The following is a 72,089-nucleotide window of genomic DNA, read 5'->3' on the forward strand; positions in this document are numbered from 1 at the left end:
GCAGTCTCTGGGGTTGCCAAGAGTCGGACACAACTGAGCGTGTGCACACACAGGCTTCTTTCAGTAACTTTTATACCAAGTTCTTGATGGTCATCCCTATGGGTATCACTCATATGGAAACGTTTTCATCTAGATTCCTTCCACTGGACACTAGTTAAGAGATGCTTGAAATGGAATCATTGATTCTTCTTGAAGTCCAAAAATGTTCTTACCATATTTTTTTGTGCTTAACTAGCACAGGCTTTCACTCTAAAAGATAGCTTGTGAAATTATGCCTTTTGAAATAAGAAATTGAGAAAATTGCTTTTTAAAAATTCCCAAAAAAAGGCTTCTTTAAATCAACACTTGATAAAACAAAGCTCTCAAATTTTCAGGCTTCATTCAACTGTCCCTGGCTCCCTTAAATTCACAGTCCATCAATAGAAAATATGTTAAATAGTAAGAAACCTGTAGTGGATGGTACTATTTCAAATGACTTTATAACATCTGTTTAACATAAAAAACTCAGTGGCAACTATTCTATTTATTGCCGCAGGCAAACTGTAATTCCATTCCTACTCAAATGCCTTGCGTAAAAACAGCCATAGAGGCTCCTTACTAAGAAACCGACACCCAACGGCTTGATTTATATTCTAGCTCATTAACCTAGCAAACATCCTGAAAACAAGTTAAATTAAATGTCTTTGGGGTTGGCACACAGTAAGTTGGTGTGAAGTTGATTTGATTCCTGACATTATCTACCTGAATAGCTTAAGATGAGAGTTTGGAATCAGTATAATTGAAGGCTAGCAGGACTGCGATAGTAGCCACACAGCTAGTATTTAGCAGACTTCATGAGAGAATCCAGGAGTCCCAGTTTTGACTGAAACACTGGCAAACATTTAAAAGCTTGTCAAGACCAAGATGAGGTACAACAGGCAAAACTCTCACTGATGGTGGGAGTGTGAACTGGCATATCACTCTGAACCCCAGTTTGGCACTGTTGTGTGAACTAAATATGTGCATATCCTAAAACCCAGCAAGTTTACTTCTAGGTATGTAATGTAAAGAAACTCTTGAACAATGAGTTATAATAAAAAATGTTCAATGCAACACTGTGACCAAAAAAAAAAAAGAGGAAATAACTCAAATGTTTGTCAATGGGAATAAGTGGATAAATAGATTGTAATACATTCATGCAATGGCATACTATGTAGCACAAAAATGGAATGAATTAAAACTACAGTCTGGAAGAATCTGAAAAACAAAATGTTGAATGAAAAAAGCAAATCCCAGAGGAGTATACATAGTGTGAGGGTTAATTTTATGTGCCAACTTGGCTAGGCCATAGCACCCAGTTTTGGGTCAAACACCAGTCATGATGTTGCCATGAATGAATGGTATTAATACTTAGATTGTATTAATATTTAAGTCAGTAAACTTTGAGAAAAGCCTATAATGTGAGTGGGCTTCATTCAGTCAGTTGAAGGCCTTGTGAGAAAACCCTGAGGTACCCTAGGGAAGAAGGAACTCTGCCTCCACACTGACTTCGGACTTCAGCTTTAACATCAGCTCTTCTCTGCGTGTCCAGCCTGTCACCCTGTCCAAGATGTCAGACTTGTCATGTTCAATAATCACAGGAGTCAATTCCTTAAAATAAAATAACTTGAATGTATGTGGTAGTAGAATATATTGATAGTAGTAGCTTATTGTACATATGCATATTATGTAATCTGCAAATACTGATGGGAATGAATAAAATTATACCCACTTGTTGGACTAAATGGCCATAATATATTTTTAGTGATAAAACCAAATTTCAGAGTAATCTCTTCAGGTAGATTCCATGTTTGTTTTTAAACACACACAAACAGAGTGTACACCTGTTTGCATATGGTTGAATAAACACTGAAATATCTGAAAATAAAGATGCAAACAATTAACACTGATTAGCTCAATGTGGTGGAGAAGGTGATGGCACCCCACTCCAGCACTCCTGCCTGGGAAATCCCATGGACGAAGGAACCTGGTAGGCTGCAGTCCATGGGGTCGTTAAGAGTCAGACACGACTGAGTGACTTCACTTTCATTTTTCACTTTCATGCACTGGAGAAGGAAATGGCAACCCACTCCAGTGTTCTTGCCTGGAGAACTCCAGGGACGGAGGATCCTGGTGGGCTGCCGTCTATGGGGTCGCACAGAGTCAGACAGGGTCGCACAGAGTCAGACACGACTGAAGTGACTTAGCAGCAGCAGCAGCTCAATGTGGAATAAAGAGAGTTAAAGATATTAACTTTCATTTATATATACTTTTTTTGTTTAACCTTGAAAAACAATCAAGTATTACTGTCATAAAATAAAGCAAATTCAGTTACCAAAATGAACTCAAATTTCTCATTGGGCATCTAAAGTCTTTGACTGCATAGTTGATCACTAATTATATACAAACTTTTATTATAATCTTTCTTTTTAATAATTAACCTTAAATCTGAAGATCTACTTTCAAGTGGATCTACCAATTTTTGCTCTCCATCTGAGCCTGACATTGAGTCTTGCTTTACATTTCTCCAAAGCCTCTTTTTCTCCCTTATCTATTTCTCAACTGATACAAGAAAGAGCTAATGTGAAAAAGAAAAATGTGTTTAAATTTTTGCCGGTCATTTGTCTGATTACCTATTTTTATTTTTGTTTCTCTCGATAGTTCCCTAAGAAAATGTGTAGATGAAACGAAATACAGATGTAATAAGATTTCAATGCTGGGAGGTTATTTAAAAATAATTTTAACAGATTATAGTAAACGTTCATCTCTTTTACTGTTGCCTAATAGTTTGAGCTGGGTGTCACTTTATTTTGATAAAGTAACTATAATTACTCTCAAAGGAATGATATCCCTTCCAATATACAAGATTAGTATAAATATTATTAAGAACAAGATTACATGATTATACACACAAGAATAAGAGACAGGCTAATCCTCTCTGTGACAACTGCTTTGAATTACTTTCAAAGAGTAGATATAAATAGTAGACCTATTCCTGGTGATTCATTCACACTTTCTTGCTAATTTTCCCTCGGAATTTAAAATCAGTATTAGGCAAAATAATATCCACATCTAGCCACTTCTGATAATCTCATACTTTGGTGGTTCTTTGGTTTTGAATTCTATGACTTAGACAAATAACTCAGGTATGAGGATGTTTCTTCTAATTTTATACATAGGCTGTATTTGAAGAACACTCTGTTGTCAAGATATCTGTGATTGTTGGCAGATGGTCCTCTTTTTTACTCACCTTGCCCACACCAGGTGCAGATCTCATTTATGACTCCATCTCTATGTGCTACTCCCAGAACCAGTGGTGGTTGCTTATTTACAGCGACAGTGATTTCAAGTATGACCTATGTGCCTCTTGAGACCAGGAATTTAGCCACGGTAAGTGTGTCAAAGAAGCCAAACTACACACGGCTAGTCTGAGTCCAGAACAAAGATCCTTCTCATATGACCCCCAACTATATATTCAATTCACCAAGGCATTTTGGGCTGGTAACACTAACAAGTGAATTCCAGGCCAGTCTCACATTCTTCTCTGCAAATACTTTTCCAAACTTCTTTACACTTCTCAAACTGCAAATCTACTCATCTTTCTACTTCCTCCCCCAAAGTCACCTTACTTTTAATTTACAGAGAATAGAGCCGTGAGGCAGGTACTCCCCCTGCTTCCCAACCACAAACTTACATGCGCACATTTCTCCTCTTTCCTCTGATTAATCAAAGGGCAATTCTTTCAGCTAAACTCTAAATCCCCTCTCCTCAGAAATTTTGCAGTATTAATGATCGCTTCAAATCATTTACCTTCTATTTTTCTCTATTAATTCAGTCTCATGAAAAAGTAATATTACTCAATTATTTCCTCTCTCCAAAAAAATAAATAAAAATAAAATAAAACCACACATTTAATCATGTCTCTACTTCCCACCTTTCCAACAGCCAGACACTTGTCATAATCATCAGAAAAGTCCTGAACACATAATTACATAATTCATAAACTCATCAGAAAATGAACACTCATGAACTCACTGCCAGGTGAAGGACTAAACCCTGCCAGTTCCCAGGAGACCCTCTCTGAATTCATGCTCTTTTTGAATCCTTACTCTCCTCCCTCAACCCAAAGGTGACCTCTACTATGACGTAAAATATTGTAGAGTTTTTTTAAGTTTATCATACATATCAGAGCAGATCAGATGAGTTGCTCACCTTGTCCAACTCTTTGCGACCCCATGAACTGCAGCACGCCAGGCCTCCCTGTCCATCACCAACCCCCGGAGTTCACTCAGACTCACGTCCATCGAGTCAGCGATGCCATCCAGCCATCTCATCCTCTGTCGCCCCTTCTCCTCCTGCCCCCAATCCCTCCCAGCATCAGAGTCTTTTCCAATGAGTCAACTCTTCGCATGAGGTGGCCAAAGGACTGGAGTTTCAGCTTTAGCATCAGTCCTTCCAAAGAAATCCCAGTGCTGATCTCCTTCAGAATGGACTGGTTGGATCTCCTTGCAGTCCAAGGGACTCTCAAGAGTCTTCTCCAACACCACAGTTCCAAAGCATCAATTCTTCGACGATCAGCCTTCTTCACAGTCCAACTCTCACATCCATACAAGACCACAGGAAAAACCATAGCCTTGACTAGACGGACCTTTGTTGGCAAAGTAATGTCTCTGCTTTTGAATATGCTATCTAGGTTGGTCATAACTTTCCTTCCAAGGAGTAAGCGTCTTCCAATTTCATGGCTGCAGTCACAATCTGCAGTGATTTTGGAGCCCAGAAAAATAAAGTCTGACACTGTTTCCACTGTTTCCCCATCTATTTCCCATGAAGTGGTGGGACCGGATGCCATGATCTTCATTTTCTGAATGTTGAGCTTTAAGCCAACTTTTTCACTCTCGACTTTCACCTTCATCAATAGGCTTTTGAGTTCCTCTTCATTTTCTGCCATAAGGGTGGTGTCATCTGCATATTTGAGGTTATTGATATTTCTCCCGGCAATCTTGATTCCAGCTTGTGCTTCTTCCAGTCCAGCGTTTCTCATGATGTACTCTGCATATAAGTTAAATAAGCAGGGTGACAATATACAGCTTTGATGTACTCCTTTTCCTATTTGGAACCAGTCTGTTGTTCCATGTCCAGTTCTAATTGTTGCTTCCTGACCTGCATACATATTTCTCAAGAGGCAGGTCAGGTGGTCTGGTATTCCCATCTCTTTCAGAATTTTCCATAGTTTATTGTGATCCACACAGTCAAAGGCTTTGGCATAGTCAATAAAGCAGAAATAGATGTTTTTCTGGAACTCTCTTGCTTTTCCTATGATCCAACGGATGTTGGCAATGTGATCTCTGGTTCCTCTGCCTTTTCTAAAACCAGCTTGAACATCAGGAAGTTCACTTTTCACATATTTCTGAAGCCTGGCTTGGAGAATTTTAAGCATTACTTTACTAGCGTGTAAGATGAGTGCAATTGTGCGGTAGTTTGAGCATTCTTTGGCATTGCCTTTCTTTGGGATTGGAATGAAAATGGACCTTTTCCAGTCCTGTGGCCACTGCTGAGTTTTCCAAATTTGCTGGCATATTGAGTGCAGCACTTTCACAGCATCATCTTTCAGGATTTGGAATAGCTCGACTGGAATTCTATCACCTCCACTAGCTTTGTTCATAGTGATGCTTTCTAAGGCCCACTTGACTTCACATTCCAGGATGTCTGCTCTAGGTCAGTGATCACACCATCGTGATTATCTGGGTCATGAAGATCTTTTTTGTACAGTTCTTCTGTGTATTCTTGCCATCTCTTCTTAATATCTTTTGCTTCTGTTAGGTCCATGCCATTTCTGTCCTTTATTGTGCCCATCTTTGCATGAAATGTTCCTTTGGTATCTCTGATTTTCTCAAAGAGATCTCTAGTCTTTCCCATTCTGTTGTTTTCCTCCATTTCTTTGGATTGATCACTGAAGAAGGCTTTCTTATCTCTTCTTGCTATTCTTTGGAACTCTGCATTCAGATGCTTATATCTTTCCTTTTCTCCTTTGCTTTTCGCTTCTCTTCTTTTCACAGCTATTTGTAAGGCCTCCCCAGACAGCCATTTTGCATTTCTTTTCTATGGGGATGGTCTTGATCCCTGTCTCCTGTACAATGTCATGAACCTCATTCCATAGCTCATCAGGCACTCTATCTCCAGATCTAGGCCCTTAAATCTATTTCTCACTTCCACTGTATAATCATAAGGGATTTGATTTAGGTCATGCCTGAATGGTCTAGTGGTTTTCCCTACTTTCTTCAATTTAAGTCTGAATTTGGCAATAAGGAGTTCATGGTCTGAGCCACAGTCAGCTCCTGGTCTTGTTTTTGCTGACTGTATAGAGCTTCTCCATCTTTGGCTGCAAAGAATATGATCAATCTGATTTCAGTGTTGACCATCTGGTGATGTCCATGTGTAGAGTCTTCTCTTGTGTTGTTGGAACAAGGTGTTTGCTATGACCAGTGCATTTTCTTGGCAAAACTCTATTAGTCTTTGCCCTGCTTCATTCTGTATTCCAAGGCCAAATTTGCCTGTTACTCCAGGTGTTTCTTGACTTCCTACTTTTGCATTCCAGTCCCTTATAATGAAAAGGACATCTTTTTTGGGTGTTAGTTCTAAAAGGTCTTGTAGGTCTTCATAGAACTGTTCAACTTCAGCTTCTTCAGTGTTACTGGTTGGGGCATAGACTTGGATTACTGTGATATTGAATGGTTTGCCTTGGAAACGAACAGAGATCATTCTGTCATTTTTGAGATTACATCCAAGTACTGCATTTCGAACTCTTTTGTTGACCATGATGGCCACTCCATTTCTTCTGAGGGATTCCTGCCACAGTAGTAGATATAATGGTCATCTGAGTTAAATTCACCCATTCCAGTCCATTTCAGTTCGCTCATTCCTAGAATGTCGACATTCACTCTTGCCGTCTCTTGTTTGACCACTTCCAATTTGCCTTGAGTCATGGACCGGACATTCCAGGTTCCTATGCAATATTGCTCTTTACAGCATCAGACTTTGCTTCTATCACAAGTCACATCCACAGCTGAGTATTGTTTTTGCTTTGGCTCCATCCCTTCATTCTTTCTGGAGTTATTTCTCCACTGATCTCCAGTAGCATATTGGGCACCTACTGACCTGGGGAGTTTCTCTTTCAGTATCCTATCATTTTGCCTTTTTATACTGTTCATGGAGTTCTCCAGGCAAGAATACTGAAGTGGTTTGCCATTCCCTTCTCCAGTGGACCACATTCTGTCAGATCTCTCCACCATGACCCGCCTGTCTTGGGTGCCCCATGGGCATGGCTTAGTTTCATTGAGTTAGACAAGGCTGTGGTCCTAGTGTGATTAGATTGACTAGTTTTCTGTGAGTATGGTTTCAGTGTGTCTGCCCTCTTGCAACACCTACCATCTTATTTGGGTTTCTCTTAACTTGGGCGTGGGGTATCTCTTCACAGCTGCTCCAGCAAAGCGCAGCCAATGCTCCTTACCTTGGACAAGGGGTATCTCCTCACAACCGCCCTTCCTGACCTTCAACATGGGATAGCTCCTCTAGGCCCTCCTGTGCCCGCGCAGCCATGGTGGGGTTGGTCCTCCCGGGCACCGCCCCTGGCCTCTGGCGTGGGTGCGTGGGGAGCTCCTTCCGCCCGCTGCCCCTGGCCTCGATCTTACCTGTATTACTATTATTTCTCAACATTGCATTTTAGAATGCATTGATATTGGTGTATTGATTCATTTATTTTTATTGCTTATAATTTTTGTGGTATGAATGAGTTCAGTGATTTTTAACAAAATAGTCATGTATCCACCACCACACACAAAATATAGAACATTTCCAACACCCTGAAAAGCTTTCTCATGTCTCTTTACAGCCATTCCCTCCTCACGCACAGACCTGAACAAATGTTGATCTGCTGCCATTATAATTTTGTCTTTTCTAAAATTTTACAGAAACAAAATCATATAGTATGTTGTCTTTTATGTCTGCCTTATTTTGCCTAGCATAATGCTCTTTATATTCACCCAACACTGTCATGTGTGCTGGTAGTTTGCTCCTTTCTACCCCTAAGTTGTATTTCACTGTAGGAATATATTTGTGATCTGTTTATCCATTGAGCAGTTCTTGTACAATATTTGCTGTAATTTTAATTTGCATTTTCCTGATTATTGACAGGATTGTTTAACATTCATTTATCTATCTTCTAAGTGTTTGTCCAAGATTCTGGCCCAACATTCTATTAGGCAGAAATTCTTATTCATTTGAAGGAGTTCTTTACATATTCTGAATATAAGATCTTTGTTATCATTTTGATTGCCTTCTTTTTTCATTTCTTAATGGCATCTTTTGATGAATAGAAATCATTTTTTTTAAGTCAAATATATTGATCATTACCCTTTAGGTTGATATGTTTGTATCCTGTTTAAAATATCTTTTCCGATCCCAACAACATTAAAATGCATTCCTTTGTTATCCTACACAAGCTGCATTAGTTCGTTTCATATTTAGATCTTTATGAACCTTAAATTAATTTTTGTGTACAGTATGAGATAGGGGTTAACTATTTTCCTTTTTTCCTTTATATTTGTATATTTATTTGGAAAAATATCTAGATAAACTAATATCACTTTTTGAAAAGCTTATCCTTCCCCAGCAGCTTATATGTCATGTATCACAAATTAAGTGTCCATACATACATTGTCCTTTCCAGACTTCATACTGAATCTTCTTATACATAAACTTTATGTGTCCTTCCATTTTTTAAGTGTCCTTAAGTTTCTCTCAATAATATATAAATATACATACACTGCCAAAGCCTTTGACTGTGTGGATCACAATAAACTGTGGAAAATTCTGAAAGAGATGGGAATACCCTGATCTGCCTCTTGAGAAATCTGTATACAGGTCAGGAAGCAACAGTTAGAACTGGACATGGAACAACAGACTGGTTCCAAATAGGAAAAGGAGTATGTCAAGGCTGTATATTGTCACCCTGCTGATTTAACTTCTATGCAGAGTACATCATGGGAAACGCTGGACTGGAAGAAGCACAAGCTGGAATCAAGATTGCCAGGAGAAATATCAATAACCTTAGATATGCAGATGACACCACCCTTATGGCAGAAAGTGAAGAGGAACTAAAAAGCCTCTTGATGAAAGTGAAAGAGGAGAGTGAAAAAGTTGGCTTAAAGCTCAACATTCAGAAAACAAAGATCATGGCATCCGGTCCCATCACTTCATGGGAAATAGATGGGGAAACAGTGTCAGACTTTATTTTTCTGGGCTCCAAAATCACTACAGATGGTGACTGCAGCCATGAAATTAAAAGACGCTTACTCCTTGGAAGGAAAGTTATGACCAACCTAGATAGCATATTCAAAAGTAGAGACATTACTTTGCCAACAAAGGTCCGTCTAGTCAAGGCTATGGTTTTTCCTGTGGTCATATATGGATGTGAGACTTGGACTGTGAAGAAGGCTGAGCGTCGAAGAATTGATGCTTTGGAACTGTAGTGTTGGAGAAGACTCTTGAGAGTCCCTTGGACTGCAAGGAAATCCAACCAGTCCATTCTGAAGGAGATCAGCCCTGGGATTTCTTTGGAAGGACTGATGCTAAAGCTGAAACTCCAGTCCTTTGGCCACCTCATGCGAAGAGTTGACTCATTGGAAAAGACTCTGATGCTGGGAGGGATTGGGGGCAGGAGGAGAAGGGGACGACAGAGGATGAGATGGCTGGATGGCATCGCTGACTCGATGGACGTGAGTCTGAGTGAACTCTGGGAGTTGGTGGTGGACAGGGAGGCCTGGCGTGCTGTGATTCATGGGGTCGCAAAGAGTCAGACACGACTGAGCGACTGATCTGATCTGATACATACATACATATGTATAGGGCATCTTTTACATTAATTTATGAATTAATATCATTTTGTGTAATACAATTTTATGTAATAAATTATCTTAATTTGAATATAATAATTATGCTGCTGCTGCTAAGTTGCTTCAGTCGTGTTTGACTCTGTGCGATCCCATAGACGGCAGCCCACCAGGCTCCCCCATCCCTGGGATTCTCCAGGCAGGAATACTGGAGTGGGTTGCCATTTCCTTCTCCAATGCATGAAAGTGAAAAGTTAAAAGTGAAAGTGAAGTCGCTCAGTCGTTTCCAACTCTTAGCAACCCCATGGACTGCAGCCCACCAGGCTTCTCCGTCCATGGGATTTTCCAGGCAAGAGTACTGGAGTGGGGTGCCATTGCCTTCTCCGATAATATTTATGAATATAATAAAAACCAAATAATCTCATAGTAATTCATATTAATTAATCTTTCATAAGTTAAAATTACTAGGCAATTGGGTTGACTATTGTAAAGGTATTTAATTTCTTTTGAGTTTCTTGCTTTTGTATGGAAATAATTCATTTTTATACATTGACATTGACACATCAACCTTGTTAAATTCATTTATATTCCAATAATTCATGTGTAGATATTTTGGCTTTCCTAATTATGTGGCCAGATGAAATACAAATAACAGTATGCTTAACTTATGCTCTAAATGCTATATACTTTATTTCTTTTTATTAGCTTGTTGAATTGCCAATACTTTGTTGAATAGAAGTTGTATGCCTATCTAAGAGAAAGCTTGCAACATTTCACCATTATATATGTTTGCTTTAAGTATTTTGTAAACATTATTTATTAGACTAATGAATTTTTTTTTCTATTCTTGATACAGTAAGAATTATTCATTTTGAACCATAAATGGATGCTGATTTCTATCAAATGGTATGTTGGAATGTCTATTGAGATGAATATATATCATTTCTCTTCTTTATTGTGTTAATTTGATGGATAACAATGACTGACTCTTGAATATTAAATCACCCTTGCATTACTGGAATAAGCCTAAATTGCTTGTGATATATTACACTTTTCATATGCTGCAGGATTTGGTTCATGAGTCAGACTGCCTGATTATTGTTCTTTTCTCTAATATCTTTGTTAGGTTTTGGAACCAGGGTTATGTTAACTTCATAATAAAAGTTAGGAAGACATTCTTTTTCTATGGAAAAGTTTGTGTAAGATTTATATTATTTATTCCTTAAATATTTGGTAAAATTCATGAGTGAAGTCAACTAAGCCTATAACTTCCTTTGGGGGCATAATTTTAATTACAAAATAAATATATTTAATGGTTAACAACAATTCAATCAGTTATTTCTTCTTCATTAAACTTTTGTTAAGTTTTTTTTCCCCTAAAAATTTCTACATTTCATCTGAAATTTGCTCATAATACTCCCTTACCGTGGTTCTAATGTTTATAGGATTTATAGTGATGTCTCCACTTATGTCTGTTATTGTTCATTTTTGCCTTCTTTCATTTGTCTTCCTCAATCACATGCAGCATTTACAATTTTATAACCTTTTTTTTTTTCTTGTCCAGAGCTTTTAAGAATACTCTTTTTTTAAAAATTTTATTTTATTTTTAAACTTTACAAGATTGTATTAGTTTTGCCAAATATCAAAATGAATCAACCACAGGTATACATGTGTTCCCCATCCTGAACCCTCCTCCCTCCTCCCTCCCCATACCATCCCTCTGGGTCGTCCCAGTGCACCAGCCCCAAGCATCCAGTATCGTGTATTGAACCTGGACTGGCAACTCGTTTCATACATGATATTTTACATGTTTCAATGCCATTCTCCCAAATCTTCCCACCCTCTCCCTCTCCCACAGAGTCCATAGACTTCTTATTTTATCTATTTTTCCCTTCATCTTGCTTTCTTTAGATTAAATTTGCTATTGTCTTTCTATAGTCTTGCTCCAAATATTTGAGGAGAAAAGGAAAGATATACCCATCAAATGTAGAGTTCCAAAGAATAGCAAGGAGAGATAAGAAAGTTTTCCTAAGTGAACAATGCAAAGAAATAGAGGAAAACAATAGAATGGGAAAGACTAGAGATCTCTTCAGAAAATTAGAGATACCAACGGAACATTTCATGCAAAGATGGGCTCAATAAAGGACAGAAGGAGTATGAACCTAACAGAAGCAGAAAATATTAAAAAGAGGTGGCAAGAATATACAGAAGAACTAAACAAAAAAGATCTTCATGACCCAATAACCACGATGGTGTGATCCCTCACCTAGAGCCAGACATCCTGGAATCTGAAGTCAAGTGGGCCTTAGAAAGCATCACTACCAACAAAGCTAGTGGAGGTGATGGAATTCCAGTTGAGCTATTTCAAATTCTAAAAGATGATGCTGTGAAAGTGCTGCACGCAATATGTCAGCAAATTTGGAAAACTCATCAGCGGCCACAGGACTGGAAAAGGTCAGTTTTCATTCCAATTCCAAAGAAGGGCAGTATCAAAAAATGTTCAAACTAGTACACAATTGCACTTTTTCACATGCTAGCAAAGTAATGCTCAAAATTCTCCAAGCCAGGCTTGCTTCAACAGTAAGTGAACTGAGAACTTCCAGATGTTCAAGTTGGATTTAGCAAAAGCAGAGGTGCCAGAGATCAAATTGCCAACATTATTGGATCATAGAAAAACTAAGAGAGTTCCAGAAAAACATCTACTTCTGCTTCATTGACTATGCCAAATCCTTTGACTGTATAGATCACAACAAACTGGAAAATTCTTAAAGAGATGGGAATATCAGACCATCTCACCTGACTCCTGACCTGTATGCAGGTCAAGAAGCAACAGTTAGACTACAACATAGAATAACAGACTGGTTCCAAATTGGGAAAGGATTATATCAAGGCTGCATACTGTTACCCTGTTTCTGTAACTAATATGCAGAATACATCATACAAAATGCCAGACTGGAAGAAGCACAAGCTGAAATCAAGATTGCTGGGAGATATATCAATAACCTCAGATACGCAGATGACACCCCCTTATAGCAGACAGTGAAGTGGAACTAAAGAGCCTCTTGATGAAATTGAAAGAGGAGAGTGAAAAAGGTGGCTTAAAACTCAACATTCAAAAAACTAAGATCATGATCATGGCATCCAGTCCCATCACTTCATGTCAAACAATGGCAATAGTGACAGACTTTATTTTCTTGGGCTCCAAAATCACTGCAGATGGTGACTGCAGCCATGAAATTAAAAGACCCTTGTTCCTTGGGGAAAAAGCTATGACCAGCCTAGACAGCACATTAAAAAGCAGAGACATTACTTTGTCAACAAAGGTCCACCTAGTCAAAGCTATGGTTTTTCCAGTAGACATGTATGGATGCGAGAGTTGGACCATAAGAATGCTGAACGCTGAAGAATGAATGTTTTTGAGCTGTGGTATTGGAGAAGACTCTTGAGAGTCCCTTAGACTTCAAGGAGATTAAACTAGTGAATCCTAAAGGAAATCAATCATGAATATTCATTAGAAGGACTGATGCTGAAACTGAAGCTCAAATACTTTGGCCACCTGATGCTAGGAGCCAACTTATTAGAAAAGACCCTGACGCTGGGAAAGATTGAGGCAGGAGGAGAAGGAGACGAAGAGGACGAGTTTGTTGGATAGCATCACTGACTCAACGGACATGAGTTTGAGCAAGCTCTGTGAGATGGTGAAGGACAGGGAAGCCATCATGCTGCAGTCCATGGAGTTGCAAAGAGTCAGAAAAAATTGAGCTACTGAACAACAACAAATATTTCAAAGTGCTACATATTTAAAACTTGCAAGTCACAAATAGTTATTGATGGAAATATACTACTTAGGAAAATTATATCTCTAAAATAATAATATTGGGTTAGCCAAAACATTCATTTGGGTTTTTCTATAATCTTATAGAACCAAATATTTTAGAATATTTATAAATCTGTGAGTTTTATATGACTGAAATTTACTAAAATATAAAGTTGCCTAAATTAAAATATCATTGCATATGTTTGGGTATGTGTTGGAATGAGAGTGTTTGAATAGATAAAAAATAAAATAAGGTCTAAATCATAATTATTATACATTTTCCAGAAAAATTAATTTTTACTTCTTTTCAGTGCAATCATTAATTATATTGATATAATTAAGAAGTTACATAATTTATTTTCTACTCACAAATTTAAAGTTTTTATTGAAATATTATAGTTCTTAGGTGATTTTGAAATAATTTCAATTTGGAGAATTACTCTACTGAGACTAAGGCAACTGGAATTATTAATTGTCAGATTTAACCAAGAATTTTATATACACATACATATATGTGTGTATATATATCATCTTTGAATATTGCAATGGAGTTATAGTCAATAGTTACTATTATAGCAAAAAAACATTAAATGTCATAATGTAAACATTATCACATAATTTGCAGAGTAAACTCAAGCTTCTTCCATCTTTTGCCCTATCCAGGCTTTCACTAGATTGGATGATGCTCACCCACACTGGGGAAGGTCACCTACTTTACTCATTCCACCAATTCAAATGGTAGTCCCTTGCTGAAACACTCTTACAGACAAACCCAGAAACAATATTTAACTAGCTATCTGGGCATCCCACAGTCCAATCAATTTGACACACAAAATTAAGGATCATACTCTTATTGTACACATTCCTGGGGAAGAGTTGCGCAAAACCCTGCCCTCACTATTCAAGAAATGTAAGCATTCTCTAAGCCAATTAGGCTTCCTGCTTTGAATCTTTCAATCTTGATTAGTAGGATGCAAATTGTACATCGGGAGGGGTGAAAAGTGGGCCTGATTCACCCAAGCAATGATATTTGGAAATGACTTGACAGTGATCAGTTCATATTATTTACATGAATACTTACAGTCATTTACTTCATGTTCTCCTAATAATGGTTTTTGTTGCTTGAAATAAAAAGCAAACCACCAAACAGTAACAACAGTACTTATTCACAAATTAAGACTATTATTCAATGTACAGTGTTCCTTTAAACCGTCAGACTACATCAAAGAAAAAGAATCTTTTTAATGATGACATAAGTTTAAAACTCCTCTACCACATCACCAATTCAATGGACATGAATTTGAGCAAACTCTGAGAAATAGTGCAGGACAGAGGAGCCTGGAGTGCTGTAGTCCATGGGGACGCAGAGTCAGACACGACTTAGTGACTGAACAACAACAGCTGCTTCTTTATTTCCTTTTCTGGCAAGAACATAAAGGTGAGGCCTCAAACTTAGAATTCACCACAAACAATAGTATATACTGCTAGAATTTAATGGAATTGTTATTATATTTCCTTTTATACTTCTTTCTGTCTATATCAGGTATTAATGGTTTTCCATTTATGATATGTCACATAAAATTGCTTTAAAGAGATTCATTATGATAGTTGGCATAACTAATACAATTTTGTAAAGTTTAAAAATAAAATAAAATTAAAAAAATTTTATAGGAGGTTAATATAAAAAAAAAATTCAAATAAAAAGATTAAATAAAAAGACTGAGCAGTTTGAAGGGTGATATGGAAAAAAATCAAGGACATGTTTTGAGAATGACTGAAGTTTGGAAACACAGCCCAACTGAAGGGATCTGGGCAGTGGCCAGTTCAGTGGTTAGTCTAACCTAATCTTTATCACACTCCTACGACTAACTCTCCCTACTTTCCAAATTTCCCTTCAAAAAACCTCAGTTTCTTTTATTAAAGCTTGTTGCCTTACTTTCATAAATTGCTTTCCTGATTTATCTGCTTTGGAGTTCTGTTAGACTTTGTCTAAGTTCTACGCATATCAAAGGCTGACTTTGTATATAACATAGCAAATTCTGCTATAGAATTGTTAAAAGTGCAGACCCTCCAAAGTCACTCCCCAAAAGCAGACCCTTCTAAGGTAGTTTATTTTTAATGTATAAATTAGTCAGAGAAAAAATGATTTTAAGTGGTTTTGTGTGCATAAGGCCACCCTGTGATGCTAGATGAATCCCATCATCCAGAAATAGCTTAGCTGCATCCCGGTCATTGTGAAACTCTCAAGCTTCATTCTAAGACAGGCACTAGGCTTTGAACGCACAGAAATTTTTGAAATGCAAGTGACTGCAGCCTCTATTTTTCCTAGTTACAAAAAGTTCTTCTGAAAATGGCGCTTCTTTATACCCCTTGTATACAGTTTCTCCACATTCTTCCACTCCCTCCCCACTTTTTTTTTCTTTTTTTTGCTATGTTTTTATTGGACCTTACGTTCCTTATAGTCCTTATGTTTTTCATTTGTGGTGATGAAATCAATAATTAGACTAGGATGTGAATCCAAATAAAGCTGTCTTCTTTTTAAATCTGAGAATAAAACCAACACTTTGTTTTCATTCCTATTCCTCAGCAGTCTTTAATTGCATTTCATCAGTGAAATTTTATCAGAATATTCAATGCTGATAACATGGCCAATCTTATTTTCAAAGTCAGGGCTTTTCATCTGGGCTGTGCTTGGCACTGCACTCTGCCTGATTTGGATTTTATTTAATTGATTTGGCTTCAACTGACACTGAGAGGCAAAGAAAAACAGCAATCAGCCTGCCATGAATTTGCCATGGGACCACATGCTGCTGCAGAAACAACCATATAAACGTGCTGAAGGAAGACAAATTCACAGCAGGCAGATTACAGTGTGGTGCCCATGCACTATGGGCTTCCCGGGGAAAGGAAGCCGGAAGCAGGAGCATAGAATGAAGAAGGTGCCAGAGAGGGGTATGTGCATTCTTCCTGAGGTAATCCTCTTAAAAAAGCAGGACCCACTGCCCTTGTCTCACTAAAGGAAGGAAGGCAGCGTGGCAAGGAAAACACAGTCCTGGGCTAGAAGGCATGAAGACTGGATCCGAGACCAAGTTCTGCCCCTGAATACAGTGTGTGGTTTAGAGTAAGGCAGGCAACACCCCTGAACCTTAGTTTCCTTTTCTCCAAATGCAAATAGCAACTATAGCCATGAATAATTCTTAGCACATCGTGAAGATCAAATATAAAAATGTTTATGAGAATTGCCTTATGAAATATAAAACTTAACAAGAATATAAAATGGTCCAATTAATCATTATCTTAAAGTTATTATTAATAATAATAATAACAGTAAACACCTTGCTCCTGAGTTGAGAAGTAGCAGTTAGTATTTAAGCGGTAGAAGTATAAAGATAAATGTATATGGCATTTAAATCTCAGAGGATCTTTTGGCACTTTTATTTTCAAATAGGGTTTCTTCATGATGGATCATTATTAAAGAGTTTCTCAGGGGAAAAAAATATTATTCATGGGAGAGATTGCCCAGGAGTAAGCTGATTTTAACATGCAAAATGGCTGTTTTTATGTATGGTTATAAAGACTCTTTAGTTCCTTCTCTAGATGTTCAGTGAATATTCCTCTTCCCAGAGATCCATTTACTTTCTGCATTTTAATAACAGTGCAGTTTTCTGAATAGTTTTACAATACCAGGAGTGTTAAGTACAAAATCAATAGAGGCATTTATGAAATCTAGACATGGATACCAATAAAACAGGAAAAAACAAGCAAGCTTAAAACAATAGGATATATACTATTCCCCAAAGGTTGTTGAACACTTAGTCCATAGGGCAGGTAGAAACAGAACCAGACAATAAAAGAAAACAAAACAAAACAAAATCATCTGTATAGAATAAACTAGGTTAGAGTGTTAGAAAACAGTTATGAGATGAACCACAATAATGCAGTACTGGTTTTTAAGTTACTTAAAAATTAAGTTGATGTTCAAATCATATAACATGCTGTGTGTGTGTGTGTGTGTGTGAGAGAGAGAGAGACATGGTTGTATTCCATCTTTAGTGAGGCATTAATTGTTGCTTGTTTTTTGTCAGTCATAGTAATATTATGGTCTGGCTAATTTTAAAACACCAGAAAAAGTGAAAGTGTTAGATGCTCAGTCGTGTTGGACTGTTTGCAACTCCATGGACTGTAGCCAACCAGACTCCTCTGTCCGTGGAATTCTCCAGGCAAGAATACTGGAGTGGGTAGTCATTCCCTTCTCCAGGGGATCTTTCTGACCCAGGGATCAAACCTGGGTCTCCTGCATTGCAGGCAGATTCTTTAAAACAGACAAATACCCAAAAGAACAGATCCCTAAAACCATATGATTATTCATAAGCACTATTTGCTTCAACTATTTTTACATAATAATATAGTTGTACCACCTTTCTTTAGTTACTGAGTCCATCCTTTCACAGTCAAATTTTCTGTATCCTAATGTTTTTAAAATACCGCTTGTAAACAAGTTTTGGCTTCAAAAACCAAAAATCTAGTCGGGTAATTTTTGTTTTATAATTGGAGCATTTAATCTACTTCATTTAATATAATTATTGATAAATGTGTACAGTTTTTTAACTTTACACTTTGAAATAATTATAGATTCATAAGATGTTGCAAAGATAGTACAGAAAGGATTCTTGTACACTTCATTCAGTTTGTACCTTATATAATTAAAGTATAATATCCAAAGCAGGAACTTTACATTGGTGCAATGTGTGTACACAATATATAGTTTTATCACCTGTATAGGTTTATGTAACCAGTTGCAAACAAAACAGAACTGTCCCATTACCACAAAGGTTTCCTTCTCGCTACTCCTTTACAGTCACAGCCACCCTAAACCATGGCAAACACTAATCTACTTTCCATCTTTATACATTTGTCATTTTGAGAATGTCATATAAGTGGAATCATGTACTGTGTAACCCTTCTGAGATCTTATTTCAACAAGCATAATCCCCTTGATTCATGCAAATTATTACATGTATCAATAGCTTCTTCTTTTTATCACTGAGTAGGACTCCATGGTTCACATATTGCTGAAGCCTGGCTTGGAGAATTTTGAGCATTACTTTGCTAGCACATGAGATGAGTGCAATTGTGCGGTAGTTTGAGCATTCTTTGGCATTGCCTTTCTTTGGGATTGGAATAAAAACTGACCTTTTCCAGTCCTGTGGCCACTGCTGAGTTTTACAAATTTGCTGGCATATTGAGTACAGCACTTTCACAGCATCATCCTTCAGGATTTGAAATAGATCAACTGGAATTCCATCACCTCCACTAGCTTTGTTCATAGTGATGCTTTCTAAGGCCCACTTGACTTCACATTCCAGGATGTCTGCTCTAGGTCAGTGATCACACCATCGTGATTATCTGGGTCATGAAGATCTCTTTGGTACAGTTCTTCTGTGTATTCTTGCCACCTCTTCTTAATATCTTCTGCTTCTGTTAGGTCCATACCATTTCTGTCCTTTACTGAGCCGATCTTTGCATGAAATGTTCCCTTGGTATCTCTAATTTTCTTGAAGAGATCTCTAGTCTTTCCCATTCTGTTGTTTTCCTCTATTTCTTTGCATTGATCACTGAAGAAGGCTTTCTTATCTCTTCTTGCTATTCTTTGAAACTCTGCATTCAGATGCTTATATCTTTCCTTTTCTCCTTTGCTTTTTGCTTCTCTTCTTTTCACAGCTATTTGTAAGGCCTCCCAGACAGCCATCTTGCTTTTTTGCATTTCTTATCCACGGGGATGGTCTTGATCCCTGTCTCCTATACAATGTCACGAACCTCATTCCATAGCTCATCAGGCACTCTATCTATCAGATCTAGGCCCTTAAGTCTATTTCTCACTTCCACTGTATAATCATAAGGGATTTGATTTAGGTCATGCCTGAATGGTCTAGTGGTTTTCCCTACTTTCTTCAATTTAAGTCTGAATCTGGCAATAAGGAGTTCATGGTCTGAGCCACAGTCAGCTCCCCATGTTTTTGCTGACTGTATAGAGCTTCTCCATCTTTGGCTGCAAAGAATATAATCAATCTGATTTCCGTGTTGCCCATCTGGTGATGTTCATGTATAGAGTCTTCTCTTGTGTTGTTGGAAGAGGGTGTTTGTTATGACCAATGCATTTTCTTGGCAAAACTCTATTAGTCTTTGCCCTGCTTCATTCCATATTCCAAGGCCAAATTTGCCTGTTACTCCAGGTGTTTCTTGACTTCCTACTTTCTCATTCCAGTCCCCTATAATGAGGACATCTTTTTTGGGTGTTAGTTCTAAATGGTCTTGTAGGTCTTCATAGAACTGTTCAACTTCAGCTTCTTCAGCGTTACTGGTTGGGGCACAGACTTGGATTACTGTGATACTGAATGGTTTGCCTTGGAAACGAACAGAGATCATTCTGTCGTTTTTGAGACTGCATCCAAGTACTGCATTTCATACTCTTTTGTTGACCATGATGGCTACTCCATTTCTTCTGAGGGATTCCTGCCTGCAGTAGTAGATATAATGGTCATCTGAGTTAAATTCACCCATTCCAGTCCATTTCAGTTCGCTCATTCCTAGAATGTCGACATTCACTCTTGCCATCTCTTGTTTGACCACTTCCAATTTGCCTTGAGTCATGGACCTGACATTCCAGGTTCCTATGCAATATTGCTCTTTCCAGCATTGTACCTTGCTTCTATCACCAGTCACATCCACAGCTGGGTATTGTTTTTGCTTTGGCTCCATTCCTTCATTCTTTCTGGAATTATTTCTCCACTGATCTCCAGTAGCATATTGGGCACCTACTGACCTCTTTCAGTATCCTATCATTTTGCCTTCAGCAATATGTGAACCATGAACTTCCTGATGTTCAAGCTGGTTTTAGAAAAGGCAGAGGAACCAGAGATCAAATTGCCAATATCCACTGGATCATGGAAAAAGCAAGAGAGTTCCAGAAAAACATATATTTCTGCTTTATTGACTATGCCAAAGCCTTTAACTGTGTGGATCAAAATAAACTGTGGAAAATTCTGTAAGAGATGGGAATACCAGACCACCTGATCTGCCTCTTGAGAAATTTGTATGCAGGTCAGGAAGCAACAGTTAGAACTGGACATGGAACAACAGACTGGTTCCAAATAGGAAAAGGAGTATGTCAAGGCTGTATATTGTCACCCTGCTGATTTAACTTATATGCAGAGTACATCATGAGAAACGCTGGACTGGAAGAAACACAAGCTGGAATCAAGATTGCCAGGAGAAATATCAATAACCTCAGATATGCAGATGACACCACCCTTATGGCAGAAAGTGAAGAGGAACTCAAAAGCCTCTTGATGAAAGTGAAAGAGGAGAGTGAAAAAGTTGGCTTAAAGCTCAACATTCAGAAAACAAAGATCATGGCATCCGGTCCCATCACTTCATGGGAAATAGATGGGGAAACAGTGGAAACAGTGTCAGACTTTATTTTTCTGGGCTCCAAAATCACTGCATATGGTGACTGCAGCCATGAAATTAAAAGACGCTTACTCCTTGGAAGGAAAGTTATGACCAACCTAGATAGCATATTCAAAAGCAGAAACATTATTTTGCCAACAAAGGTCCGTCTAGTCAAGGCTATGGTGTTTCCTATGGTCATGTATGGATGTGAGAGTTGGATTGTGAAGAAGGCTGAGTGCCAAAGAATTGATCCTTTGGAACTGTGGTGTTGGAGAAGACTCTTGAGAGTCCCTTGGACTGCAAGGAAATCCAACCAGTCCATTCTGGAGGAGATCAGCCCCGGGATTTCTTTGGAAGGAATGATGCTAAAGCTGAAACTCCAGTCCTTTGGCCACCTCATGCGAAGAGTTGACTCATTGGAAAAGACTCTGATGCTGGGAGGGATTGGGGGCAGGAGGAGAAGGGGAGGACAGAGGATGAGATGGCTGGATGGCATCACTGACACGATGGACTTGAGTCTGGGTGAACTCTGGGAGTTGGTGATGGACAGGGAGGCCTGGCGTGCTGTGATTCATGGGGTCACAAAGAGTCGGACACGACTGAGCAACTGAACTGAGGACTCCATGGTATGAAGGTACCAAGTTTGTTTAACCACTTACCTATCAAAGGATATTTTGGTTTTACCCAGTTTTTGGTTATCACAAATGAAATTTCTATGCACAATCCTATGTAGATTTTTGTGTCGAAATATGCTTTCATTTCTCTTAGACAAATATCCAGCAATGTAACTGATAACGGGTATGGTACATTCATGTTTAATTTTTTTAAAATGCCAAACAATCTCTCAGAGTGGCTGTGACATATTACACTCCTATGTATGATATCTGTTTCTCAACATACTTGCGAGCATTTGATGCTGTCATTTTTTTTATTTTTGCAATTTTAATAGGTATGTAATGATGTCTCATCTTCATCTTTATTTGCACGTTCCTAACTGTTCTGATCTGATCTGAATGTCCAGATATGCAGATGACACCACCCTTATGGCAGAAAGTGAAGAGGAGCCCCCTGATGCTCCTAAAAAGCCTCTTAATGAAAGTGAAAGAGGAGAGTGAAAAAGTTGGCTTAAAACTCAACATTCAGAAAACAAAGATCATGGCATCTGGTCCCATCACTTCATGGGAAATAGGTGGGGAAACAGTGGAAACAGAGTCAGACTTTATTTTTGGGGGCTCCAAAATCACTGCAGATGGTGACTGCAGCCATGAAATTAAAAGATGCTTACTCATTGGAAGAAAAGTTATGACCAACCTAGATAGCATATTCAAAAGCAGAGACATTACTTTGCCAACAAAGGTTCATCTAGTCAAGGTTATGGTTTTTCCAGTGGTCATGTACAGATGTGAGAGTTGACTGTGAAGAAGGCTGAGCACCGAAAAATTGATGTTTTTGAACTGTGGTGTTGGAGAAGACTCTTGAGAGTCTCTTGGACTTCAAGGAGATCCAACCAGTCCATTCTGAAGGAGATCAGCCCTGGGATTTCTTTGGAAGGAACGATGCTAAAGCTGCTTTGGCCACATCATGCGAAGAGTTGACTCATTGGAAAAGACTCTGATGCTGGGAGGGATTGGGGGCAGGAGGAGAAGGGGATGACAGAGGATGAGATGGCTGGATGGCAACACCAGCTCGATGGACGTGAGTCTGAATGAACTCTGAAGTTGGTGATGGTCAGGGAGGCCTGGCATGCTGCGATTCACGGGTCGCAAAGAGTCGGACATGACTGAGCAACTGAACTGAACTGAACTGAATGTCCAGTCATGTTGAACATCTTTTCATATGCTCACTTGCTATTCATATATCCTCTTGGTGAAAATGCCTCTTCATATCTATTGCCCATTTTCTAATTGGATTGTTTTACAGTTGAGTTTCCAGAGTTCTTCTGTATTCTAGATATGAGTTCTTTGTAAGATACATGGTTTGCAAATAGTTCTTCCCAGTCAGCAGCTTGTCTTTGCATCCTCTTCATGTTGTCTTTTGCATAGCAAAAATTTTTAATTGTGATGAAAGGTAACTGATTTTTGCCTTTTTTTCTTTTATGACCTTTTGGTGTCATGTCTAAGAACTCTTCCCAAGGCTCTATCTCCTAAATATTTTATCCTATGTTAACTTCTACCCTCTATATTGTTTTATGTTTACATTTAAACCTGTGATCAATAGGGTTAACTTTTGTATAAGGTTTAGGTTCATTTTTATTGGAGTGGGGGTGGATGTATAATCCAACTGATTTAGCACCATTTGTTAAAAAAATAGGCTTCAAGTATTGAATTGCTTCTGTGTCTTTGTCAAACATCAACTGCCTGTATTTGTGTGGTCTCCAGATTCTCTATTCTATTTAATCGATATAAATATCAGCCCTATGCCCATACCAGACAGTCTTGATTATTCTAGCTATATAGTAAGTCTTGAAATCAGGTGGACTAATTTCTCTCACTTTATTCTTTATCAAAATTGTTTTAGTTATTCAACTTTACCTGTCCAAGTAAAATTTGAAGCTACTGTATTACTTGCTTCTTACTATTTATCCTACCTGTTCACATGTCTTTGTTTTATTTAGTTATTTATTTGCTTCTTTCCTTCTTCTTGGATTATTTTCTATTACTTTACCATCTCTCTCCATTAGCTTGGAAGTTATATGTGTTTTTACTTCTTTTTCAGTGCTTACCCTAGAGACTTATAAAATACATTAATTGGTATTTTACCCTCTCCTTAGATAATGTGAGACTCTTAAAACACTTTACTTCATTCTCTTAGTTTACATGACATTGTTATAATTTAATTCTTTCTCTATATATTAAGTGACATAAAAGTATTATTTTTACACAGATAACACTAATCTATTGAATGATATATTTACCATTTTTGTTTCTCTTGGGAGTATCTCCGAGCTTCCAGGTGGAGTCATTTTTCTTCTGTCTAAAGAAGAATACTCACTAATATTTCTTTCATGGTGGATCTGCTGGTGGAAAAGTATTTTTATTTTTGCTTAACTAAAAATGTTTTCACTTTAATTTTCTAAGCATAGTTTCTACAAGGTTGGTAGTTTATTTATTGGTTGTTAGTTTTTTTTTTTTTAATTCAATCAGATATCAAGACTTTGAAGATTCTGTTATATGCTCTCAGCACTACTGTTGATCCTTCATGTTTACTTTGCTTTCTCACAACTGACAAGAATCTTGCCCTCACTTGATGTAAAGTTTGTTTGCCTTTTCTAATCAATAATTTTATTATTATGTAAAAAGATAATCCTTCTTTGTATTTATGCTGCCCAGGATTTTCAGGGCTATGTGATGTCTCTTTCATCAGTTTTCAAAAGCTATTCTCTTTTCAAATACTGTTCTTGCCCTGTTTTTGCTCTCCTTTTCTTCTGAGATTTCAATTACATATTTTTCACTTTCTTACTGTTTCTTCTCTTATTCTCTTTTCTGTTTATTCCATTCATTATTCTCTCCATGAGTCATTCTGTATAATTTATTCTGACTTATATTCCATCTCACCAATTCCTCCTTTTGTTGCATCTAATCTGCAAATAAACCCATTCATTAAGTTCCAAATTTGAGTTATTGTATTTTGAAACTTAGAACTTCAATATGATTACTTTTCAAAGTTCCTATTTTTTTCCTGCCGGAATCCTCAGTCTTCTCTCTTTTCTCCCTGAACAATAAAAAGGGTAGTTATTTTTTTTAATTTATTTATTTTAATTGGAGGCCAATTACTTAAAAGTATTGTAGTGGTTTTTGCCATACATTGACATGAATCAGCCATGGGTGTACATGTGTTCCCCATCCTGAACCCCAGTCGCACCTCCCTCCCCATCCCATCCCTCTGGGTCATTCCAGTGCACCAGCCCTGAGCACCCTGTCTCATGCTTCGAACCTGGACTGGTGATCTGTTTCACATATGATAATGTACATGTTTCAGTGCTATTCTCTCATATCATCTCACCCTTGCCTTCTCCCTGTCTCTGTCTTCTCTCTGTCTTCTCCTCTTCTCTCTATCTTTGGACAGAGTCTAAAAGACTTTTCTCTACATCTCAGTTTCTTTTACTATCTCGCATATAGGCTTATCATTACCATCTTTCTAAATTCCATATATATGCATTGGTATACTGAATTGGTGTTTTTCTTTCTGACTTACTTCACTCTGTATAATAGGCTCCAGTTTCATCCACCTCATTAGAACTGATTCAAATGTGCTCTTTATAATGGCTAATATTCCATTGTGTTATGTATCACAGCTCTTATCCATTTGTCTGCTGATGGTACATCTAGGTTGCTTCCATGTCCTGGCTATTATAAACAGTGCTGTGATGAACACTGGGGTACACGTGTCTCTTTCAATTCTGGTTAAGGATAGTTATTTTAAATACCTATATCTGATAACATCAGTATCTGGAATCCTGAAGATCTATTTCTCTTATTTGGTATTTTCATTCACTTCTATTAAGGTTATCTTGTCTCTGCATATGTATTGATACTTTTTACTATGTACAAGACATTTTATTTGTAATATTGTTTGTATAAATAAATTGAGGACTAAGATGGTGTTACCTTCTATCAGAAAGTATTTGTGTTCACTTGTCAATTGCCTGTTATCACCAGAATTCTGGGATCACGCTCAAAGGGATCTTAAAATGAGCTGCAGTTCCTCTGAGAACCTGTTTATATTTAGTTTACCCTTTTTCTTAGGGTGCAGCCCTTTGGGCTTTCAAATAAGCAAGATCCATCCCGATTTGCCCCTTAACAGAACTTGGACTCTTTGCACTTTTAGCCTTTTAAACCTATCTAATGTGCCATTCAGCCTCTTACTTGCCCACGTGAACCATCAAAAATGGCCATAAAAACTGGTTTCTATTCTCCACACATTCTTGACCTTATCTATTTTTACCCCTGGCTCATTGTCTACCTCCCTCTTAGAACTTCTAAGGTGCTGACCTTTCTCTCTGCACCGGCTATGATTCACACTCTCCCCTCTCTTTATGCTGATTATGGATGTTAAGGGGGAGGGGTCTCAACTTTTATTGCCTCATATTTCTATGAGGAACTTCCTCCTCTTTTTCCCTGGGCCTCTCTCCTGAGTCCTTTCCTACACTTCCCTCTGGGAGGATGAGTGAGTCAGTGTGATGTGAGTTTGGGAAAAGCCTCCTGTGGGCTGTGCTCCCTTACCAAGCTGGCTGACTGTACAGAGAGGGCATTGTATTTTGCTCTCAATCATGTGGGCTGTCCCCATCCCCGCAAAAGGAATTCCAGCAGTTTGAGTGCTAGATTAAATCCATTATGGAAAGTAAAGAAAATATTAAATGTCCATTTGGCCACACAGTAAATTGTATTCTCTGATGCAACTTTGTTACAGAAAAAAATTTATTTTGGTCTCTTTTTTTTGTTTGGCTTCTATCTTCTTTTTCAATAGGTTCCAATCTCAGGAGGTAAAAAAATGGACTGTTACTTATTGATTCCTTAAAAGCCTCTTAATGGCTATTCACCAAAAATCTCTCTCTTCTAACTCATTTTGCAGTGGAAGATCTGCATCCTGATCTCCATCAGTGCGTGTCATCACCCCAGGGTCAGGCCTGCAGCTTGAAGCATGATATTGAGACATCTATACATATGCTTTTCCCCTCCCATTGCCATATTCTGTTCACAGTCTGAGATTAATGACATGGTTAGAGTCACAGCAAACTGGAAACAATGAATGTGAAGGTATTTCCCCAAAGACACAGAGACTAACAACATAAAATGCAACGAAAGCAACCTGACAACCTGTGTGCCCTGCCCACAGCTACAATATCAGAGTTTACCTTCTCTGAACAAAGTAACCAAATTATTAACTATAAATGACTTTTTTCTTTAACAGTATGTGGGTTTTTTAAAATAAAATAGCACACAGCCACCAGTGAGATCCGATGTCATCAAAGCCAAGGGACGTGTTTCCCCAACCCAGCCTGAACAATATGAACAGTAGTGCAGACTTCGTCTTTAAATGTGCAAACTGTGTTTATATAGACATAACCATAGGTGCAATTCCATTTATCTTAAAACTTTTCATAAGCTTTAATTTCTACCACCCACCCCCAACTTTTTTTTGCAAACTTCTGCTTGTTTGCAACTATCTCTGGGCCATAGCAGCACTCCAACAGAGTGCTTTGGCAACGGCCTCTATTGTGGTCAGCAGCTCTGTCTGCAGGTGGGATTTCTTAAAAGGAGTAGCATTTGCCTTATAGCGTTCCAGCAGCAAACAAGGAAAACTTTCATGGGAATCAGATGGTCACAGAGCTTCATCCCCCTCTCTCCCTTCCCTTCCTCCATGCAATCAGGGAAGTCAAAACCACTGATACACATTTCAGCAAGTATGTTACTCATAGCATGGCTAATACATAGATACAATCCCAATCACTAGGCCCTGAAACAGATTGTGAGAAACTCCACTGATTAAAGTGACTTCAGGACTAATAACCTGGGTGTTTTGAGTTGGAAGATTTGTTACAGGTTAAAACTATATCTCCCTGAAGTACAGACATGCTCCAGGGCCATCATCTATGTATATGCATGTTTGGTGGGGTTCAGCTACAGAATTTGCCCAAAGACAACAAAGACATGGAAAAAATAAACATCTATCATTGCCTTAACTATAGTCAATGAAACACAGCAAAACCAAACAAAAACAACCAAAAATGAAAACATAATTTTTTGGCAAAGCAGTAATTTCCGAATTAGGAGTCAGAGATAAGTAAGCGAAGAAGAACTAAAGAGCCTCTTGATGAAAGTGAAAGGAGGAGCATTAAACAGTTGGCTTAAAATTCAACATTCAAAAAACTAATAAGATCATGGCACCTGGTCCCATCACTTCATGGCAAATAGATGAGGAAACAATGGAAACAGTGACAGGCTTTATTTTCTCGGGCTCCAAAATCACGGCAGATAGTGACTGCAACCACAAAATTAAAAGACACTTGCTCCTTGGAAGAAAACTATGACCAACCTAGATGGCATATTAAAAAGCAGAGACATTACTTTGCTGACAAAGGTCCATCTAGTCAAAGCTATGGTTTTTCCAGTAGTCATGTATGGATGTGAGACCTGGACTATAAGAAAGCTGAGCTCTGACGAATTGATGATTTTGAACTGTGGTGTTGGAGAAGACTCTTGAGAGTCCCTTGGACTGCAAGGAGATCAAATCAGTCAATCCTAAAGGAAATCAGTCATGGATATTCATTGGAAAGATTTATGCTGAAGCTGAAACTCCAATACTGTGGCCACCTGATGCAAAGAACTGACTCAATGGAAAAGACCCTGATGCTGGGAAAGATTGAAGGCAGGAGGAGAAGGGGACGACAGAGGATGAGATGTTTGAATGGCATCACCGACTCGATGGACCTGAGTTTGAGCAAGCTCCGGGAGTTGGTGATCGATAGGGAGGCCTGGCGTGTTGTGGTCCATAGGGTCACAGAGTTAGATACGGCTGAGTGACTGAACTGAATGTACATAAGAAAACAGAGGTAATGAGACTTAAAAGGTAAAAGTCATAATGAGCGTTCTAAAATGTGAAATCTTGTCTGGCTAATCCAGGTTGAACAAAGTCACAATAAGAAATCAACCTAAATATCAAAAGAATTCTGTGTGAGTTAAGAAAATGAAATTATGGGGAAAAAATAGATGACTGACTAAAATTTAACATAACATCTCAAGATGTTGCCATCTTTAAACAACCTTCAAACACGAAAGCAACCAAAGATGCTTCACTGAGTCAACATAAATTCATTTTGATATTTGGCAAAACTAACTCAATTATGTAAAGTTTAAAAATAAAATAAAATTTAAAAAAAAGTTTAAATAATTATCACACTGGAATCACAAAGATGGAAAAGTCTGTGAAAATAGTGAAAACATGGACCATGGGCTTTTTGTTTCTTCTTCAAAAAATCTATTCTTTTATTAAGGATATTTTTACGTGAATCTAAAATACTTTTTGCAGTGTCAGCCTCTCACTGCAAACATCTGTTTTCACTTTGAGGAACTGGGGACATTACCACCACCAATGTACTCCAATGAAGGTCAAAGACTTCTACTTTAGATGAGCCACAGCTTTTAAAACTCACTTTAGGCAAAAGGGCATTTCTCAGAAGAAAAACATGCTGTTAGTTCTGACAAAGGCCTGTTTGTGAGGCTGCCTCCTGTTTGAATTGCCCCATAGTAAGACAGATGCTGGAAAGGGAAGTTCAAGAACCATTCTAATCCAGATCCACTTTTGGTTACTTCCTCTGCTTGCTTCCAGCACAGCTGCACAGAATAAAACAAAAAGAGGAAATGGGGACACCCAGAATGAATATTATTGCCTTCAGCAAAAGCCTTTAGAAAACCCCCTCAGGAACTTATGACATCACAGACATGTGTCATCTTCCGTATGGAACTTTACTCCAAAAGCAGGATTTATGCAATTTCTTAATGAGGACACTTGTTGAAATACAGCTATCATGAAAGGCATTAACCTAAGAAAAAGGCAGCACTCAGGCAAAGTCCTTTCAAGAGTTAAAATGTTATTAACCAATTTTTCTTTTAACCAAACAATGGCAACTATAATCCCTTAACCTGTTCAAAGACTTCATCCCCATGGATATACTGAAAGGTGCATTTAGTTTATCTCCTATTATTGAGAAAGAAATATACCTCATACTGAATACCGCTCTGAATATGACAGTGCTCAGACAATCAGGCCTTGAGGCCTAGAAAAATGTATTAAGTGCACAGTGCTGTGGAAACAATTGCAGCCTTGAAACTGTGTCCCAGGAGTGTTACTGCTATGGTTGTAATTAGTCTCAGGGAGGTGATAAGATCTTGAGTTTCTAGAAACTATAGAAAGGATACTTCTAAGAGATAAGAGAAAAATGGTGCAGAGGATGCTACGAGGCCACAAGAAAGTTAACTTTCCTGGGTCTCAACTTTCTGTTCTGAAAATGTGGAGAACCCAATTAATGACATGGTGACCTCTCCTCCAATCTGTAGAAAAATTTGCAGCAATGATTCCAGAACTAAGTGTGCACTTATGTAGGATGAAGGCTTAGGTGGTCATACTTCAGTTGTCTGGTTTGCTTAAGACAGTCATAGGTTATTCAAGCTGTCTTAATATAATTATTTTTAAAATGCCTCCTTACACTTTTTGAAATGCCCCACTTTGGATGATTAATTATCTAATAGCTGTAGTAATAATAACTGTACTATAGGTTTTAATTTTTTCCCTAAAAATCATTAGGAATTATGAACATGTCTGGTTTTTCCTAAATTCACTGATTAAGGAAAAGATGGGAGTTGGGAGTTGCATTGGAAAACTTTTAAAATCTCCTTAAAAACAAGTTTCTTTTTTGTAATTTTCAATCTTTTAACATAAATCAAAGATTCATACAGTCTTTTAAAAATAATGTTCAGGTTTCATTTACTTTGATTTAAGTTTATAGAATCCCAGTGGGGGCTCTCTCTGTTTTCAAAGAATATTCTTATTGCACTCCTCTATGGAAAGCTTCCTTGTTTAGGTAATTGAGCAAAATACATACATCATTTTACCATCTGTAGGGCTGATAGCATTTAATTAGTAAAGCCATGAGTACCAAATGACATTTTCAAAGCAGCACCTCAGGTAAAAGACCCCCTCCCCACCTCTGCTGCAACTAATGGCTCTGCAACTCATTTTCTGCTCATTGCATTACAGAACTTCCCCTAGAGAATACTAAATTCAAATCGGATGAACAGATGCTCACAAATCAAGGTACTCCATGTACATACCTACAGCAATCATGAAGTAGTAAGTAGAAAGGAAACAAAGGAAGAAACACATGAGAAACTTAGAAAGCATTCATTTCTTGTCTCTCTTCACCCTTTTCGCTTCTCATCTCCTTGGTCCTCTCATCTCCCCTCTGCCATTACTGCTGCCCATCACCATATTATTTTTCCTATAACCTCTCAGTTGCCATAGACAGAGAGCTCTGCTCTCTGGCAGATAATCACAACTGAGTTAGTGAGGGACATGTATTTTCAGATGCCAAAAGCCAATCTCTTCCTCTTCCTCTCTTTATAGTCATGGAACTTGCTCTCAGTAGCCTGAGAAACAGAGCTCATAAACACCAAACATTGCTTTTTGGGGGCTATGGTTCAGCTAACAGAGAAATTGGCTTTATCTCTGGACAGAAGTGTTTCCTTTACAACACTGGTCCCCAGTTCCTTGCTCTTTGGACTTTTTCTCTCCAGATTACAGGTTTTGACCCAGGCTTGTTAGCTGAGGACCATTTAGGCTCATCTTCACCCAAATCCTAGGTCCCAACCACTGATTCCCAATCTTGACCCCAATGAAAATGTGCTCACCTGCTTCTGCATCCCACCAAGCATCTAATTTCCTCCCAGGAATAGGAAATAAGCTATCTAGGCTGATGTGCCTGATAAGGACATTTACACCTTACCTACATTTATATTTTGATTAATAAAAAACCTTCCTTTCACAGGAGTTAGTCCTTCTTAAGTGAGAAATACTGCAAATATCTCAAGCAAATACACCTTTGAAAATTTTCCATCTCTCTGTATATTAGAGTGGATTGTCACTATCTCATGAAAAACAGCCACAGTTCACCAATAAACACTCTAATGAATGCTTTTTTGGGGGGAGGACATATTATATTTCCTTCCATTCTCATTCCCCAGTTGAATTTTAAAAGACTTATTTGTTTTTATAAAACAAAATGATTTGCCTGTCATCTTTTGTTATGTAGCTTATAGAGAAATTATAAAAACCCATGTTTGTCCTCCATCATTCTTCACATTACATTATTTTACTCGTTAAGCAATACTTTAAAACGTCCTAGATTTACTTTTTCTACTCCGGTTACAGCTAAGCATTTGTCTCAAGAGAGCCATTCTTCAGCTGCCTTATCTGTTTCTGAGAACCGTACTAGTAGATTCGGCTGTGTGGCCACATAAGGTAAGGTCATTCAAGCTCATCTTGTCAAACTTGTTATGACCCTGAGCTCTCACATCACAGAATTTCCTTTCGTGCATTCTTAGCAATTCCAGACAACAGGGGATTTTAGCATCTGCTATGCAACATCATAGTCTCTAAATTGAGTGGGTGTTTCAACAGAATTTCCAGCATTGTAAAATTGGGGAGCATAATAATCAACAGACAAAGAAAACAGTGGCTCACCTCACTTATTCTACCTCAAGGTGGAAAACTCATAGCAAAAGGAAATAAAATCTTTTCTACCCATGGTAGGGGGTTGGTGACAGAAGTGTGTGAGACGGCATAAAAGCCACATTTCCTCTAGCCATTCAGAAAACATCTCTGTTTACCACTGTAGTGTTGCCAAGGAAACAGCAACTACTCATGACATCACGTCGAGATGGCTATCACAGATACGATAGCACTGCTGTTTAAATGTTACACTGATTCTTGTCCGTCTCTGTCTTTTCCATTCCCTAATGGAAAGGCAGAAGGATCACCAGTAGCCAAAGACTACAATAAAGGAGGAAACCAGATTGTTGCCTATATTCAGCTACATGTGTATTTGTATATATATTTCTTTTTAGATCAATAGTGATGAATCAATTGTGCTTTGAGATAACAGTCAAAGTTCCTCACCTGCCATGACTTTCTGAAAAATCTCAAATAGGAAATAGTGGATTCTGTTGTCAATGCTAAAGAAGAAAGGGAAACATCCTGATCCTTTTATGAATCACCTCAAACCAGCCGGTCATATCTTTGTACAGTTTAGTTTAGTTCAGCCGCTCAGTTATGTCAGACTCTTTGTGACTCCATGGACTGCAACACGCCAGACTTCCCTGTTCATCACCAACTCCCGGAGCTTGCTCAAACTCATGTCCATTGAGTTGGTGATGCCATTCAAACATTTCATCCTCTGTCGTCCCCTTCTCCTCCCAACTTCAATCTTTCCTAGCATCAGGGTCTTTTTCAATGAGTCAGTTCTTCACATCAGGTGGCCAAAGTGTTGGAGTTTCAGCTTCAGCATCAGTCCTTTCAATGAATATCCATGATTGATTTCCTTTAGGATTGACTGATTTGATCTCCTTGCAGTCCAAGGGACTCTCAGGAGTCTTATCCAACACCACAGTTCAAAAGCATCAATTCATCAGTGCTCAGCTTTCTTATAGTCCAGCTTTCACATCCATACATGACTACTGGAAAAACCATAGCTTTGACTCGATGGACCTTTGTCAGCAAAGTAATCTCTGCTTTTTAATACACTGTCTAGGTTTTTCATAGCTTTACTTCCAAGGAGCAAGCGTCTTTGAATTTTGTGGCTGCAGTCACCAACTGCAGTGATTTTGGAGCCCAAGAAAATAAAGTCTCTCACTGTTTCCACTGTTTCCCCATCTATTTGCTATGAAGAGATGGGACCGGATGCCATGAAGTGATGGGAGCAGAAGCCATGATCTTAGATTTTTGAATGTTGAGTTTTAAGCCAGCTGTTTCACTCTCCTCTTTCACCTTCATCAAGAGGCTCTTTAGTTCCTGTTCGCTCTCTGCCAAAAGGGGTGGTGTTATCTGCATATCTGAGGTTATTGATATTTCTCCTAGCACTCAATCTTGATTCCAGCTTGTGCTTCATTCAGCCCAGCATTTTGCACAATGTACTCTGCATATAAATTAAATAAGCAGGGTGACAATATGCAGCCTTGATGTACTCCTTTCTCAATTTTGAACCAGTCCATTGTTCCACGTCCAGTGTTAACTGTTGCCTCTTGACCTGCATACAGGTTTCTCACGAGGCAGGTGAGATGGTCTGATATTCCCATCTCTTTAAGAATCCTCCACAGTTTGTTGTGATCCACACAGTCAAAGGCTTTGGAATAATCATTGAAGCAGAAATAGATGTTTTTCTGGAATTCTCTTGGTTTTTCTATGATCCAACAAATGTTTCCAATTTGATCTTGGTTCCTCTGCCTTTTCTAAATCCAGCTTTAACATCTGGAAGTTGTTCATTTACTGTTGAAACCTGGCTAGGAGCATTTTGAGCATTACTTTGCTAGCATGTGAAATGAATACAATTGTGCAGTAGTTTGAACATTCCTTGGCACTGCCCTTTTTTGGGATTGGAATGAAAACTGACCTTTTCTAGTCCTGTGGCCTCTGCTGAATTTTCCAAATTTGCTGACATATTAAGTGAAGCACTTTCACAGCATCATCTTTTAGGATTTGAAATAGCTCAACTGGAATTCCATCACCTCCACTAGCTTTGTTTGTAGTGAGGCTCACTTGACTTCATACTCCAGGATGTCTGGCTCTAGGTGAGGGATCACACCATACGGTTATCTGAATCATTAAAATCTTTTTTTGTATAGTTTTTCTGTGTATTCTTGCCACTTCTTCTTAATCTTCTGCTTCTGTTAGATCCATCCCACTTCTGTCCTTTATTGTACCCATCTTTGCATGAAATGTTCCCTTGGTTTTTCTCGAAGAGATCTCTAGTCTTTCCTATTCTATTGTTTTCCTCTATTTCTTTGTACTGATCAGTTAGGAACATTTTATCTCACCTCGCTATTCTTTGGAACTCTGCATTTAGATGGGTATATCTTTCCTTTACTTTAACAATATAAGTCCTTTAGCATTGACATATTTCAATCAAGTGTTCCTTTAGTTTATTTATTGATGGGTGACCATCTGCAAGCATCAATAAATAAATGTAGGTGCTGTGGATGTGGAAGCCTGGCTGGTGCATGGAGATTAGATGGCAGGGGACCATGGACAGAGCAGGGATACCAGTTTGTAGGCTATTGCAATAACAGCTTTTGCAAAAGGTAATTGTGAACTAGGAGAATAAGTAAGGTGGAGTGTTAGTTGAATTTAGATATATTTCTTTTAGAACTCACAGAATATCCTTATGGATGGGATGTTGAATGTAAGAAAAAGAAAGAAGTCAAGGGAATTTCCAGACAACTTAGTGGTTAGTACTCCCTGCTTCCACTGCAGGAGGCACAGTTCCCATCCCTGCTCAGGGAACTAAGATCCCACATGCTGTATGGTACAGCCAAAGAAAAAAGAAAGAAAGAAAGAATTTCATTTAAAAATAACTTTTTTAAAAAGAATTTCATTAAAAAAAAGATTTTTTAAAGATCAAAATGACCTCAGGATCGTATTTGTATTTTAGCCCAAAAAACTAGAAGAGTGAAGTTGTCCTGCATATTGCAGGGAAAGACTAAGGGAGAATAGACTTGGAATAGGAAAGAAGACAAGTGTGTTTTGTGGGCATGATAATTTTGAGATGAGTATTCTATTTCAAAGTGGAGGTGTGTAAGTATTCCAAGTGGATAACTGAGGTGGCGTCCCATGGAGGGATCAGAACTGGAAAAGTCATCAGCTTATAAATAGAATCTTATAGCATCAGACTGGGGCTCAAAGGTCTAATTTTAGCTGGCATCTCTTGAATCTTTACTGTGTGCCAGCAACTGTTCTGAGTGCCTTGCATGCATTGATTCATTTAACTCTACTAGCAATTCAATCCAATCAGGCAAACAAATACTTTTATTATCATTATTTATAAATAAACTGAGAGCAAAGAGAGACTACATAATGTGTCCCAAGCTGCATTGCTAGTAAATGTCAAAGTAGAATTTGAACCCCAGCAGTCTTAATCCACAGTCTTGCTATTAACCATTATGCTACTCAAATATGTGATATGTTCCTGCTGAAAAGAATCTTACAACTTACAGAAATAAAAGTAGCACACATGAAAACACACTAAAGATTAATTAGGTACTAACCTATTTTGGCACTGACTATGAGGCAAAGGAGTTGAGAATATGTGTGAACTTCCAAGGCAATGGAGCACAGCAGTAATCAGCTGCCTCATTTTGATTAAATTACACAATGGTGATCTGAAAGAATTTTGTAGGTTCCATAGATATCCAGTTTACAGTCATAGATTAGCTTCAGATCAGATCAGATCAGATCAGTCGCTCAGTCGTGTCCGACTCTTTGTTACCCCATGAATCACAGCATGCCAGGCCTCCCTGTCCATCACCAACTCCCAGAGTTCACCCAGACTCACATCCATCGAGTCAGTGATGCCATCCAGCCATCTCATTCTCTGTCATCCCCTTCTCCTCTTGCCCCCCAATCCCTCCCAGCATCACAGTCTTTTCCAATGAGTCAACTCTTCGCATGAGGTGGCCAAAATACTGGAGTTTCAGCTTTAGCATCATTCCTTCCAAAGAAATCCCAGGGCTGATCTCCTTCAGAATGGTTGGATCTCCTTGCAGTCCAAGGGACTCTCAAGAGTCTTCTCCAACACCACAGTTCAAAAGCATCAATTCTTCTATGCTCAGCCTTCTTCACAGTCCAACTCTCACATCCATACATGACCACAGGAAAAACCATAGCCTTGACTAGACAAACCTTTGTTGGCAAAGTAATGTCTCTGCTTTTGAATGCTATCTAGCTTAGTCACAGGTATTAACAAGCTTGTAATAGCTAATCATTTAGATATTGTGTACACCTTGTCATACTGCCTAACAGTTTTGTAAAATTTCAGTTATTTAAGTCTTTTGTAATCACCCTTCATAAATAGCAATGAAGAGTGCTACTTAAAGTTTCATTGTATTAACCCCTTTTCTTCTAAATAGACACTTATAGGCTATGTTCACTTCATTCTACATAATAAGCGAGAACTTAGGAGCTTCACAGGAATTTCAATTAACTCAACAGATATTTATGGAGCACCAAATTGAGACTGGTAATGTACTTAGCCCTGTGAGAATATCTTTGCCCCAAGATTTTGCAAGCTCTGTACCAAATTGTGCTGATTAATTTCTTTCCTTTGAATATAAAGCAGGGGTCTCTAAATTTCTGATGAGGAAACATTTCTATTTTCCTATGCAAAGATGACTAACTTCTAGACATCTGCTGTTTAATATTGCCTTTGCAAACAGTGCTGGAAGTTTTTGTTTTGAGAATAGACTCCCTAGAAACATTTTCTAGCTCAAAGAATTACTTGAACAGAGTAGTGTCTACAGTAGCAATGACTGTTCTTTTGTATTCTAGGTCAGTGCTTAACATGGTCCATGGATCAATCCAGCCCATCACTTGTTGTTGCGTGGCCCACAAGCTAAAACTGGTTTTTCCATGTCTAAATAGTTGAAAAAATAGAAAGAAGAATATTTCATGATGTGGGAAAATTGTATGAAATTCACATTTCAATATCCAAAAATAAAGTTTTATTGGGACATGCTCATCCATTTATTTACACGTTGCCTATGGCTACATTTGTACTATTCAGCAGTAGAGTAGAGTATTCATGACAGAGATCATATGTCTTGCAGATGCTGGTCCTTTACAGAAAAAGTTTTTGCTAACCCCTGCTCTATATACTTGAAGAAAGAGTCAGAACATAATTTGGAATATAAAACAGTCATTCATTATTGTATTAATACTTCTGTCCTTGAAGATCATAACCCTATGTAGCAAAACCTAGTCAAAAGTATGAGGGCTGTCTTTATCAATGAGCTAGAAAACAGAACAACATTTAAACAAACCAACAAATCGTCACATAGAAAAATTAATTTGATGCAGTTCTGAGAGATGGCTTCCCCAGTAGCTCAGACAGTAAAGAATCCACCTACAGTGTGGGAAACCTGGGTTTGATCCCTGGGTTGGGAAGATCCCCTGGAGAAGGGAATGGCAACCCACTCCAGTATTCTAGCCTGGAGAATTCCATGGACAGAGAAGCCTGGCAAGCTACAGTCCATGGAGTTGCAAAGAGTCGAACATGACCAAGCGACTTTCACTTCACTTCTGACAGAGAGCCAAATCAGAGTTACCATGGCTGCTTTTTAATGACTTTTTATGTGTCTATTAAGAATGCTCATTTCCAAAAATTTCCAGATGGAAAATTCCAGGTCTGAACACATATATTCATACTGGACATTTTTTTCTGTAGAAGAATGTGGAGAAGAAGACTTTATGGTCTAAGGACAGAGCCCTTGGACTTAAAACAAAAGCAAGATGATTATTTTACAATTACATAAGGCTTTGACTTATCAAAATATTTTAAAATTTAACTATCTCATCATACACACAACTAAAGTTGGCAAATTAATTATAATTATCTTTTAGTTTGTTTGAAATGAGGAAACTGAGGCCCAGAGCATCATTGTTGTATAATTTTTTAAAAGCCATTGAAGTTAGAGTCAAAATCCCCTATCTTTTTCCCACTCAAGACTGCAAGCAACAGTGTCCCTTATCTGGAAACAGAAGTGAGAATCCCTGACCAAGCTAATCTCACTGGAATGTTTGTTGTAAGATCAAATTATATATATATATATATATATATATGGACTTCCCTGGTGGTTCAGACGGTAAAGCATCTGTCTACAGTGTGGGAGACCTGGGTTCGAGCCCTAGGTTGGGAAGATCCCCTGAAGAAGGAAATGGCAATCCACTCCAGTACTATTGCCTGGAAAATCGCATGGACAGAGGAGCCTGGTAGGCTACAGTCTATGGGGTCACAAAGAGTTGGAAATGACTGAGCACACTCTGAAAACTCTGTAACATACTTTATAAAACGAAGTAGAAAAGAAAGAGAAGAAAAGAAAGTACTTTGCTTAGCTCATGTAACTCTTGGATAAGTAAGGGTATTCACCTGCCTTCCAGTCTGTGTTTATCCCATTAGCCAAGGTTAATGGAGGTGAAAACAAAAATCATTTGCTATAGGAACCGATACTTTTGGTCATCAAATGTTTTAAGCTTAGTTGGGATGAATTCCACACCAGAAGGACCTTTGCTTCACAACTGCATTGCTCTCATCTCTTTCCTCTAATAAGTAGAAAAACAAAAGCTTTATACCCACTTTAACAAATGCCAGCAATTCAAGATTTCCTTTTACAGCACATACATATGCTAATATCATGAGTGTTAACACCACAGTGTTCCAGATGCCACTCAATCTATGTATTATCTAATAAATTGCAAGTGTACTCTACTGAATAATATAATTGACAAAATCACCTTATCTTTGGACTACAGTGAATTGTTTGTTTGATGGTGTTGTTCTTCATTACATGCCTGAATGCACTCGTTAAGTTCAGAGTGAACAATGAGCCTAAAAAAGCACAAAGATGGTGCACCTGAACCAGCAGGAAGTCTACATTTCAACCACCCCAGAATCTGGCAGGTCTAACCCCTGAAAAGGAGCATGTTCCAAGCATTGTACCTACATTTCATACTCAAGAGGTGATTTAACTTTTTGGTTTTCAAAAAGTGAGGAGTGAGAGCTGAATATCCTTAATTATAAACATAAAGCTAAGATGGGAAGGTTCTTAAATTCACAAGCTCATTTTCAAATTCATTTTCCCTCAAGCTGTGCATACACTTGCCTTAAAATAGCACCACATTCCTGGGAACTTCTGAGGCTCTTTCATTCTCTTTTGCTGTCTGATAGTAAAGGATGTACCCAGCTAGTCTGACAAAGGGTCTGCACAAGGGTTGTGCAGCTTCATCCCTGTTGGAAAGAATTTCTGAGCCAGATTTGGCTGATGTAAAGGGTTTATTTTTCTGGGTTACCAAGTTTTAAACAAAATCCATTCACTAATTCATTCATCAAATACAAATTAAGCACTGGAATATCCCAGGCTCGGGGGATAAAAAGAGACAAATAGAATAGAATAGACCAAGTCTCTGTTCCCCTGATTCTCACATTAGTGGGAGTAGAAGGGGAAAGATAAACAATAAACAGAACATCTAGTATAATAGGTTTCATTATAATGAAATATAATATGGATAGTATAATATGGTCTGATAAAGTGCTAGGGTGAAAACATGATGTGATAAGAGAGCAGGGTAGTCGGTGGAGATGGAAATACCATGTTACATAGAGTGCTTCAGTCAACATTAATAACATTCCCCAGTACTGCTGGTTGCCCTCTTTTTCCAGGAACACTAGAATGTTACACTTGCTCAGATTTCAAAAATTGACGATATGACTTACTTTGGCCCAAGAAATATGAATAGAAATGACATGTCACTGTCAGGCTGAAGATCTGGGGAGCCAGCGTGCAGTTCTCTGAGGTGTTTCCCCCTGCTGTGGCTGTGCTTTAAGTCTCATGTTGAAATAGTGGCATTACAACTTCAAGTTTCGGGTCTCATATCTAAGAACTTTGGAAGCCACCAGTCCTTTCCACACAAGAAAACAAGTTGGAAAAAATGAAAAATCAACAACTTTTCTTAGATCTAACAGAGAATTCAGGTCACAGGACAAAAAAAATTGCCCCCTAAGTTGGAGAGACAGACAGGTGGATAGAATCACAACTTATTCTTACCTGCAAGTAGAAACATCCACAGGAACCAATATTAGGATCATTTTCTGAGACATGTCTTACTTTTTGCAACCCCTTGGACTATAGCCTGCCAGTCTTCTCTATCCATGGAATTATCCAGGTGAGAATACTGGAGTCAGTTGAGAAAACCTAAATAGTAATTGATGGAATTGCTCAATATGGACAAATGAAAAAGTCCGGGTTTAGTCTTAGGAGGATGACCCCTATACCTCTAGGAGCCCTACCAGCTTCTCACAGTGAAAATCACAGAAAAATTCCCTGATGCTTCCAGCAGGGGAGGAAGGAAAAGTAACTATTTTGAAGTAAACCCAGAGTACTCCGTTTTTATTAGCAAGACATGCCCTCAAGAGAAGCCATTTTACTAATAGTTTAATTATTAGTAAAAACTATTTTAACTCATAGTTAATCAACTTGAGTTTATCAGAACCTAACTGATCTGGAATAAAGGAAATGCCCAATTGCAGCTCCCTCTAGCCTTTCTGCCTAAATTAATGGTGATGGGGACTGAAAAGCACTAGTGGAGGTCACAGCCCAAGGGCACAGGCACAGGCTCATTAAAACCTGGAAGTCCAAGTACAGAACGATTGTATGCCTTTTCTCCCCCTGCCCCTTACCACAATATCAATAGGCTTCCTGTGTAATAGGTAGATACTATGGAAAGAACTACAGGCCTCAGAATCTATTTAAGAAAAAGTCCCCAGCAAAACCCAAAGAAAACAGGAGGGACTAAAACAAGGGCAACAGAGGAAATTTTAGCTTCTGACACCAACAGCTAGAGCAAACAAGAGACAGTCCAGCTTTTAAACAGATACACACAAAACTCACAGTAAAAGCCTCTTTACCTCAGTACCTTTTACCTAGTACATCATGTCTGGTTTACAAGAGAAAATCATAGGGCATACTAAAAGACAAAAAATATGTATAGTTTGAAGAGACATAGAAAGTATCAGAACAGAAACAGACATGGCAGAGATGTTGGAATATTAGACCAGAGTTTAAAGCAGCTATTATTAATATGTTAAAGGAATAGTGATACTAGATACGACTCTCTTGAGAGTCTTGGACAGCAACCAGATCAAACCAGTCAATCCTAAAGGAAATCAACCCTGAATATTCATTGGGAGGACTGACAATGAAGCTGAAGCTCCAATACCTTGGCCACCTGATGTGAAGAGTCAACACTTTGGAAAAGACTAATGCTGGGAATGATTGAAGTCAAAAGAAGAGGGCAGTAGAGGATGAGATGGTTAGACAGCGTCACTGACTCAATAGTTATGAATTTGAGCAAACTTCAGGAGATAATGAAGGACAGGAAAGCCTGGCATGCTTGCAGTTCATGGGGTTGAAAAGATCAGACATGACTTAGTGACTGAACAACAATATGGGAAGTATAATAGAAAAGGCTACAACATGCAAGAACAGATGTATACTGTAAGCAGAGAGATGGAAGGAAATAAATGCTGGAAATCCCATCCTATTTACAAATCCTGCTCATATTCAAGGGCTTATTCTTCCAAATAATCATACAGAGTGTACACACGAGGAGGTAAGAATTTGGGGGGCCAGCTCTGAATTCTGCCTACCACAGAGAGCAATTTGATGATGATTTGAAGCAGAGAAGGGAGAAGGACACTATCTGACTTATGTTTTACTCTTTTTTTTCAAACTTTAAACTTTTTATTTTGTATTGGGGTATAGCTGATTAACAATGCTGTGATAATTTCAAGTTAGCAAATGAGATGGTAATATGCATGCATCCCTGAATGTTAAGTCACTTCAGTTGTGACCGACTCTTCCCTACCCTATGGACTGTAGCCCACCAGGCTTCTATGTCCATGAAATTCTCTAGGCAAGAATACTGAAGCCCCCTCGGGTGGCATGCTTCCTCAAGCAAGTCGCCTCAGGCACTAAGATGGGTCTCATCTTTGAGGTGGGCAAGGGCAGCTTCCTGGACATCAACGTGGAGATTACAGGGCCTGATAATAAAGTAATTTATAAAGGAGACAGGGAGTCCAGTGGTAAATACACATTTACTGCTTACATGGACGGAACATACAAGTTTTGTTTTAGCAATAGGATGTCCACCATGACTCCCAAAGGTAGTGATGTTCACCACTGATATTGGGGAAAACCCCAAAGGACAAGACATGGAAACAGTAGCTCACAAGAACAAGCTAGGAGAAATGATTAATGAGCTGGCAGTGGAGATGACACTGTGAAGCATGAACAGGAATCCATGGAAGTTGGAGAGAGAATACACAGAGCAATCAATGACAACACAAGCAACAGAGTGGTCCTTTGGTCCTTCTTTGAAGTTCTTGTTCTAGTTACCATGACATTGGGACAGATCTGCTACCTGAAGAGTCTTTGAAGTCTGGAGGGTTGTTTAAAAGCCTTTTCCCCATAATCCCAAATTCATAATTCACTGTCTACCAAACATCTTGGTCATAATAATGTCATTAGTTTCTATGTTTTTATTTTCTGAACTGTATCTTCACAGCTTTTGTTTCTTTGTGATTAATAGATACTGGGGGAAAACACTTTTTTAGGAAAGCTATAGTGAAAATTTGACATTTGTTTGGCATAAATTCATATTTGAATTCTGCCTCCATTATTCAGACCCTTCCAAAACTCAAACACTGCAAGCTAAATATAGGTGTAGAGTCCTTAGTTTTCTTTCCTTTTGTTTTCATGATAAAATGCAGTTTGTTCAGGATAGTACTTTACTGATAGTACTTTACTAAAATGACTGCATTCTTGGGATCCCTTATCCTGCAGTTTAAGTCATTAGAAAGATTCATTCTGTTGAGAAACAACAATCCGAATCTTGACATTTTCTACCCAGCTTGATGGCAGAGCTCTGTGTCTAGAGTATGTGACCAGATTGGTACTTTTACATTTTGTCTCTCTTGTTTTTGCTTTAAAGATAAGACTTAAACCAACACCCTTTACCCCCCACCCCCAAAGTTTCACTTTGAACCTTAGAACTCAATCATCTCCATTTAAAATTGTTGCCACAAGCAACTAATAACCATTTTTTGGTTTCTGCCTAACCTTATAAGAAGTCTATTAAAGCCAGTTCTCTGCATGCTTCAGCAAATGGTAGCTCTTTTTGTTTCTATGCTGGCGCATCCACTTTCTCTACTCTTGGCATGTAGAAGATACGCATTCACGTAATTGGAAAAATCTGGATTTCCAATGCCAAAGGGTTAAAGCCTCTTGGATTTCTTTGCAGTGATATACAGCCACTGTTTATTTTTGATCAGTGGCATTTTGGTCACTGTTTAATTAGGGTACTGAATATCACCGTCAGTACTAGGGTTTTTGTTTTTGTTTTTCTTGGGGCTTTCTTTTTTGGCACATGTGAATTTTGTTTTGTATAAAATGAAATGACTTTCTTTTGGTCTCTGATGATGGGTTTAAAATTCAAGGAGCATCTGGTTTTGGTGTGGGGATGATCCAGGATTATGTTGTGACTGATATATATTGGTTATTTGCACTTTTCTTTTTTTTTTTTTAATCTTTGCAAGGGTAAAACTATAAGTAACGAGTTTTGTATAGTTAATTTAAACTTGTTACAGGTTTTCATGTTCAGGATAAACAATTTTTCAACCTTGGGTCAAAATATTTGCAAGTTTAAGGGGACTGGATTTTACCCTAGGACAATGGTTGCATGCCAATTGTGTGCATGTGTGTGTCCAAACACTTCAAAACTGAGTTAAAATATGCAAATTTAAAATTGGTTGTGTATCTGATCTGCCCCAGGTTCAGTAAATAAACAGTTCTTTTTAAAAACAACAACAGAAAAAAGAATATTGGAGTGGGTTGCTATGCCTTCTTCCAGCGGTTCTTTTTGACCTAGGGATCAAACCCACGTATCTTACGTCTCCTACATTGGCAGGAGTGTTCTTTACCACTCGTGCCACTTGGGAAGCCCACTAAATAATCAGTTCAACAATATATGCTCTAATTTTAACATAATGTCAAATAAAGACTGTATTTGTATAATTTTTTAATGCTATAATTTCACCATTTCAACTGTCTAGCCCAATAACCCCATTGGGCTATGATTATTTCCATCTAAAAGATAAGGCTGAGGGGTCAAAACTCAAAGATAGTACATTCCCACATGCCCAGCTTATTTTCACAAGCACGTCCCCAAGTCTCCTTTCTCCTTTACAGTGGGAAACACAGAGACTTTAAACTTTTTAATAGGGGATATAGAGGGAGGATGTTATCATAGGCTGGTTTCAAAGAAAACAAAACAAAAGTGTGATATTACCAGATGAAAACCGCCTTGCCTCCTTTTCCTGTGAAAATATCATGGAGATAGGAAGATCCGGGAGTTTGGTGCCAAACAGCTTATACCTATCAATAGCATAAACAACCTGATGGATCCTAAAGTAGTTTGCTCATTTCATCCATAATTGTCCAAATATTTGACCATTTTTTTCTTTACATCTATTAAAATTCCATATATTATGGGAAATTCTTCAAATTATTTATTTCCATTATGCTTTTGCTGGGTGATTTTTATGTGCCATGCTCTTAGGTACTTGTTTAGATAACATAGACTATAGTTAGAGCTAAAAACAGCTGGAAACATTTCTGGAATTGAGGAATTCCTTTAATTCTGAACAGCTACAAGAGAAATTATCTGTCTAGGAAGGAGAAAATGGAGCCTAATAAAGCTAAAAAACAAACACAAATATGTCTACCCAGAATGAAAGGAAGATTTCCATTGGGAAAATGCTCTCATAACTGGAAATTAGCCTTCTCTTTTTGACAGCTAACTACTGTACTTCAAAACATTTTCTTTAAGATGACTTGAATAATTATGGCTACTGCATCCTTCTGTAGGGAAATGGCTCATGGAGAGATAAAGACTGAGAGTAAGCAGGCTGAAATAGTCCTATCTAATTAAAACCCGTCATCTAATTAAACACATTCTCAGCAATAGGAGGGTCTCAAGCTAGTTTTCTGATAGGGAAATGGTGTTCCAAATCATGAGTCACACAATCAAATGTTCTCACTAAACACTACCAATTAGCCTATATTTAGGCACAATTTGTCTTTTTATGGAAACAAGGACACCAATTTTTCTATATGCAAATTAAACAGAACACTATTCCTCTTACATAGAATGTCCCCTGAAAAATATGTTATTCCCTTTTCTTGTTGAATACATCCTGGTGATCTTTGCAATACGTGAACATCAAATTATAAATGTAGGCAATAATGATTTATTTTTCCATGCTTTCTCCTTTTTGCCCTTGTAAGAATGACTTCATTCTAGGACAATACCATGCAGCTCAAATTTTTAAACTTCCAAGTCCTGAAGACAACTGTGCTTCAGTTTTGGCTTGTCGCACTGCAGCAGTCAAATCAAGTTTAAAATGTATGTACGTGTAAGCGGCTTTGACATCAAGATATCATTTGACTATTACATTCATAGCACTGTGTTTTTTCTAAGCATTGCCTATGTATCCACATATAAGGCACCAGGATTCAAACTCTGTTGAAAACAAACATTCTGAGATCATGTCCCACCACCAGCATTACTCCCATTATAATCTCCACTTCCCCCAAGGTTAATATGGGCTACTCCAGAGTGCAAGGCCCCCTGCTGTTCCTCTCATTGCCCCTCTTAATTACATGGTATCCTAGGCCCGCTTAGCTTGTCCAAGTGTTTGCTATATTTTCTTTGCTGCAAGTGGCGCTAGCTACAAAGCTCTACCAAAAAGTACATAGGGGAACTAAATTCCAAATTCCAAAGCAATTATTCCTTCTTTGTGACTAAACAAAAGGCTAAGATGTTAGTTACACAGCATTTTCCACTTGAGAAAGTGAAATTGAGCTTTTAACCTCCACTGGCCTGAGGGCCTAGCTTTGTAACCAGTCTGCTCCCATTGATGTTATGTTGCCTAGAGACAAATCAATCATATATGTTTGCATGTGTGCAAGAGGGAGATGGTCCTTAATGCTGTGGAATGTCAGCGCTCCTGACTTTCCAGGAAAATGGTTGTATTCTCTGGTTCCATCAGAATCACACTCATGTAAAAATCTCAAATGTCTCCCCTTGTCAGAAAATGAGCTTATTACACCCATCTCAGTGTTTCTCTCCTTTAGCAAGTAGAAAAATCTCAAAAGAAACCTTTTGGCTATATCCAAATCCCAATTTCCCTCATTTATATTTCTGTCCATCAATACAAGGTGATGAAACTGAACTCTAGAACGTATCTTGCATAAGGCCACGTTTTAGTTTGTGTCTGTACTATCTTTTCTTTATCCTACAAGTCTATGTCCTTCCTCTTAGAAAGGAAGATCAAGCAAAGCTTAGCATAACACCTTTAATAAAAGATAAACTTACCCTACAGGGTGATTATGCAATGCCTTCTCCTATATAAACAAAAACAACAATAAATATGTATCTATATATCTAGATAGATAGACAAATACAGACATCAATATATATCTGATTTACCCAGAGTTTACCTTAGATCTTTACCTATTATTTGGCTACATAGGCAAGAACTCTTGTTATTAAAAAAATTGTCTACTTTTATTGATAAGAATCTTAAGTGATTGGCCTAAAATCCCATAAGAGTAAGAATAAAGCAGGATTGGAAAGTAATTTTTACTATAGTTTATGTAGTATTTGTCTTGCTGATCAATCTCACTTGTCAGGAGTTAATCAAGTACCTACCATAAGAGCAAATAAATAATTGAATATGGAAAAAGATCACCTTAATTTAGAAAAAATAGTCATAGAAATTTAGCTATTATTTTGGTGATGAACACACACATAGATATGATAGATGGATAAGTAGATAGAGACAAACAGATAAAAGTATAAATCATATGATTGCTATAACATGCTATAATTAATTCCCTGCCTCTTTAGGAGATAAGATCCATTAGACAGAGAGATGGCCTACTAGAAGCCAAGGAACTTAGCACAAACTCTTTTTCAGCCCCAAGATGATTCTCTAAATTAAACTTCCACAATAGACTCCATGGTTTGCTTTGCAACAGTTCACTAAGCAGCACAAGTAATAAAGACAGAACCAGTGGTCAAATCACAAGTGACAATGAGATGCTGTATCATTTCAAAGCAAATTTGTGGTGTTTTTAACATTTTTCCAGTCACAGTTCTTGGTTTAATCTCTTGAATTCAGACACATCATGTTGACAATTCCACAAACCTTGTTCAGGTAGTATATAATCTTATTGAACAGCAGATATTTTGTTTTCTGCATTTGATCTTCTAGTTTAATGAAGTGTGACATATTATCTGAGTGATGTCAAGTCTGTGAAATATAAGGTGATATTTTTCTATTTAATGGCAAATGAAGTGGCATTATGTGATTGTTTACCTGCAACTTTTCCCCCTCCAAACAAGATTACTGGCTTGCTTACTCAAGGGTGGTAATGCTGTTTTAAAGACATCCTGATCGAGATTATGTACAAGGAGAACTGACCTTCAGTAAAGCATCAGAGCAGGCTCTGCACAGAATAGACACAAACAAACATTCCACTGGAGAGGTTTGGGAAAATGACACCACTTTTTCCCATTTTTTAGTATCCACAGATTTTTCCCTGTAACTATGCTGTACTCTCCTTCTCCTTTGACCAATCCATCGAACATGGAGGCTTGGAATGGACTTGTTGCATCTGGTCTTGCCCCTTGTTCTTTAGTATTTCCATTGACTAGCCTGATGGTCCCAGAAGGAACATCAAAATCTTATGAAACAGAGCTAGTTTGCCAGTACATTAATGAGCTGCTGACATGCAGGCAACTACGTGGGCCTAGCTCAACCCCCCAAACAGGAGTAAGCACAGGTAAGATCACTAGAGATGCCTGGCCTATCCCTCTTGATTCCAAAAAACACGAAAAACAGATGGTTATTGTTGTATGTCACTCTATGGTTATTTATTACACAGCACTGATTGTGGCAAGAGTTGAATGATCCACCGGTGTATCTCTCAGTCCCTCCATATCCTTTAACAATTCATATCCTGGGCCTCACTCTGAGAGATCTTGTAATCAAACAAGAAAAAGGAATGTTCTTCAGCAGTGGCCATGCTCCCAGCATTGTGGGAAGATACACAGGAAAAACAACGCATGGTCCATGTCCTCAAGGAGTCTACAATGTCACTGAGAAATAAAATTCACATACTTACAACAAGAGATAATTATGATCAGTGTATCTTGACTAGGGACTTATATCAGTTTCACTGTACACCTTTATCAGAATGTGCAGGTTTTGGTGCACAGTTTATTGTGATCCACACAGTCAAAGGCATAGGCTTTGGCATAGTCAATAAAGCAGAAATAGATGTTTTTCTGGAACTCTCTTGCTTTTTCAATGATCCAGCGGATGTTGGCAATTTGATCTCTGGTTCCTCTGCCTTTTCTAAAACCAGCTTGAACATCTGGAAGTTCACAGTTCACATATTGCTGAAGCCTGGCTTCGAGAATTTTGAGCATTACTTTACTAGTGTGTGAGATGAATGCAATTGTGTGGTAGTTTGAGCATTCTTTGCTATTGCCTTTCTTTGGGATTGGAATGAAAACTGACCTTTTCCAATCCTGTGGCCACTGCTGAGTTTTCAAAATTTGCTGGGATATTGAGTGCAGCTCTTTCACAGCATCATCTTTTAGGATTTGAAATAGCTCAAGTGGAATTCCATCACCTCCACTAGCTTTGTTCGTAGTGATACTTCCTAAGGCCCACTTGACTTCACATTCCAAGATGTCTGGCTCTGGGTGAGTGATCACACAATCGTGATTTTCTGTGTCATGAAGATCTTTTTTGTACAGTTCTTCTGTGTATTCTCGCCACCTCTTCTTAATATCTTCTGCTTCTGTTAGGTAGATACCATTTCTGCCCTTTAGTGAGCCCATCTTTGCATGAAATGTTCCCTTGGTATCTCTCATTTTCTTGAGGAGGTCTCTAGTCTTTCCTATTCTATTGTTTTCCTCTATTTCCTTGCAGTGATCACTGAGGAAGGCTTTCTTATCTCTCCTTGCTATTCTTTGGAACTCTTCATTAAAATGCGTATATCTTTCCTTTTCTCCTTTGCCTTCACTTCTCTTCTTTTTACAGCTATTTGTAAGGCCTACCCATACAGCCATTATGCTTTTTTGCATTATTTTTCTTGGGGATGGTCTTGATCCCTGTCTCCTGTACAGTGTCATGAACCTCCATCCATAGTTCATCAGGCACTCTGTCTATCAGATCTAGTCCCTTAAATCTATTTCTCATGTTCACTGTATAATCATAACGGATTTGATTTAGGTCATACCTGAATGGTCTAGTGGTTTTCCCCACTGTCTTTGATTTAAGTCTGAATTTGGCAATAAGGAGTTCATTATCTGAGCCACAGTCAGCTCCAGGTCTTGTTTTTGCTGATGGCATAGAGCTTCTCCATCTTTAGCTGCAAAGAATATACTCAATCTGATTTCGGTGTTGACCATCTGGTGATGTCCATGTGTAGAGTCTTCTCTTGTGTTGTTGGAAGAGGGTGTTTGTTATGACCAGTGCATTTTCTTGGCAAAACTCTATTAGTCTTTGCCCTGCCTCATTCCATATTCCAAGGCCAAATTTGCCTGTTACTCCAGGTGTTTCTTGACTTCCTACTTTCACATTCCAGTCCCCTATAATGAAAAGGGCATCTTTTTTGGGTGTTAGTTCTAAAAGATCTTGTAGGTCCTCATAGAACCATTCAACTTCAGCTTCTTCGGTGTTACTGGTCAGGGCATAGACATGGATTACTGTGATACTGAATGTTTTGCCTTGGAAACGAACAGAGATCATTCTGTTGTTTTTGAGATTGCATCCAAGTACTGCATTTCGGACTCTTTTGTTGACTATGATGGCTACTCCATTTCTTCTAAGGGATTCCTGCCCACAGTAGTAGATATAATGGTCATCTGAGTTAAATTCACCCATTCCAGTCCATTTTAGTTCGCTGATTCCTAGAATGTCAACATTCACTCTTGCCATCTCCTGTTTGACCACTTCCAATTTGCCTTGATTCATGGACCTAACATTCCATGTTCCTATATAATATTGCTCTTTACAGCATCAGAGCTTGCTTCTATCACCAGTCACATCCACAACTGGGTGTTGTTTTTGCTTTGGCTCCATCCCTTCATTCTTTCTGGAGTTATTTCTCCACTGATCTCCAGTAGCATAATTGGGCACCTACCAACCTGGGGAGTTCATCTTTCAGTGTCCTATCTTTTTGCCTTTTCATACTGTCCATGGGGTTCTCAAGGCAAGAATACTGAAATGGTTTGCATTCCCTTCTCCAGTGGAACACATTCTGTCAGACCTCTTCACCATGACCTGTCCATCTTGGGTGGCCCCACACGTCATGGCTTAGTTAGACAAGCTTTGGTCCATGTGATCAGATTGGCTAGTTATCTGTGGTTTCAGTCTGTCTGCCCTCTGATGCCCTCTCTCAGCACCTATCATCTTACTTAGGTTTCTCTTACTTTGGACATGGGGTATCTCTTCACGGCTGCTCCAGCAAAGCGCAGCCACTGCTCCTTACCTTGGACATGGGATAGCTCCTCTAGGCTGCTGCCCCGACCTTGGACGTGGAGTAGCTCCTGCACCATCTGGTCAAGGCTATGGTTTTTCCAGTGGTCATGTATGGATGTGAGAGTTGGACTATAAAGAAAGCTGAGTGCAGAAGAATTGATGCTTTTGAACTGTGGTATTGGAGAAGACTCTTGAGAGTCCCTTGGACTGCAAGGAGATCCAACCAGTCCATCCTAAAGCAGATCAGTCCTAGGTGTACATTGGAAGGAGTGATGTTGAAACTGAAACTCCAATATTTTGGCCACCTGATGTGAAGAGCTGACTCATTTGAAAAGACCCTGATGTTGGGAAAGATTGAGAGCAGGAGGAGATGGGGACGACAGAGAATGAGGTGGTTGGATGGCATCACCGACTCAATGGACATGAGTTTGGGTAAACTTCAGGAGTTGGTGATGGACAGGGAGGCCTGGCTTGCTGTGGTTCATGGGTCGCAAAGAGTTGGAGATGACTGAGAGACTGAACTGAACTGACTAGATGAACCTTTGTTGGCAAATTAATGTCTCTGCTTTTTAAAATGCTGTCTAGGTTGGTCATAACTTTTCTTCCAAGAAGTAAGCATCTTTTAATTTCATGGCTGCAATCACCATCTGCAGTGATTTTGGAGCCCAAAAAAGTCTGCCACTGTTTCCACTGTTTCCCCATCTATTTGCCATAAAGTTATGGGACCAGATGCCATGATCTTCATTTTCTGAATGTTGAGCTTTAAGCCAACTTTTTCACTCTCCTCTTTCACTTTCATCGAGGCTCTTTAGTTCTGCTTCACTTTCTACCATAAGTGTGGTATCATCTGCATACCTGAGGTTATTAATATTTCTCCCGGCAATCTTGATTCCAGTTTGTCTTTCATTCAGCCCGACATTTTGCATGATGTATTCTGCATCATGCAGAATACATCATGAACCAGTCTGTTGTTCCATATTCAGTTCTGTTGCTTCCTGTCCTGCATACACGTTTCTGAAGAGGCAGGTCAGGTGGTCTGGTCCTCTCATCTCTTTCAGAAAGAGGGGTGCAAATCCAAGCAGAGAGAATGTTATGCACTCTAGAATGGAAATAGAAATTAATATACCATAGAAAGAAATTAATATACCATAGAAAGAACAGGGACTGATTGAGTGACCAAGGACTTCTTTAGTATTTACCATGTGCCAAGTGCTAGTCTGAGTTCTTTATAAATATGAACAGTTATAGCAACATTATGAGAGATACTATCATCATTCTCTTTGCATAGTACAATCTGAGCACAATGGAAGAATTTCAATACCCTCTAGTAAAGGATCTTGCATGAGATTAGTATTCAATAGAAAAAGTCTAAATGTCAAGAATAACTTTTCTTTGCAAAGAAATCTGTAGTTACCAAAGTTGCTGTCCACTACCTTTAAATTAGACAGTATTTTTTTTTCTTGAGTGTCTATGGGTTGCAAAAAGGAAGATGGAAAAAATGTAAGAATGAAAGAGTATTGTCTTTCCTTTATTCTAAATAAACCACTTTTTTTGTAATAAACCACTGTTTTCTGTCAACTGTGGTTGGAATTTTGCTTTAATATAATATTAGTAAACTAGCTTGATTCTAATAAAATACATCTGTCTTCTGGGAGAATGTATTCATGCTTTATTCAATTTTTAAAGGCATGAGGGCATAATCTTCTCTTAGTAAGTGAGAACAATCTGGGGATTCTATTTTGAACCAAATTCCTAAGCCAGTTATAATAGTTATCTAAAGAGAAAATTGTTGCATTGTTCCAAAGCTTTGCATTGAATTTCATGACATTCACCCAGAGTTCAATGTCAATCAACAGAATTTTACAAAACTCTACATATTACAAATACTCTGTAGGATGTAACTTTTCTTTCTAATGTAGTAGAGAGTATTTTTCCTCTATAAATAAACTCTCAAAATCATTCTAACTCCCTACTTTCCATTCTAAAAATCTCCAGACATGAATAGATACTTCATGCTCTGCTACACCATATTAAAGTTTGCATATTTAAAGTTTGCAAATTCAGACAAGTTTTATATATTTCTCTATTTTTCCACAGTATGTTCTAATTCCAGTCTCTTTGGGGGTGTAGGTTTGGACCCCACTGCTGCCAAAGTCAGCTTTGCCTACTCTTTGACTAAGTAACCTATTCCCAAAAAGGACTTGAGATAGTCCATAATAAAGGCACAGGACCATTAGAACAAAAGACAATAAAATGTATCTAAATCAAGATGTAAATATGGTGGTTAAGGAATAAAGAGATAGAAGGTTTGAAAATTATAAATTAAATGTTTTCTGTGTGCAATGAAAATTTTTCCTCCAGCCATTTCCTGAGTCTGTATAGTTAGTGACTATCTCTTATAAAGTATTTAAATACAAATTTCAGAACAGTGTTAAATGAGAGTATATTGGTGGAGCAAGGGGCTTTGGGCAGTCAGAGAAGCAGGTCTCTTCTTGATAGTACTGGTGTTCCAAGCTTGCCTGGGCCAAAGTCTATCACACATGCTTCCATCATGTACACTGGACAAATACAAGTCATAAATTCAACCCCCTCCCTGAAGAACACTCAGGTTTATAAGCAAATTCCATTTCTTTCTCTTCTTCTCAAAAAGATTTATAATATATAATAATTAACAAGATTATTATAAAGAGAACCTTGAATCCTTTCTAATTAATTTTCAAATTTAAATAATTCCAATTTTTAGATATTTTATTTTAGTAAAATAATTAGTTGCAGCAGAGCTAACAACTAATCAAAGATTTATATTATAATGTAACATATGGATATTTATGGCTTAAGCTAATTGCATGAACCATATAATTGTCAGAGTTGTCACCTCACTTTGAACACATAGACATAATATGTATGCTTTTTAACCATTAACCTAAAAAGTAGACTAGAATGAACAATCTATTATATACCAAGTATCATGGTCACATGTACTCTAAACAGTAACATCATCTGGAAATGGAATAAAAATATAGTTGTCATGCTCTACAAGCTTTCAAATGTTGTCTCTCATTTAAGACCTGAAGCAAATTAGTCATATTAACTATATAAGGGTGCCCACCTTCACCATTACTATTCAACATAGTTTTGGAAGTTTTGGCCACAGCAATCAGAGCAGAAAAAGAAATAAAAGGAATCCAAATTGGAAAAGAAGAAGTAAAACTCTCACTATTTGCAGATGACATGATCCTCTACATAGAAAACCCTAAAGACTCCACCAGAAAATTACTAGAACTAATCAATGAATATAGTAAAGTTGCAGGATATAAAATCAACACACAGAAATCCCTTGCATTCATATACACTAATAATGAGAAAACAGAAAGAGAAATTAAGGAAACAATTCCATTCACCATTGCAATGGAAAGAATAAAATACTTAGGAATATATCTACCTAAAGAAACTAAAGACCTATATATAGAAAACTATAAAACACTGGTGAAAGAAATCAAAGAGGACACTAACAGATGGAGAAATATACCATGTTCATGGATTGGAAGAATCAATATAGTGAAAATGAGTATACTACCCAAAGCAATCTATAGATTCAATGCAATCCCTATCAAGCTATCAACAGCATTCTTCACAGAGCTAGAACAAATAATTTCACAATTTGTATGGAAATACAAAAAACCTCAAATAGCCAAAGCTATCTTGAGAAAGAACAATGGAACTGGAGGAATCAACCTGCCTGACTTCAGGCTCTACTACAAAGCCACAGTTATCAAGACAGTATGGTACTGGCACAAAGACAGAAATAAAGATCAATGGAACAAAATAGAAAACCCAAAAATAAATCCACGCACATATGGACACCTTATCTTTGACAAAGGAGGAACGGAACGAATATACAATGGATTAAAGACAATCTCTTTAACAAGTGGTGCTGGGAAAACTGGTCAACCACTTGTAAAAGAATGAAACTAGAGCACTTTCTAACACCATACACAAAAATAAACTCAAAGTGGATTAAAGATCTAAACATAAGACCAAAAACTATAAAACTCCTAGAGGAGAACATAGGCAAAACACTCTCTGACATACATCACAGCAGGATCCTCTATGACCCACCTCCCAGAATATTGGAAATAAAAGCAAAAATAAACAAATGGGACCTAATTAAACTTAAAAGCTTCTGCACAACAAAGGAAACTATTAGCAAGGTGAAAAGACAGCCTTCAGAATGGGAGAAAACAAAAGCAAATGAAGCAACAGACAAAAACAACTAATCTCAAAAATATACAAGCAACTCCTACAGCTCAATTCTAGAAAAATAAATAACCCAATAAAAAAATGGGCCAAAGAACTAAATAGACATTTCTCCAAAGAAGACATACAGATGGCTAACAAACACATGAAAAGATGCTCAACATCACTCATTATCAGAGAAATGCAAATCAAAACCACTATGAGGTACCATTTCTCTCCAGTCAGAATGGCTGCAATCCAAAAGTCTACAAGCAATAAATGCTGGAGAGGGTGTGGAGAAAAGGGAACCCTCTTACACTGTTGGTGGGAATGCAAACTAGTACAGCCACTATGGAGAACAGTGTGGAGATTCCTTAAAAAACTGGAAATAGAACTGCCTTATGATCCAGCAATCTCACTGCTGGGCATACACACTGAGGAAACCAGAAGGGAAAGAGACACGTGTACCCCAATGTTCATGGCAGCACTGTTTATAATAGCCAGGACATGGAAGCAACCTAGATGTCCATCAGCAGATGAATGGATAAGAAAGCTGTGGTACATATACACGATGGAGTATTACTCAGCCATTAAAAAGAATGCATTTGAGTCAGTTCTAATGAGGTGGATGAAACTGGAGCCTATTATACAGAGTGAAGTAAGCCAGAAAGAAAAACACCAATACAGTATACTAACGCATATATATGGAATTTAGAAAGATGGTAACAATAACCCTGTATATGAGACAGCAAAAGAGACACTGATGTATAGAACAGTCTTTTGGACTCTGTGGGAGAGGGAGAGGGTGGGATGATTTGGGAGAATGGCATTGAAATACGTATAATATCATATATGAAACGAGTCACCAGTCCAGGTTCGATGCACGATACTGGATGCTTGGGACTGGTGCACTGGGATGACCCAGAGGGATGGTATGGGGGGGGTGGGGTTCAGGATGGGGAACACATGTATACCTGTGGCAGATTCATTTTGATATATGGCAAAACCAATACAATATTGTAAAGTTAAATAAAATAAAATTTAAAAATAAATAAATAAATAAAAATAAATAAGTTTAAAAAACAAAAAAAATTTAAAAAATTAAAATTTCATATTTATTAGTAAGAATATCCACATTGAATGGGTGCAAAGTCATTGACTGTATCTTCTTAAAAGCTATGAAGTGAATTTTTAAAAAGCAAGCTTATATAGCTTTGCAGGACTCATGATTATGAATATCTTCAGTAAATTCTAAGTTCTACAAGGCCATGAAAGGAGTTTAGCTAATATTGCAACTGAGCACCTTAAGCATCAGAACCAATACAGTCACTGACATAAGTTAAATCTTTTTTAAGTAAATTAACATTATCGTAGGGCCCAACATTAAACAAAGTCTGCACCTGTCTAAAACATGTTATCAAAGTAAATCAGAAACTGAGATGGTGCATGGATCAATACTAGCATATTTGATCAAATCCTCAAAATATCTTGAATGCATGACCTGCTAAGAGTTACCCCAAAGTTTTCCTTTTCTAACAGAAAGCATGACATTAAAAAGATGGTTCCCATGATTTTGTATTCATTATAGTGAAAAATTCCAGTTCCATGAAAGTAGAAATATGTTTATTTCACTCACTTTTCCCATAAATACCTGCATCTGGTCCTTACCAGATGCTCAATAAATACCTGTTGAAATTAATGATTATATACGTGAATAAAATCCATCCTTATTCTAATTTGAATGTCTCAGGTGTCTAATTATTATGATAAATCACTGATTTTGATCATTTTAAATTAGAATACAAGAATTAAAGTCAAGTCCAATCTAATCAGAGATCATGAAAAACATTGAATACAAAATGCCTATCTCACTTCTGGCATGATTTTTTTATTTTTACTTCTTTATAGTTGATATGTTTATTTCTAGTTTTTTCTTTGCACATATACTTTGCATGTACACATATGGGATCTTGCAATCCAAACTGTTTAGTAACTTGATTTCTCATTTTAACACTCTTTTGTGTGTCTCCACTCCCTAGGTCCTTTTTAAATTTTTTTATTGAAATATAGTTGATTTACAATGTTGTGTGGAATGATTTTTCCCACCATCCAGTATACAATAGTGGGGACAGTTAGATCTTCCAATTGTGGAAGAGAGTGTTTTCCATTTGTTGGATCTTGGGATATATATCTTTTCAGTCTCCCTCTCAAGAGTTTATTCCTTGTACCATGAAGAGCTTACAGATGCCAATATTATAAAAACAAGTTTAATAATTTCCATGGGGGGACATCTCTTTTGGCAATTTACAATAGAGACTTAATAATCCATGAGACTTGGCTAACCAAACTTTCCTGGAAACAGTCATCAGATATAATAGAAAACTGACTTATTCTTGCCAGTTCCATTCCATTCCAGGAATAAACTCAAAAGTAAATTTTAAGTAAAGGTTCCCCAGTGGTATCCACTAACAATTAATCTAATTCTCTTTCATAAATAGTGGAGAAATATCAGTCCCATAATCTTTTAAAAAGGTGAATATAGAACCAGAATCATAAAAACATAACAGTTCTTAAAACGTGCCCAAATCCTAAACTTCTGTATTTTTTCCTTCTATCCTAATAGTCACCTGATTTCTATTCAAATATCTGGTAGGGAACCATAGCCAAACAAATCACTTTAGTTGTTTTTTTTTTTTTTTTCCTTACTAATTATTCTAATTAAAGCACCAATGTGACAGCAGTAAAATAGATCTAAAAACAACGCTGTTACATGGACAGGGTTTCAAAGCACTAAAATATGTTTAATCCAAGGATTTGCATGCGGTCCCCCTTCCATCTGCTGCAAAAAATGAGTCCTCTGGTTGGAAGTGACCCTGATAGAATAAATATCATTTGAGGCTCTGCCAGTACTGCAAACAATTACAAATTCTATCATGTGCTCTTCCTCCTTTCTCTCCAACCATGAGAGAAACTAAGATAGAAAGCAGGAAACACCCAACTGGGCTCCCTGTGAGGACACCTCTCTTTCTAGAATCAGACTAACAGCAACCAGCTCTGGCTACTGGGACATCAAACGTGAAGACACTGCTGTTGTGCAGAAAATAAATAAGCAGACATCAAAGATTTGTAGAAAATTTGATTAAGAAACTTTCTCAGTCTTGTCACACAGCAGACACTGAACTACTGAAATGTATTGTGGCTAGAATCAAATACACAGATTTATTTTGCCTCTGAAGTCTGTTACGTTGATACATACCCATCAATTTGGACACTGTAATGAAAAATTAACAAAACAATGACCCTTGCATGAACCTAGTCTTTGAATCAGAAACCTCATTCATATAAGAATTTCAAAGTATTTTTGTATTCAAGATACACATTTTGTATTCGAGTGAAAATTTAAATTCCTTAAAGAATTGAGAAGCAAATAAACGCCTAATCAAAAATAATTTTGGTCTGGTGAAATATCAAGGCAAATTGCTTCCTTGCCCAAGAACATCATACTATAATTACTACATAATAAGAGTGTGCCTCATTCTTTCAACCATTCATTTAAGTTTGAAGATATTATCAGTGGGTAACCGAACTTCAAAAATACAGAAAAATACTCAACAATATTAGACTTGTATAGGTAAGTATCCAATAAAAGCCACATGGATAAAAATATATTAAATACTTAAAACTGTAAAATCATTCGATGGAAAAGAAAAATCCATTCAGAAAATGAAGAACTTGAATAATTTATGTAATTTGGCCAAATACTACATTATTGCTCCACTTCCCACTTTGCTGGGGCTAATCTCTCTTGTCAGAGTCTCTCGTCTCCCAGCATAGCTGTCCTCATCACTCTCAAGTCTCTTGATCTTATCTATCTAACAGAACAAGTAGAAAATATATTATACTATGTTCCTGGAAGCCTACAAGACCTTGAAGAATGGTATATTTCAGAGAAGAGACTGTTGAAAAAGGGGTCTTCATCCTAATTCTAACCTTGATTATCTAATTGTTACTAAAAACGACATTCACGATTTCCCCCCTACATTCTTTATTTACCTGTTACAAGTCACCAGCCACCTGGTATACAAGTCTAATATCAACCAGAAAACAGAGGCAATTAAGATAAGTGATCATAGCCCCCAGTTCTAATTAACCTGCCAAAGTCACAAAGTCCAAATGCCAAATTTCCCCTTGGAAAACTCTGTAGAAATTTCAAAAGACTGAGTAGCTCAAGAGTCCTCTCTCTAGCCAATGTCTGTTTTTTGTTTTGTTTTGTTTTTCCTGATCAGCCAACCTTTTAACAACACAAGGGTAGTCACCAATAAATCTCAGATTGTAATTATTCACCAGCATTTCATAAGCCCTGGTTACTCCTTTCATACCATTAGATTCTTTGAAGTTTTGTGAGGGTCCATTTTTAATTTAGATGAAAGATTTCACTCTGTAGGTTTCTGAAATACACTGAGAAGGACGGGTTCATTTACTCCTAGAGCCATTCCTCACTCACTTCTTTGTTTTGTGGTATTTAAATCACAGTATTTCTAGCTCTAAAGCAAGAGCAAGAAAAAAATCTCACCTGCTTCTATGGCTATAATTCAGAATCTGACTCATTTGAGTACCTACAGTACAGAGGAGTAGATCCTAGTATCAATCAGAGCCAACAACAACAAAATCAATCACACTAAGAGGACTCAAAATATGAACCCAAAGAAGTCAACTAGGCTCTGGACAAAAAGGATGTCCCATAAAGCAGAGACGGTGACCTTCAGCCAACATCAATAGCACATCAACAGACAAGGGCAGTCCTAAGGGACATTGTTAAGATTAGCTGAGTGCTAAAACAGAATTTCTTGTTTCAATGTGGGCAGTTTTCTAACTCCTCTGGACCTTGACTCTGAATCTGCAACAGTTTCCCACTGGCTAATTCAGCCTTTGGGTCTCAGCTTACACATAACTTCTTTAATGAAATCTTTCCCCTCCCTCCAAACTTGATTAGATCTTGCGTTATATGTTGCTATACTATTCTTGACTTCTTCATAATGTTCATTACAATTGAAATTATTTATAAAATTATCTGCTTAATTACTAGCTCTTCTGTTGGATTTAACATTCCAGAAGGTAGGACAAGGTCTATTTTGTTCCCTGACATACGGATGTCCAATATTTGTTTATTTAATAATCAGCATTTGGAGACAGTATCAAGACTTACATACATAAAAACCTAGAATATTAGGCCTAGATCAGATTTTAAGTTGTAGCTGGTCCAACCTCTATTGCAACATGGGAATCCTCTCTCAAAGTGTATACTGATGATCAACATGATTTGCTCCTTAAACAATTCCAGGAAGGTCAGTAAGTAATATGTGAGACATAGTATTCTACCACTTCTACTTACTAGAAATCACTCCTCAAGTGCTTCCTAAATTTTCCATTTGTCATTTCCAGTCTCAGAAGTAATTCAGAATAAAATCCATTCCTTTCTTTACACAAGAGTGCTTTAAATGTGGCAAAATAGCAAAAATGTGTTTCAGTCAGTATTCCTTCTTCCAGGCATAACCTTGGTTCTTCTAAATATTCCTCATACTATCTGACTTTGATTCTCTTCACAGTTCTTTTTCCTTTATACAGCTTGTGCCCCAATTTGACCAGATCCCACAACACTCCAAATGTGGTATGACCCAGGCAAAGAACAATGAAATCATTGTCTTCCTTGATCTGGACCCTATAATTTTATTAGTGCAGCTTAATTTTTGCATTGCTAGTGGTATCCTACTAACCATATTTTTAAAAAGTGAATTTTACTCAGCTCTTTACCAACTGAGCTATCAGGGGAGCCCTCTACTCAGCTCAGCACTGGCTTAATAAAACTGTAATATCACTTAGTAAATTTAAGAGTTACTTTTCTTTGCCATATGTGTCGGTATTGTATTAAATTCCCATTGCCTTGGGGAAGATTTATTATATAAGAGTATGTGGAAGTGTCTTAAGGCCTATCCCATAACAAGCATATATATATATATATATATATATATATATATATATATATACATCTCCTTTTCCTTTCTTTGCCTCAAGACTCCACCAGACAAAACCAGGTCTTTCTGTGACAGTTGGTAATCACTCCAAACTGTTGAATCCTAAAGAACTGCCATGGTCTGCAAAAGGCAGCAACTGTTTTCATTTCAGTGGTGACACATTTTCCAGGCTTTTGAAAACCAAGTTGAAAAAGGATGCACTGCATCAAGTCTCTGAGTCATCAGTGTCTATGGCTCCTTTAACTAGAGGAACCCTGGTGGTATCTCTGCCTTTCCACTCAACAAGAATCCTTCACACAGACCTACTCCTGCTCCCCATAAAGGCCACAGTGCTGTGAGCACAAAGAAACTGCCATATTCATGGTTCACTTCCTATTTCTTATCCACTCTCAAATTGCACTATTGTTAATTGCTCCAGAAAAATAGTGGGCTAAGCAAAAAGTTCCTTCAAAGTTTTTCCATAAGATGTTATGCAAAAACCTGAATGAATGATATTTTTGGCCAACCCAATATATTACCTTTCCTCTAACTTATTAAATGTCCATGTCTGTATACTTGCAACTACTCTGATGCATTTTTTTTTTAAACTGGATTCATATGGCTTTATATTATTATTTATTTTACAGTGTTCTAGGATAGAAATTATTTTCTATCAGGATTTTTGCACAGCGCTCTACTGTTTTCTAGGTTTCAATGTTTCTGTTGAAAAAATGCTAATACTTGAATTATATGATATTATTAGGTGGTTAGAATAGGAAAAAGGAGTCCAGAATGGCGGTGGTTAAAAGGCAAAGAAGGGAAAAGCCCACGAAAATAGAACAAAGGAAGGTCTGAGGACCAGAGTGAGGACCTCAGGTAAAATAACAGCCCTCCTGGCTAGCCAATTTACAGAGGGCAGGCTCAGGGAGAGGAGGAAGAAACAAAAAGAGGAGCCAAAATTGAGCGGGGGCTTCTCTTCTCGTCTTTTGCGTCGGCCCGTCCTCATGCCTGCAGGATGTAGTTTCCTTTGCTTGCCAATAAAATTGAGCCATAACACCGGTCCGTCTGTCAGTTCAACTTTTTGCTGTGGTGAGACAGAACCAAGGAAATTATAAACTCCCCAGACACAATCATTCATGTTCAAGTAATGCTCCCTTGTGAATGTACCCTGTTCTTGTTTCAAATACAATACCTTATCTTACCAAGAACTTTACTTGTAGCTTTTTTGTATTTTAAGTTGTATTCTCTTTCTTTTATCAGATTTGCTTTCTCTGAGTCTCCATTTTCTACTTGTTCTTCTTGGTCTTTGCCTTCTACATTGGAGATTTTCAATGTTTGGTTTCCCATGGCCAGCAGTTTATATTTAAGAGTAATAGCCTAACACTCTGGGAAAAAAAAAAAGCTGTGGATTCATGGCTTTTACCATGAGTGGTAAAGTGGAGACCATGCTATTTCACTTGAGAAGACCTAATGAGAGTTTTGTAAATCTCTTGTTTTGAACCAGTCTTTTGAGCCCAGAAAAGGAACTCCCTACATTACTTTTATTGATAAATTGTGCTGCCATGAGCATTCTGAGAGCCAAAAAGGAAAAAAGAGCTGGAAGACTCCCAGTACAGAATACAGACTTTCACTTAATCTTGTTCCCTATGTAGGGCCACACCCTGTGCTTAGTTTTGCTTGCTCTCCCTGAGTTAAGAGTCTCCCTACATGAAATCTGCCAAAAACAAAAACTTCATTTCCTCTGCTGAATGGGACTTGGGATTTAGCCTGGTCCTTAAATAGAACTTTCCACCAATCTTCATCGGAGAAGGCAATGGCACCCCACTCCAGTACTCTTGCCTGGAAAATCCCATGGGCGGAGGAGCCTGGTAGGCTGCAGTCCATGGGGTCACAAAGAGTTGGACACGACTGAGTGACTTCACTTTCACTTTCACGCATTGGAGAAGGAAATGGCAACCCACTCCAGTGCTCTTGCCTGGAGAATCCCAGGGATGGGGGAGCCTGGTGGGCTGCCATCTATGGGGTCGCACAGAGCTGGACACAACTGAAGTGACTTACCTTACCTTCATGATTTTGGCCTCATCTCCTAAACCCAATGTAGACGTATCTGGTACCCCAAGCCCCTAACACTGGGATTATGTAGGTAAACTGGTTGTCCTGGTTTTGTATCTCCTTAATAAATTCCTCCTTTTCACGTCTAGTTAATAAAATACTTACCCAGCTTTCCATTTTCCAAATGAATACTTTTTCCATATAAATGTTTCATACAGAGTTGGACATAGTTTACTAAAAACATTAGCTGTTTATCTAAAATTCAAATTTAAACTGGGTATATTATATTTTATCCAGTAACCAAACATGGTGGAAAGAAGAGTAAAGAAGTGTTCAGAGTCCTGAATTCCCACCTCACACTATGGAGAATCAAGAGATGGTATTTTGAATTTGAAAGAACAGAAAGTTTTTAATATAATATTTAGAGTTTCAAAAGTAGCTAATGAAGTTTTAAATACAGAACTATTTTAGCTGGAGAGGGACTAGGTTGTGAGAAGTAGTGTGAATAAAATCTTCAGCTAGTATAGCAGAAAAATGCTAATCTCTAAAGTTGGGAAGTAAGAAAGGAAGTCAAACATTAAGGCAACCACCAAAAGACCTAAAAGCAGGAGTGACTGAATGTGGTTGACGTGACTGAAGCGACTTAGCAGCAGCTTAGCAGAAGGCCCAGGGAAGGTGGCTGCAAAGACACATGGAGAAGATTATGGGTTTTCAGTATCAGTCTTGCAGTACCTTTTGCTTTCTAATGCATGTTTTACTTAAATTTAAAAATTCAATTTGTTTTAAGAAATACCTAAAGTGAATATGTATGCTTCTAATATAGATGCGTATAATAAATATCTACAGCGTTGACTTATGAACACTTTTAAATACATCTTAAATTGTGAAAAGTCAGAGTCAGAATAGCTTAAGTTTCAAAGAAAGAAGTCTATTGGAGAAATTAGATTTTCCCTTTTCCTAGTAAGAAGAGACATTTTCTTTCCCTAGGGAAAATGTTGAATATGAAAGCAAAATGCCCAGCAGGTGATAATAATCTTGCTTTCATGAAAGAGCAGTCAAGGAAAACACATTCATTTGTCTACTTCCACAGTTTGCTGCATTTACTGTCAGATATCTGAGCACTGTTCCCATTTTTAATAATGATTAAATAAGTAATTGTTTCATTAGTCTTCATCTTGGGGTTTACTACAATCTAGGTTTCATGAGTAAGCATACTAATTTGCCTGATTAATTTCCATCTAGCAGTAATTTTAGTTAATAAGAGTGATTAAGGCAATACACAGAAAATATAACATTTATGTAATTACTAACTAAAGTTATGAATATAAAATATACAATTTCCAAAATAGAGAAGGATAAAAAATAATAATAATATATTTGCAAAGTAACATTTAACAAACTTGATGTATAGTGTCTGGTCAGTGAATCTACTTTGAGTTAAACTGGTTGGCCTCTCACACACAAAACGCTGTTGTAACCTTCATGTTCAATACTGTAGGATCTCTGATTGAGTTTCTCTGGTAATAAAATAAAATTACTCCATACGTTTGATCCCTGGGTTGGGAAGATCCCCTGGGGAAGGGAATGGCTACCCACTCTAGTATTCCAGCTGGAGAATTCCATGGACTGTATAGTCCATGGGGTCGCAAAGAGTCGGACAGGACTGTGCGACTTTCACTTGCCCTATACATCATGATCTTACAAATAATTGACACGTTCTAGAGATAAAAAATTATTTTTATAGTCATCTAAATCTATGGTTATTGGGGGCAGGAGGAAAAGGGGATGACAGAGGATGAGATGGCTGGATGGCATCACGGACTCGATGGACATGAGTTTGAGTGAACTCCAGAAGCTGGTGATGGACAGGGAGGCCTGGCGTGCAGCGATTCATGGGGTCACAAAGAGTCGGACACGACTGAGCGACTGACCTGAGCCTGAAATCTACGCTGGGGCTTCCTAGGTGGCGCTAGTGGCAAAGAATCTGCCTGCCAATGTAGGAAACATAAAAGACCCAGGTTCGATCCCTGGGTCAGGAATATCCCATGGAGGAGGGCATGACAACCCACTCCAATATTCTTGCCTGGAAAATCCTATGAGCAGGGGAGCCTAGTGAGCTTTAGTCTATAGGGTCACAGAGTCAGACACGACTGAAGCAACTGAGCTCAAATCTATGGTGAAAGTCATGTCTACAAAATATTGCGGCCAATTACCACAGAGTACACATAAAATCCACCCTAGTTCCATGCTGAATGCTTACTCTTTTCAGTTGTATTTACAAAAGTACGCCTCACCAAAAGAAAAGGAAATGATAGCAGTGCTGAACCTAAAACAAAAGTCAAGATTTGCATGAATTATTTATGATTAAGGTTATTTTCTACTTAAGATTCATAATATACTTTACCTTATTTTACAACAGAAAGAGAAATTATGGCTCAATTTACTAAAATAATTATACTCATAATCACATCTGCTCTTGAAGACTGTCAAATATCTCCAAAGTGCACTGCATACATTTCCTTTACTAGATTCCCTCTTTTATGAGTTAATTAAACAATTTCACAGCATTATTGTACAACTATTCTGCATGGCACACTGTTTGTACAGAACATTCCCTTTAATAGCTCTATTCTTCAAACAGATGTTCATTTAAAAATTTTTACAGATTTTGTTGGAAGAACAATTAGTGCATTTATTCTACTATGTTGTCACCTTTCTTTGGATTTTGAAGCACATCTATGTCTCTTATGGAAAACCCGATGTGATCAGCAATTTTAAAGGGAGGGACAAAAAACACCCTTTAGCAAATGTCTAGGGTCAGTGAGAGAAGGCAATGGCACCTCACTCCAGTACTCCCGCCTGGAAAATCCCATGGACGGAGGAGCCTGGTAGGCTGCAGTCCATGAGGTCGCTAAGAGTCGGACACGACTGAGCGACTTCACTTTCACTTTTCACTTTCATGCATTGGAGAGGGAAATGGGAACCCACTCCAGTGTTCTTGCCTGGAGAATCCCAGGGATGGGGGAGCCTGATGGGCTGCCGTCTATGGGGTTGCACAGGGTCGGACACGACTGAAGCGACTTAGCAGCAGCAGCAGCAGCAGGGTCAGTGAACAAGGGTATCAGAGCAAATTACCCCCAAATGATGGCTATTCAAAGTTACCTTAGTATTAGAGAACAAAGTCATGAAAAACTTCTCTCAAAGGCATGGAAAAATAAAAATACATGATGGCACACTTCTCCAGTCTACTCATTTTGTTTTTATGAAATTTTACTTAGGCCCCCCAGTCAGACGGAATTCATTATAAACCAGAGTTAAAAGGACAGATTAAAGAAAAAGAAATGGATACAAGACCTCTGTAAATTTGTTTATCAAAAGACAACTAAATCAGTAATTCCTTAAGACTTGTTTTCCTGCACAGTGTTATAAATTGGCTTATCTTACCTAAGGGCTTCCCTGATAGCTCAGTTGGTAAAGAATCCACCTGTAATGCAGGAGAGCCTTGCATTCAATTCCTGGGTTAGGAAGATCTGCTGGAGAAGGGATAGGCTACCCACTTCAGTATTTTTGACCTTCCCTTGAGGCTCAGGTGGTAAAGAATCCACCTGCAATGTGGGAGATCTTGGTTCAATCCCTGGGTTGGGAGGATCCCCCTGGAGAAGGGAAAGGCTACTCACTCCAGTATTCTGGCCTGGAGAATTCCATAGACTATATAGTGCATGGGGTCACAAAGAGTCGGACGTGACTGAGCAACTTGCAGTTTCAATTTCACTTTCATCTTACTTAAATATTTTAAAGGAAAGAGATGTCATCTACCATGTATTTTGAGGAGAAAATTTCCTTCCTTGCTTGACTCAAATCTAGTTTTACTGGGTTTGAGTTCTCTGGCCAGGTTTGCTTTATGCAATTTTTCTCAATGAATGCCTCCTCTCTGTCTTAACTGTTGCAAACAGTCAACTGTGTTCACCAGTGTAGATGCTGCATCTCATGTGAAAAAGGACTATTTTGTTTTCCTTCTGAGAGTAATCTTGCTGCATCAAGTCAGAATCACACTCTTTTCACAGTAGTTTAAATAAACATTGGCACAGAAACCTATTTTATCCTTTCTTTCGAACTATGGATTAATGTATTATGAACATCTATTTACCACTGTAAAAGTATAATGTGAATTCACTTAGGTGGAAATATAGTGTCAAGTAAAATGAGAGGTCATTATATTTTCAGAGCTCTTCTTCTGTAGCTCTCTTTTTTTTTTAACTAGAATTTGGTCCTATTGGAATAAGAAAACCTGGAAAGTTGAGGCATCACTAGGAATTTAAACTATGCTCACAAAATGAGCACCTAATTTTTAGGTTAAAAATGTGCAAAATATTAATTACTGGAAAGTTTTAGAATTGTTCCATAATATCCCAGTCTCCTCAGCAAATAAAGCAAAGTTTAAGTAATGAGTTTTGAATTGTTTATCTAGACCTAAGATCTCTATTAGAGACAGAACAACAAAAACAAAGATCTCTAAACAGGAATGGTCTCTAGGAACATTATTTTAAATCTTATGAGGTGCCATTTTGGGAAAGTAGAGTGGAATGATTAAGATCTGTGGATACAATGGGAGGGCATTTCTCACTGCCATGTTAGTTTGGGGCATTGAGTGATAGTGGAACATCATGTATATGGCACATTGCCAGAAGTGGTATACTCCAGTCACTGCAAAGGGAGTCCATGTAGGCACTGTTTAGCATGACTGCAATTTGAAAACCACCTAAAATGTTCAAATTTTCATATAGCTATGTAATAAAATGCTCTTTGTACATGAAAATGATTATGTATTTTTGCTTAGTAGCATTGAAGAATGATTACAATGTAAATCCTTAAGAGAAAAAAAATAAGTTTAGAAAAACCCATATGCATATCATGAACTCAGATCTATTTACACCCTGGTGGCTCAGATGGTAAAGAATCTCCCTGCAATGCAGGAGACTCACGTTCAATCTCTGGATCGGGAAAAACCCCTGGAGAAAGGAATGGCAACCCACTCCATTCATCTTGCCTGGAGAATTCCATGGCCAGAGGAGCCTGGAGGGCTACAGTCCATGAGGCTGCAAAGAGTCGGACATGACTGAGTGACTAACACTTACGAACACCTGTTGTCCATACTAAGCAACTTAGTTCTCATCTAATCTCTCTCCTTACTTTCTACTAAACAAGATATTTTTGACACTACAGTGGTCACAAAGGGAATCTGCAGCCATATACATAGACACGAACACTGAGCTTGTAGGTCAAGTATCAGGCTACATTATTACATTGCTTGTGTGTGTGTGTTTCATCTGAAATCCTTTTTGAAGTATAAACATTCATTCAGAAGGATTCAGTAAACATATGAATATGGTGATGAATTTTCACCACTGAACCTATCTCAGTAACTATCACCCACATCAAAAAAGAAAATTTCCAACCTCATTCCTGCTGCCTCTCAGTCATTTCTACTGCCACTCAAGCTTAACCACTATCTGATTTAGAATACTTTGTCTTGCATCTTTTGCTCAATACTATTTTTTGTGACATTCTTCTGTGTTCTTGTATATAGTTCATTTATCTTTACAGCTATATAACATTTCATTTTATAAACACACCACCATTTATATACCCATTCTTCTATTAATGGACATGTGGGTTGTTTCTAGTATGTAACTTTTAAAAATAGTGCTGCTATGAACATAATTGTGACACAGACTGGTATCTCAAAGTTAAGCCACTCTTAGATGACTACTTAAATGGAACTTTAATAAGTCTCATTAAAAATTGGATATATATATATATGTATATGTGTGTTGTCATGGATTATGGATGATATGGATATATAATCTGTATTATTTTTCCTAATTTTAAGGGACATTCACATCTGTTTGGTTACTAATTTTTCTTTTTTGTAGTGTCCTGATCAGATTTTGGTATTAAAGTTGTTCTGGGTTCATATGTTAAGAAATCTTCCTCTCTATACTCTAGAGTCATTTTTTACAAGCTCATTCTTATTATAAATATTAATAAGTATTTATGAGGAAGTCATTTTGTCTTGAAGTTTTCTTGTGGGAAGTTTTAGTAAAAATATATTCAATTTCTTCAAAACACATATGATCATTTAGACTGTATCACTTCTGGTAAGTTGTTTTTCATAAAATTTTTCCATTTATTCTACATGGTAGATGCCTAAAGTTTTCTCAATATTGCCTTTCTAAATGTTTTAGTATCTATATTACTGGCCATCTTTGTAATCTCTAATATTGGTAATATTTTTTCCTTTCGGTCAGTTTTGTTAAAGATTTATTGCTTTTATTAGTACTTTCAATAAGTCAAATTTGGTTTGTTGATTTTTCTCTATTTTAAGTTTGTTTCCTTTTTCATTGATTCCTGATCTTGTTTTTAGAATTTCCTTCTTTTCCTTTCTTTGGTTTGGATTTGCACTTTTCTGTGTTCTTCAGATGGAAGTTTGCATAATTCTTTTTCAGCCTTACTTCAAATACAAATATAAATACTGCTTTTCTTTTTATGTAATTTGTGTTTATGTTGGAGTTTAGCTAGTAAATCTTAACTACAAAAAAATTAGAATATTAACAGTAGGTGCCATAATAGCTGATATTGCATTACTTTATGCAACAAGTGTTTACTGAATGTCTGCTACATGCCAGGCGATAGGGACGCGGTGGTGAATAACACACAGTGATACCACACCCTCATGGAGCTTATATTAACGGAGGATAGCAGGTAATAGTCACATAAACAAATATTCATTATTTGCCAGCTACTTTTAAATGGTTGTGACTTTCAAAAGTAAAAAGGATCAGGACAAACAGTAGGATGACAAAAGAAAAAAAAAGATACCGTTAAGTATGTCAGAAGACAGGCATTATCATCTTACATAGAAGACAGTTAAGTCACAAAGACCATGTGAACACGTTTATAACCAACAGATGGATGGAGTCTCCAAATACGATATTTTTTCCACTTTATCAAGATTTTTTTCAGAGAGCCAGGCACTCTCTTAAGGGCTTCCTTCCTTCATTTATTTTAGGCACATATAGTCTAGGACTCAAAGATAGTTATAAACAGCAGATAACAGCAGGTATTTTCAACGAAGGTTTTAATAATTCAACTGGTCTTTTGGTAATGAGGCTAACATTCAAGGTTTGATTTGCAGAATCAAATGGTTATTACTGGAGGACATTCAGAGATTGTTTTATTTGATATTATTTATAGATTGATCACAAGCAGGATGGAAGACAAATGTGTAAATGGTTAGTGTAAAGCTACAAGAGAAACAAAGGGAACGCAATGTATATGCCTTAGAAAGCAACTGTATCTTTGCAGAAAAACTCACAGTATATAAATGAGCATTTCGCTCAGCCTTAAAATTGAAAATGCTGTTATCAGACATCCCTTTTCTTCGGTTTCTTAAATGGTTACTTACTTCAAGTTCCTTTTTATGCATTCCCTAAGTAAGGTCTCACAAATAAACAAAAGACGCTGTATGAGCTCCATCTACAAACAAGCTCCAAGCAGGAATTTCAGCTGCTCTGTTGTTTGTTTCCCTTTGCTTCACTGCTCCTGGCTGACCCAAAGCCAGCCAGCCAGCCCCGCTTTGCCTTCAGCAGAAGAGACTGAACAAAGAAATCCCAGGACCCAAACTGTTCAAAAGATTTTCTGCATGTACTTCAGGGCCAGTGAATTTTCAAAAGCTGTGCTTTCGGCTTTTAAAACTAAGAAGGGCCGGGATGAACACCAAACTGGATACTGTAGGGTTGCGAGAGAATGACAGTGACTGAAGGGAGAAAGCCTCCTCCAGAGACGCTCTGAAATGCGGAGAGGAAGACTTCCACCATAAGGAACATTTGCTGAAGGAAAAGTCAGATTTGGTGCTGGAAGGGTACACAACATGTTCACCTCTGTCAGATTCCGATTCCAGAGGTAACCTGATCTGACAAATTACACCAACGGCCACAATCCCAGTTTCTGCTCTGACCGTTTGAGTTTCTGTTTGGTGAATGTTGTTTAAAACCCATCAACCGGACAGAAGAACTGTGCCTAATTAACACTCCCCTAATACCCCAGCAAACAGCAAACCTGCTGTGGGGGAAAAACGCATTCACACATCCTTATCAAATTAAGGCCCCTAAAATGCTCCTAATTAGCTAAGATCAATTGATGTGACAGCAAAATGAATGTGTTTATACTGTCAGCTAAAGGTACAGTCAGAGAAGTGTCTAACGTATAAAGAAGCTGCTGGAGTCTTAAAGCAGTTAATAAAGGTTTGGGGCTGAGTGGATTTTATCAGTGACATGCAGAATCTGATGAAGATTTACCTCCGAAGCAGTAGACATCTCGGGGCATTGGAGTCCTTCTAATTATGATTATTCATTAAAACCTGAGTGGGGGAAATATATAGTTAATCAATAATGACCATGTAGACCTTGGTGCTTATTTGCAACCACACAGAAAAATGCACACACACTTCCAACAAAAGATGTGCTTCAGGCTGTCATTAGCAGGCTCTGTATGAGTTAGCTACATTTTCCATGAAGCTTCCATGGGTCATGACTCTTCAGCAATCTTTTCTTTTTTTTCCTCTTTTAGGATTATGCTCAGTTGAGAACTTGAGACAAAAAAGTGGTACTTGCCAAATAACC

At 37.8% G+C, this 72,089-nt stretch overlaps 1 pseudogene; it reads left to right on the forward strand.

Annotated features, from left to right (window-relative positions):
- The first annotated feature begins 16,610 nt into the window (after positions 1 to 16,610).
- Positions 16,611 to 42,927, forward strand: LOC129647284 (transmembrane emp24 domain-containing protein 2-like; annotated as a pseudogene).
- Positions 42,928 to 72,089: the final 29,162 nt, after the last annotated feature.

The sequence above is a fragment of the Bubalus kerabau genome, chromosome 3 (genome assembly GCF_029407905.1).
Source record: "Bubalus kerabau isolate K-KA32 ecotype Philippines breed swamp buffalo chromosome 3, PCC_UOA_SB_1v2, whole genome shotgun sequence".
NCBI classification, from domain to species: Eukaryota; Metazoa; Chordata; class Mammalia; order Artiodactyla; family Bovidae; genus Bubalus; species Bubalus kerabau.